At 45.0% G+C, this 70,800-nt stretch overlaps 3 protein-coding genes across 4 annotated transcripts; 2 read left to right on the top strand and 1 right to left on the bottom strand.

Annotated features, from left to right (window-relative positions):
- Positions 1–42,481: 42,481 nt before the first annotated feature.
- PRELID3B (PRELI domain containing 3B) lies at positions 42,482–54,743 on the top strand. The gene is made up of 7 exons (XM_045886039.3): positions 42,482–42,640; positions 46,852–47,020; positions 48,213–48,302; positions 48,696–48,766; positions 48,886–48,988; positions 50,389–50,543; positions 54,617–54,743. The coding sequence occupies exons 1-6, from the start codon at positions 42,609–42,611 to the stop codon at positions 50,506–50,508; spliced, it is 585 nt and encodes a 194-aa protein (XP_045741995.1). The 5' UTR covers positions 42,482–42,608; the 3' UTR covers positions 50,509–50,543; positions 54,617–54,743.
- Positions 52,863–62,053, top strand: ATP5F1E (ATP synthase F1 subunit epsilon). 2 transcript variants are annotated; one of them, XM_064573407.1, is made up of 3 exons: positions 52,863–53,022; positions 54,617–54,743; positions 59,702–62,053. In XM_064573407.1, exons 1-2 carry the CDS (start codon positions 52,991–52,993, stop codon positions 54,738–54,740), a joined length of 156 nt encoding a protein of 51 aa, XP_064429477.1. In that variant the 5' UTR covers positions 52,863–52,990; the 3' UTR covers positions 54,741–54,743; positions 59,702–62,053. The 2 variants fall into 2 exon arrangements, with proteins under 2 accessions (XP_064429477.1, XP_045741994.1); XM_045886038.2 differs by lacking the exon at positions 59,702–62,053 and adding an exon at positions 56,221–56,372.
- TUBB1 (tubulin beta 1 class VI) lies at positions 60,284–65,654 on the bottom strand. Its single transcript, XM_045886037.3, has 4 exons — positions 65,198–65,654; positions 62,317–62,425; positions 61,504–61,614; positions 60,284–61,380 (listed from the first exon to the last, which is right to left on the bottom strand). The coding sequence occupies exons 1-4, from the start codon at positions 65,252–65,254 to the stop codon at positions 60,284–60,286; spliced, it is 1,374 nt and encodes a 457-aa protein (XP_045741993.1). The 5' UTR covers positions 65,255–65,654.
- Positions 65,655–70,800: the final 5,146 nt, after the last annotated feature.

Raw genomic sequence — 70,800 nt, 5'->3', positions numbered from 1 at the left:
CTGCTGGTTCCCAGGGGAGGTGGGAGGTAAGGGACAGGTGATGGGGATTAAGGAGCATACTTGTCGTGATGAGCACCAGGTGATGTATGGAGGTGTTGAATTACTGTATGGTACACCTGAAATTAATATAACACTGTATGTTAATTATACTGGAATTAAAACTTAAAACTTAAAAAAGAAAAGGGACCAGATACCCTAACCCCTTACAATGTCTGTGACACTCACAAGGCAAGGCATGCTCCCTGAGCTTGGAAGGGTCTAGATTCCTCAGCACTGAGCTGACATCCAGATTATGATTTAAACTGCAATGCTTGGGGGCGCCTGATGGCTCCGTTGGTTAAGCATCTGCCTTCAGCTCCGGGCATGATCCCAGGGTCCTAGGATTGAGTCCCGAATCGGGCTCCCTGCTCAATGAGAAGCCTGTTTCTCCCTCTCCCACTCCCTCTCCCGCTCCCCTTGCTCGTGCTCGTGCTCTCTCTCTGTGTCAAATAACTAAATAAAATCTTAAAAATAAATAAGTAAACTGCAATGCTTGTAAAAAATTATTTATTTATCTATTTATTTATAATTATTTTAAAACTGCAGTGGTTGTGGTCCTAGAAAACACTCCTCAACTGCCCTCTGAGCTGAGCCTCAGGAATTTGTTGCAAGGAACATGGTAAAAGGAATGAAAGAACTTTAAAAATAAAAACTGCATCTCCTGTTGGGGGGGGCTGGCGCCCGGGGTCAACAAAGGTCTAGGAGTGCTCCGAAGCTGGATCATCCAAGGTGGGTAAAGAGAAATGCATTTACTGCTCGGGACAGAGCCAATCCCCAACGCTGGACACAGAGCCTCCAGAGAGACAGTGAGACAGAAGGAGACAAGAGGTGAACAACACTGGTCCCCACTCCACACTCTCTGAAGCGGTGAGGACACTGTAAGAATGATCCAGAACCAAGCCACCAAAAGCCTAATAAAGTGGGGGAACACCAGGGGCCACCAAAAGGCACAGTCAAACTGACATCCGGCAGGAAAGCAAGAAGACCTGGAAAGGGTGGACTCCAGGGGCAGGGGGCTAGTGGGAATATCCATCTTTGCCCATGACTTGGCTTACCCAAGGCTCTGGGGGTCCAATGAAGTTAGAATCCCTCAAGACAAATTCCCCCCCAAAAGTATCAATTAATAGATTGCCATCAGCCTGGAAAGAGAGTGGCTTGTTATACCTCTGGGCTCCACTTGCCCCCGTATGTTTGACTGGGATGAGGACTCAGAAGAAATGTCCATCCACGCTGGTTTAGCCCAGAGATGGAAAGAAAAAAATCAAGATTCAAAACGGTTTTCCCAGGCCAAAGATGGACCAAAATTAAGAAGATATGTAACAGGAGTGAATGTAAAGAGCTGAATTTCTTTCTTTCTTTCTTTTTTAAATACAATTAAAGGGTAGCAGCAGCTCGGCAAGTGGTGTGAAGGGCCCACCGTGCACCCAACATCGGATGGGCACCTTGTCAGCTCATCTTTGTGACGGTCCTGCAAAGTAACAACAGGAGAACTAAAGCCGGAGGAGGTCAAGCAACTTGCTCAAGGTCACGGAGTGCCAAGCTAATCTCGGTCCCTGGAACTCCAAACTCTACTCTCCTGTTTTCCACAAACACTTCCTCACGGGGTAAACCTGAACCAAAGCACAATTCGTGTCAGAAAGAGTTGGGACTCCACTTGACTGTAGGCTTTTATAAAGCCTGTGTAGATGGAAGGCTTCATCTATTAAAATAGAGGGTCCCAAGTTGAGGGGACATAACCATCCCACTGTACTTCATTTGAGGGTCCCACTGGAGCATTTGAGGGTCCGGCTTGAGCAGGAACCGAGAGCCTCGGAGTTGATTAATCAGTTTCAGGGTGTCTCTAAAGTTTCTGAGTTGAATCCTAAATCCAGGAATCTTAAGGACTAGAACAGCCCCTGGGGAAATCTTAGAAACGAGGCGCCCCCTGGTGGTCCTCTTGACCTGGGACAATGGCCCATTCCAGAGCATTCTACCCACCTACTGAGGTGCCCCAAGCAATTCATTTCATCTCTTTTTTTTAAATTATGTTTTGGTCATTGAAATTATTTTCATCTTGACCCTGATCACCAATGTCTTATATTTCAGAGGATTTTATTATACACTTATCGAAATTGCATCCCAAGTTCAGAAACTAATAGTATGACCTGTGGAATTAAAATTTCAGCTCTTTTCCATGAGTTTCTCATAAGAAATTTTTTTAAAAAGCAAGAGAATGCAAGCCCATCTCCCACACAGTATAGGACTTTTCCAGCTTCATTTCAATCAACATTGTCAGGATGCCTTTGGCGGGAACATTTACTTCAGAGAAAAGGATACATTCCAAGGGAGGTTAATCACTTCCTATAAGTATCCAGCGTTTTCTTAGCAGCCTTAAGGTAGTCTTCAGCTCCAAGTAGTATCTTATTATTTATATTACCCATTGTACATCCTATTTATTCTCTGCCTCATTTATTTTTATGAAAATAACTTGCAGAGTATTTAGTTCTGATGAATGATTTTGCTTATTTGCTTTTGAGCATTGATCAGCCACAAGTTCTAAAATAAACACATAATTTATTTTGAGTGTAAAAAAGTAAAGAGAAGTAAAATTAAGTAATTTGCAAATTCACTACCATCGGTGAATCTTAAAGTACGTATAAATCATCACGTTTCTGAATGATTCTATAAGCTAGGGGTCAGCAAACCTTCGCGTAAAGGGCCAGAGAGGAAATGTTGGAGATTTTGCAGGCCAGACGATCTCTGCCACACTACCTAAATTCTGCTTGTTGCAGCACAAAAGCGTCCCAAGACAATATGCAAACAAATGCACGTGGCTGTATTCCAATACACTTTATTTACAACACCAAGTGGTGGGCCAGATTTGGCTTACAGTTTTTTTCTGTTGATGCCTTCCATTTCAGGAAACACCCGTAGAATATACATACTAAGAATGTCTAGAAATAATATGGAGTTCACAATTCTATTCTTACCCTATTAGTATTGACTTGGTGTTTTCTTGATTATTTATTAAAAAGATTTATAAAGAAATGCATTAAATCTTAAAATTATGATTGCATCTGAGACAGTCACATCAGTCACATACCTTGTCATATGGTACATAAGTCACCTCTATAATTTATTAGCAAAAATTTACCCATTTTGGGGGGTTATTATCTGGCTGGCTAGCTGGCTGAACAGACATTAAAATGATGAAAATATCATTCTCTTCTACTCATGGGGATTCTTACTCTCCCAGGCAAACTCTGGTCATCATTTCAAAGTTTTAGACAAGTACATGTTTTTTATATTTTCATTCTAATGTCTGTCTTGTTCTATATAAAACCTCCTAAAGAATTGTACAAATTTTATTAGAAGGCTTATAGGCTTTCTGGTTGATACATGCTTACATTATTCGCATTTAATTTAATTAGCATTTTGAAGGAAGTGCTGTAAAATTAGATTTAGTGTTTTTATGCCATTTGAAATGTGTTTCCTATCAATTTCATGACACCAGGAATCAAGGGTCTTATTTTGAAAACAGTGCATGTGGCTGATTTTGATGTTTTAAAAATTGTCTAGAGGATAAGACCCACCCCCCCCAAAAAAAAATCAAGGTTTGCTTCTTTGGATTTCCCTTTTTTACTATTAGGTTAATGGATTTTTAGCTGAATCTTCATTTATATGGAAGATTTTCATTTTGAACGACGCTTTTCCCCCATAATACATTGGAATGTCTGTACTTTGGACTTACGTACTACAGAGTGACCCAATTTCTTTATGAATCCTGCTGGTGGAGTAGGGAAGTAATTTGTGTATCAAGCAGATTCATTTCTGATGCAACTATGCATTCACTCTGCCCCGGGGAACGTTCCATCTCACTACTCTTGGACCAGAGAGCTGTCAACTGCAGTACGATGATCCCACTAGGGATCTAGAAGACACCAGCATAGAATATCTTGTTCCAAGGGTTCTCTTTTCAACATCTGTGACACTTCCCTGGGAGAAATTTGAAAGTGAAGTGAATAGGAGAAAAAGGTAATTTGCCCCATCTGTGAATAAACCTAATGTTACAAGGCAGGCTCGTACTCCCACGGTAAAGTTAGAATTTTATTTTCATACTATGTCCACAACTAAAGGATTCTGGAACTTACCACCTTTGCATCTCTACATGGCAAGTATGCTTTGGTTTTTCTAGAGTTAAATGAGGGTGATGGGTTAGTGAACTCAGTATCCCAAGGGAAGCCCCAGGGGAAGGTTAAGATCTAATGAGAAGCTGGCACTTGTCTTGGGTCCCCTTTGGTCTCAGTATCCAGAATTAATGTCATAACCAGCAAGAGTCATGGGTGCCACCAAGAGCCACGGTCATGTCCACTGTAGAAGACACAGATAAAACTCTGCCATGTGCTTTATTCTGCCTCTCAGCCCTTAGAGCAAAGATGTTCCCACTTCTTTTGCAACGCCTGACAAATGTCTAGGGAGATAAACTGATATATTGCCTGGAAAGGAACATTAAAAATTGTAGCTGTTTCATTTGGGGTTTTAGTTTGGTTGGGTTTTTTTTTTTTTTGCTGGGGGGGTTGTAATCATATGGAAACTGTTGGGCACAGCTGCAAATCCACATGTCCCAGCGGGGCTGGAGGCTTCTTCAGGCCACAGTCTCTGCCAACGTTAGTCTGGAAACCCTGCCAGGACCTCGGCCCTCTTCTCTCAGGGCGGGTATTGGCTTTGGCTGAGATGTGGCCCCACCCTGCCAGGCTCCAGCATTGCAGGTGAAGAAATTCGTGGCACTTAAAAAAAAAAAAAAAATCCAGTTTTAAATGATTTTAATGAAGAAATACGCTCCCTGTACTTCAGGATTGTCCAGACTCCCATCAGCTAGGCCCCACCTTCACGATGGTGGCCATGCCCCGACAATATCAGCTCTCCCCTGATTTACTTTACGTTCTCCCCATAGCGGACTTACTTATTTTACCTAAATAGATTTATTTTAAAAGGAAAGGACTGTGAATGGAAAAGCCAGGACCACTCGCCTGGAACAGAAAGTTGCCATGTAAGATGCCTCAGGAACCGTGGGGCGTACGTGCCCACAGAATCCATTGTGATATTTTCCTACTCATTGCCTCTCCTGTCTTGCCCCCGATCACATTGCCTGAGGTTTCACGAAGATGAAAACGTCCTCCATAATGATTAGAAGCCCCCGTTTGAACGCTTCACTCTCTGGGGTGGGAACGGTCTGATGGTGAGACCAGGACCCTCATGGGGGGTCTGGGTTGCCTGTGACATAAGGGCCCCCAAAGTCCCTGCTTTCCAGCCAGCATTCTGGGAAGCTGGCTTCATTTACCCCCATATCGGGGGGCCACATCCTCCCTCCCCCTCGGCTGAGCTCCATCCTGTCACCCCAGCTCTCCCTTGGCCTGCAGCCTTTCTCTGTGACTCTGCTCACCCCAGGTTCTCTGTCCTGACCTGGCCCTGGTCTGAAATAATTCCCCCCTGAATTCCCCTCCCAGCATGAAACAAGCTCACACATGCCCTGCATCCCAAGCCTCTTACAAAGAGGAGTCAGACACCGTGCCTCCCAAGCCTGGTCGCAGTCTGAGGCCCAGGGGCTCTCCTCAGTCCTCCCCACATGACCGGAGGTGCTCCCAGGAAGGCCCCCACTCTTAAATACCAGGTGCCTCTGGTCCTCCTCTCTCCACTTCATCCCAAACCTCTTTTGTTACTTGACCCTGTGAGCATTCTGTGGGGTCCCGAAGCATTCTGTGTTGACTGAACGTTTAGGAAGCAACTTAGGGAGGAAGTCCCTAAGAACCTACCTTCTTCCTCATCACTATCCTCTCCCCTCGTACCTTTGGCAAGCAGATGTGACCTCCAGGTGTCACACCTATGCTCTCAAGTAAGTTATTGAAACCCCTGGGACTTCAATTTTCTTGTCTGTAAAATGGGGACAATAACGGTCAATAGACTGATGCACCATCCCAAGGAGGTGCACTTGGTGCATGTACAATGCTCAGAACAGTGCCCAGAATTTGGTAGATGTGCAATGTTAGCTCACATCCATCTGCCATTTCGTAACATGCAAGTCTGCACGGCCAGCCCTTGACCCTGGGAGAGGCTGTAATTTCCAGATTCACTCAGGCTCCTCCTCTGAAAGCTGAGACTCAAGTGCCTGCTGTGCCATTGGTGTTCGGGGCGCTGGGCGTCCCACCTGTGACCCGAGGGGGAGACCCACGCCTTGCAGTCCACCAGGCGCTGGGCATCTGGCCTGGACTAGGGTAGATACTCCTCAAATCCTTGTTAAGTGGGCCGATATCAGCCTCTGCTAATAAAAAAGAAAACCAGATGGGATCAAAGGAGAACCTTCATGATAAAGATTAGTAACATCTAGATGAATAATTGCAGATACAGACAGAAGCTTAAAGAGCTGTAGTAACTCTGCACAAGTAGAAAAACTGAAATTTTCAAAATGCATTGAAAGAGCTCATTCTGTCATAGAATACTGTAGTCTTTTTTAGTAATGCAATTGCTAGTCATGTGATTTCCCTGTTTTATGTTTGCATTTTTATCGAGTTTTCTTAAAGCATGAAAATGTAGGTATTTTCATTTGGGTGGCTTCCTTTAAACTGCAATGTGAAACAGAAGTAGAACAATGGTAAATAAAATGTCATATTTTATTCCATCCTGGTTAAATTGATCACATTTTTATATACTTATGAATAAGAGAGCAAGCTCTCTTAATGATGTTAAGTAAATTATATTTTTATTAAAGGAACATTTAAATGCAGTATGTGGGTTTATTTTCTTGATGTGATATTTCTTGTCAGGATATTTCTTTTGAGTGCATTCAAAAGTCATGTAACGCAATTGTGTTACTGTAATTGCCTCAATATTATCTCAACTAAAAGGTTTAAGTCTTTGAGCAGAAGCACAGTGGAGCACTCTGGAGATCCTAACTTGTTTGTTCAGTACAATATATCCAGCTTTTCACTGTGCTATGATGTTTCACCGGACATAATTTGCTCAGGAACACAAATGAGCTCATGGAAAAATTATTCTGGTCATTCCTGGGTTGTATGGCAGCACTCTGTGAGTCCTGGACCTAATCTTAATGTTTGAATCCTGTTTTTATTATATTACCTATACATTTTTTTTTAATGGCTTAGTCTTTTTTTTTAAGTAAGCTCTGCACCCAACGTGGGGCTTGAATTCATGACCCTGAGATCAAGAGTCACATGCTCCGCCGACTGAGCCAGCCAGGCGCCCCTAAACATTTTTCCTTAATACGAAGCATTACATGCTATTTATGAGATATTTGGAAATACAGATAAGAAAAGAGTTAAATCACCCATAATCCCACTGCATAATCCCCTAAATCCACCACCAAGAGCCATTGCTATGAGTGGTTTTGTGTATAATCATATACATAATATATAATACATACATAGAGATATTGCAGCAAGTATAATTAATTGCTATGTCTACTATTTTCTTACCTACTTTTATACTTTTTCCCCCACTAAATATGTGGTGAACATTTTCCCTTAGCATGCGATATTTTTCTCCATCACCATTCTTTTTATCCTGAGGAAAAATTCCCGTAACATCAAGTTAACAGTTAACCACTTTAAAGTGAGCAGTCAGTGACATTTAATACAATCACAACGTGAGGTGCAACCGTCCCCTCTGGTTCCAAACCATTCTCATTCCCCCAGCGGAAACACTGGACCTTTGACCCATCACCCCTGATTCCCTCTTTCTGCCAGCCCCTGATAACCATAGGTCTGATTTCTCTGGATTTACCGATTCCGGATATTGCATGGAAATAGAATCATTCAATGTGGGAACTTTCGTGTCCAGATGCTTGCACTGAGTGTCCTGTTTTTGAGGTTCATCCACGTTGTGGCGTGTGCCATTCCTTTTGACAGCTGAACAGTATCCCCTTGTATGGCTAGACCACACTTTGTGTGTCCATTCTTCTGTTGATGGACATTTGGGTTGTTTCCCCCTTTGGGCGATTGTGAGTAATGCTGCTATGAACCGCCGTGCAACAGCGTAGAATCATTGGGTTGTACAGTAATTCTGTGTTTAACTTTGCAAAGAACCACCGAACTGTCTTCTATGGTGGCTGACCCATTTTACATTCCCACCAGCAACAGCTGAGGATTCCAGTTTCTCCAGTCCTTAAAAAACCTGTTATTTTCTGACTTTTTACTGATGGCCAGCCTCGTGAGTGTGAAATGGTATCTCACTGTAACTCGGATCTCTAGAAGCCTCTCAGCCTCACTGTTCACGCCTGCCTATCATGCCATTGTGTATGATTGATTTTCCTAGCGCTCTAATGGTGGATACCTAATAATTTTCTGCTTTTATAAACAATGCTGGAGTGAACATCCTTCACGTACAATCTTTACACAAATTCATTATTATGTTTTGAATATACATCCCTCAAAGTGGATTTGTTGGAGCAAAACCAAAGCTAAGGATTTGGACATGTATTAACAAACTGCCTTCAAGAAATTTTGACTCAAATTTACACTTCCTGTCATATCTGACCTTTTCTTTCATAAGTCACTCATTCCTGCCAAAATATGTAACAGGCTTTAAAAAAAAAAAAAGCTCACTACCTTCATTAAAACCTGCCAGAACTGAGCCTACATGAATCTTCATCATTTATTTGCACATGTGGATTTTTCTCCACCATTTGGCTAAAAAGAACAACCAACATTGTCTTTTAAAAGTATTTGAGCAATATTACACCTTCTTAAATGTACATGAAAAGCCCTTGATTGAGGCAGCTCGATTTATAAACAGTCAAAGGTAACCATGGGGTTGTTCAGTTTAATGATTTGACTCATTGCTTTGATAAATCCTAAAACTAGACATTTCGTTTGTACTGTCCGATGCCACTCCCTGAAAATGTATTGGTCCTATTCTTTTGAGACATCTGTTCTCCCCTCTGCTGTGTGACCGGCAAATGTCAGACTCCTTTAACCTTTTGTTAAGGTAATGATAGTTTATGTGTATATCACCATCAGGGCCATAAAATGCCTTTTTGGTGACGGTCTAGTTTCTCTTTGTGGTATGTAAAGTACAATTACTCATGGTATTGATGACTTGTGTCACTATTTACTAAAGAAATACCATCTCATGCACCTTGAAAGTCCTACATATAATTAGAATTTGAAGAAAAATATATCCTTTGAGCAAGATGAATAGCAAGTTTAATTTTTTAAGTATTTGCTTTTGTTATTTCTAGGATATTAGGAATAAATCACACCATGGGAATTTGGGTGTACCCACTTCCAAAAAAAAAATTTAACCCTGAATTAATGGTATTTTTTACAGCATGCTATTTTATCAGAACAGTGTCCAATCTTTCTGGAACATGACTTAAAACTGATATGGCATAAATAAGGTAAAGCCCTATTTTTAAAGGAGAGGGTCACTGTAATTCTAGGAGTGTGCAGAGGCACAGAGTCAGGTGAACTATTTAGAAACATTAAAATAATTCACAAAGACTGGGAGAAAGTGAAAGGCATTAAGGGGGAATTTTTAGCCTAGACGCATGGCACAGACAATCATTATGGTCATAATGAGCAAATCATTTCTGCCCTCAGGAGAGAATTTTTGATTTTGTGTGAGAAAACAAAATGATTTATAACTCACGCTCCCAATATATGAACACACTTTGGGACATATCTACTTACGAGTGTCACAGATGGTCTTTATCTCCAGATGTGAACCAGGTAGAGACATCAAATACGAGAATATTACACAGCTCATCAGCTTCAACTACTGGGACCTAATTAATAACTCTCTAGTTAATAACTAATTTTCTGATTTCTATTCTAAAACAGTTCCCTCTTCTCTCTCTGACTCTCATGAATAAATAAATAAAACATTTTAAAAAAGGGGCGGGGGCGCCTGGGTGACTCAGATAGTTAAGCATCTGCCTTCGGCTCAGGTCACGATCCCAGGGTCCTGGGATCAAGTCCCACATCAGGCTCCCTGCTAGGCGGGGAGCCTGCTTCTCCCTCTGCTGCTGCCTCTCTCTATCTCTCTCTCTGACTCTCATGAATAAATAAATAAAACATTTAAAAAATAAATAATAAAATAAAATAAAACAGTTCCCTCTTTATTAGCATAGAAATAAAGAACAACTTTTACTCTCTATATTTAGGTTTTATTAAATGTTCCAAGTTTCTAGTATTTTGTATTGTTGATGTAGAATTTGTCACTTATATTGAATTGTTACTTTTTTTTAAAGATTATTTATTTATTTATTTATTTATTTATTTATTTATTTATTTGAGAGAGAGAGAGAGTACAAGCAAGGGGAGCAGCAGAGGGAGAGGGAGAAGCAGGCTCCCCGCTGAGCAGGGAGCCCACAACCCCTGGATCACAACCTGAGCCGAAGGCAGATGCTCAACCAATTGAGCCACCCAGGCGCCCATATTGAATTGTTACTTAAGCTGTTTCTACTCACACAAACCATTTAGATTTTTTTTAGATAAATGTATTCAGAAAAAGTTCATATGTTTTTGAAGAGTTGGTTCAACTTGTTTTTAAAAAGCATGATTGAAGAAATCAAAATTTCCTCCCTAACCTAGTGGACATTTCTGTCTCCTCCTCCCCCTTCTCCTCTTCCTCCTTCTCCTCCTTCTTCCTCCTTTTTCCCCTTCTTTTCTGCCCTTCCTCTTCTCCTCCCCTTCCTCCTCTTCTTCCTCCTCCTTTTCCTCCTGCTGCTTTTCCTCTCCTTCCTCCTTCCTCCCTCTCTCCCTCCCTCCATTTCTCCACTCTGATAGTACCCTTCTTATCTTGGTGAAATTCTCTGTCATGAGGTCCCTGCCTCCCAGAAGGGAACTGAGGCAAGGATGTAGATGAGCCCCTCCCAGCAGCCGGGATATGGGTGCACGCCCAGTCCCAACCGACTGCTCGTTCCTGTCCATGGTTTTACATTTCTAGCGAATGACCCGAAGTAACAGGTTATTGGGCGTGACGGCAGCAGAATTAGGAGCCGAAGGGTGGCGATGGCAGGTGCGCAGACAGACGGGTCAGTGGGGGAGGCCCAGCCAGACACGCCTTGTAGTGTTAAGTGTTAAGTTAATCAGAACCATTTCTGTAGTTGGTAATCAGAACTCTTGATTGATACAATGTACATTTCCACTTAAACTTGAGATACAAATCTTGGGCTTATCACTGATTGAATCTATTAATAGAGAATACATTTGAAATTCAAATTCAATAAATATTTGTTGAGGAACTGTTTTGTTTAAGGCATTATTCTGAGGAACGAAGAAGCCGCTAAAGATATTGTCAATGTTTTTCTTTGAACCCCAAATCTAGTGAAGACATATATACATCTGTTCACACTACAGGGCAGACCACACAGTCCTACAGGTGAGGCAGAAACCAAAACCTCTGGGCCTGTAGGAAAGAGAACGTCGTTCTCACTTGGCTTACCCAAACTCTGTGCAGGAGATGAAGCCTGAGTTGGACCACACCTCTGTAGGCATCAGAAACTACCACCACGTTTTCTTGTCTAGGATGGTGATGCGCTAAGAGCTCATGGGGCATGTGAAAAAGAAATACTTCCTTGAAATGATAGCATAGTAAATCAGAAAACTCTTGAGCTGACACCTAGTCTCACGTGGAAGTCACTAGAAAGAGGCTAATACCTGCCTCGGGGTAGACACCATGGTCCTGCACTTCCCAGATGTGCCCTGGGCTCCCTGTTTTTGCCCCCCCCCCCCCCGCCCCGAGCTAAGACCGGAGGTGCTGAGACCAGCTGCCCAGTGTCATTGTATGAAGAGTAAAACCTTCTTTTCACTGAAAATAGGTTCTAGGGCTAAAGGTTGAGTGGACCACTCTTGTACCATTAACTCTTTCTTCCCAGTAGCACTGACATTATTTTGAAAGTTCTCAGAATCTCCCAAAATCCAAGTACTCTTTGCCATGCTTTACCAGCTCCAAAAAATAAAATAAAATAAAACAAAGACATAATTGAAAGAATCAGAAAAAGAAAACATGAGAAGTTTGAGTTTAGTTATGACCATCCTGTACCCTTGGGCCATATACATCTCCTTCCAGCTGACCATATTGTATTTCAGCAATGTAAAAATGAAGCCATTTCTTTACTTAATGTCCTATAGCAAAGGATAGAAATATTCTGGAATAATTTGCAAATCGTTACCATATGTTACACAGACAAAGAGGAGATACTTGATATTCTCTATTCAAAATTTTGATATTCTGTATTTTAAAAGTACTTGCTTGGAAAAACAGATTTCCTTTGTATGAATAAAAAAGTCAAATTTAAATGTTTGTTTTAAAGAAGTGCCCCCCACCCCAAACAGCATGGGCATGCAAATCCAGACACAGGGTAGAATGATAGAGATAGAGAGCCGGCACCTGGGAGTCACAAAGACCTGGGTTCTAACCCAGGTGTCGCCACTTACTAGCCATGTGAACTCCCCACTTTACAGATGGCAAAGCTGAGGCTCCAAAGGTTAGGGGACCTACGAGCTGGCGGATGGAGAGGCCCAGCAGAAACCACCGCAGTCTGACCCCAGATCCTATAGTCTCCACCCTGGTGACAGTCACAACAGAGCTGGAGCTTGCTTCAATCTTGTGTCCCCTTATTGGGTTTTAAAAGATAAAGGGACCAATTGAGACTGCCCATTGCCCCTGAGACATTTTACACAGTGTAACTGGAAAAAAAAAATAGCCACATAATGGTTGGGAGGGGGTATTCTTCCTCTTCTCTTCAACTTTGCCCCCAGTTCTCCCAGCTCAGTAATGGCACTGCCAGCAGCACAAGTCAGAACCTGCACCAGCCCAGGGCAGCTGTGCACAGGTGTTCAAGCTGTGCACTGTACCACATCTAAAGGGGTGCCATTCACATTGTGGACTAACAAGAAGGTGGCACAGAGATTCTGGGTCTCCCGGATGAGCTGTGGTACAGCAGAGGAGAGTCCGCTCCTGAGAAAGCGCACACCCGCACACGCTAAGGGGCGTATGTATGCACATGCTCTCATTCCTACAGCACTAGGCACCCCACAACCTCGCCTGACTTGAGCCTGACTTGGCGTCCTCCTGAGGAGCAGGGGGAGAAGGGGGAATGAGAGGGAGAATAAGACAAAACACTGTTCCTGTTTCCTCTGACCCCCTACGTCCTCATCCCAGCCCAGCCCCTTCAGACCTCAGGGCATCCAGCCTCCACTCCCTCTCCTGAACATGCTTCCTCCTGCTGGCAGGGGGCCAAATCTGCTCCATCCTTCAGACCTCAGGTTAAGTGGCACCTCCTTAGGTACGCAAGCCGATCCATCTCAGGGAGCACCCATGTCGCCCTCGGCCCCCTGCTTCCCTCCCATGACCTATCACGCTCTGTGATTAATGTAGTGCTTGCTTGTTCTGAAACTCCTTCTCCTCCTAGAGGGTCAACTCTGTAAACTCTGTCAGGTGCCATTTTGTTTTTGCTCTACTATTTAGTTGGCACATAGTAGGTTCTAGATAATTACTGGCCAAATGCACAGATGATTATATTAGAACACTAGAAAACAAGAAGAATCAGCTCTTAGGAGATGCTTACTACTCCTCAGAACTTTGCAATTCCTCCCTAGAAGTTTCCTTAGGGGAAAAAATTAATGGGTGCTCTCTTCACACGGCCAAGGTGTTTATAATGACAGTGAAGCTGAATGATATGAATACAGGACTTGAATAAAAGCTAACCTGCTAACCTTCCTCACATAAATCCATGAGTCTCTCTCCTCTTTTAGAAATGAAGACAGAATGCAAAGAGTACTCGGTCTGTTTCTGAAGTTCTCCCCTTTGAAGTCCTGCTACTAAAGTAACATCTCCATATTCCATATTGGAAGAGGAAGCTGAAATGGAGGGGGTCTGACTTTTCATAAAGGTGTTATAAATTAGTAAGTAGAACATGGTTGCGAGCTGGTAAGTGTGAATCAGTCTCAATTATTTAGGGCTCTATTTTTCTGTTCTGAGACCCTCTCCTTGAAGACACCAAAGTGAAAAATCCATTGTATGATCTCCTCGGGCTCTGTGGGAGCAGGAAGACATGAAACAAATAATATCGACATTTCTCACACCTTGTTTTTAAGAAATACAGTATTCTTCAATTATCCAAAATGTCTTGAATGTACTTGGAGAATAAATGAGGCCATTTTCAAAATTATAGGCGAATAAGGAGCACTCCTTTTTCATCAGAGCTTGACAATAGAGCCTGCATTTTTAAAAGATTTTTAAATGTATCCCATAGTGTTCTGTTCGAGTTATGAAAGTCATTCCTGTGGAGCTTCTAGATGGGGCTAGGTCAATGAGTGCATTATCTTGGGACAGTATGGCTTGCTCAGATGATTGATAGCTTGATCATTACTGATCTGTTATGGTCAAGATAACTCTCTGGAATGCATAGGTTGGGTCAATTTTTGTTATTATGGAAACTCTATTTGAAACTCTAGTGTCAGCGTTATTATGAGTCAGCCAGGTTGGATACTTTGTTTCAACAAGTGCTATGAGTCATTTGAAATTATGTATCATTCATAAGCAGAAAACTTTTTAAATTCTGTTGTATCCCACCTACCTGTGACATTTTGATTCTCTATAGAGTGGGAAAAAAACAGTATACATTGTAATTTGGTGTCTATTTTTCAGGTAATTGACTTAATAAGTTGAAATGAAATCGTGCGCCTCCCAGTTTACATAAGAGATGTAGAACTAAGCACTAACTTTTTGAGAGTAGCATCAAAGTTCAGTGTGGTGATTCTGCAAGTTGTTTCCCCCCCCACCCCCACCCCGGTGTGTAAAAGCTGGGAAGAGATCTGGTAAGTTTTCCTATCTCAGAAGCGCTACAGAGTTGATCAGAATCGAGTACATTTTATAAACGTACACTGCATTTTAAGCATAAAAGTATGTATGTGGAGGACTCACATTTGATAAGATGCATGCTGTGTGGAGTGCTCCTGCATGTGGACCAAGGTACCAGGCATTTTCTGTGGCCCTTCACTTTAATGCATGTCAAGCTTCCCAACACGGGGCGCTGACCTAGTGCTTCACCGAAACCGGCTTGATTTGTATTCTTATTCTTTAAGAATTCATGGGATCAAATCACGATGCCTTCCAGGCATAAGAAGAAGTCCACGTTTTCAGTAGAGAGTTTCTCAGCTGACATGAGTTGTCCTTTGCTTGTTTCTAGGAGGTAGAAAGATGCATACATCACCTTCATGTAATCGACATTACCAAGTTTGTATTTAGTGTCTGTAGATCTCATCATTGTTATTACGAACTTGTGAGAGCCTTCCCATGCCTCTTGCTCTTCATAACATAGCGCTTCATTCCTGGCCCCTCATCTTTGCTCTTTGCCAACCTGTGCTTGCTCCCTGCCCAGAGAATTGTATTTTCTAAGCTCATCTTTCCCTGCCCTTTCCTCTCCCACCCACCTCCTCTAGAAAGAGATTTATGAACTCCTAATAGCTATTCCACGAATACAACAGATTGCTATGAAATTCCATTTATGCCTTGTTTTTCTTAAAGATAGCAATATCAAGGAATGTAGAAGATCAGGCCCTCTGTGACCAAGTAATAAGAAATTCCTCTGAGCCTGAAATCACCCTGTTTGGAAGAAGCTACTAAGTGAAATCAAAGACAAAAGACATTACTCTACCAGTCTGGGTAACCAGGGGCAAGATGGCTTGAAGGAGAAACAATAGGATTTATTACCTGGCTAAAAACCTAGGGCAGAGTAAAGGGTAACTTTGAAGTTACACATCTCATCAATTAATGTTTCCCCTGTGCCCCCCAAACCACGCCCCCCACCACAATCACCAGATCCCTATCCAGAGGCGCTGTGATCTGTGCCACAGACTGTTAACTGCTTTCCAGTTTATTCTGAGCTCCCCCCCACCAAGTCATTCTTGGTCGTTGGCACCCTTGGTTGCCAGTCCACGAGAGTGGATCTTTTTCTTACACAATAGAAAGGGGGTTGTCTGGAAACTCTGCAGGAGACTTTGCAGAGGCCCCGGAGCCAACATTTAAGCAGCAGACAAAGGGAGAAAAAATTGTGAAGAGGCAGAGAAGCCAGCGAGTGCTTCTTGGGTCTGGGTCTCGGGAGTTAAGCCCGAAAGAAGGGTCGGGGGCATGGGGACTCTTCATTTCCTAGGGCTGCGAGTCACAGAGTACAGCAAAGGGGGTGGCTGAAAACCACAGAAATGTATTGATGGATTCATGATCTCACAGTTCTGGGGACCTCCACAGCTCTTGGCCTGCCTTGGCTTCGAGATGCATCCCTCCAATGTCTGCCTCCATCCTCACTCGGCCTTCTTCTCCCCACACATCTCCTTCACGTGGAGACTTCCTCTTCACCTGAATGACCTCATCCTGACTCGATGGCATCTGAAAAAACCCTATTTCCAAAAAGGGTCCCATTCCTAAGTATCGGGGGGCTAGACTTCAATATAACTTTGGGGAAGACACAATCCAACCCATAACAAGTACTTTGGGGGAAAAGTGTGGAATGTAGGGTCTGGACACGTGAGAGGTGAGAGTAACCTCCCAGGTGGAGCCAGGACTGGAACCAGGTTGAAGCGAGCCAGGCATTCACCTGAGCACAACAAGAGGCACCAAAACCACAGTAAACAGAGTAAAGAATAGTTTAAGGCAATATATTTCAAAATAAAAAATGATGCAAAAAAAAAAAAAAAAAATCCAGGATGAACAAAACACCACCCTTTGAAAAGACAGGATGGGTGTTACTGGTTTCTCTTGGAGCAGAGGTCCAGTGTGGCTCTGCACCGTTACCAACCAGCTGAGGCCCCCGAGCTGGTAGGATGAAGGCCCGGCATTGCCAGGGGCCATTTTTGCCACCACAGGGAGAACACAGATTGAGGAGACTGACAGAGATAAGGGAGAGGCCACAGGTGAGGAGAAACAATGTTGGGTTCCTGAATCCAGCCCTGCCTCCTTCTACTGCCTCCTTTGTAATGATAGATACAGAGCCTCCTTTTACAGGACAAGAGTCAGGAAACTGTGTGGAGGGGGTATTGCAGGAAGGCGACCCCCGTTTATCTTATTTCCTGTAAGAAATTAAAAACCCTTAAAAATCACCTTTGGGGATTTAGCCCATTTCCACTTGGGGGATTTCTCCTACCTTCCAACCACGTCATTTATCTTTCCTTTGTCAGGCTTCTTACTATGGTAAGAATCCTTTCTCCACCGTCTTTGGGGCTACTGCCCCTTCGAGGGGCGGCCGGGTTAACATCCACACCGCCCCCCACGTGCTGTCATAACAGCAGCAAGGACTTGGTGTTTGCTCAGAGCATCGGCTGCACAGATAAATCTCCCCATCCGTTTAGCCCTTAACTGCATAATTTTCTAATCTTTGCAAGTAGACTGAAAATGAATTCCATTAATTCACTGAGGTCAAAGTTTATGTCCCAGTATATTTTTTCCCCCATAGCACCAGAATGAGAACTGGACATCTACAGGCTTCTCAGTAAATCTTCTGTTTGATTAGGAACTGGAGCTTTGATTTTTTTTTTTTTTTTTTTTGCAAGCTATGTGCTCTAAAACAACATACAACCAAATGTTCATAATCATTTATACAAGAATCCCAAAGCCCTGTTGTGAAAGTGAATAATCAGCCCTTACCTTCTCTTTTATGCACATCTCAGTGTTCATGCTGTGTCACGTCAGCAGCTTACACTTGTATTGCAGTGACTGCCACAAATGACCAAGACATTTTTAAAAATGTAAATAACTAGTCGTAGAACACAGGTCAAGAGAATTTATTGTTTATTCTCCATGGGAGTTTGCCTTCATTAAACATTTTAACTGAAAGCTTTTTTGAAAGCAGGCTGGGTTTCCTAAAATGTTTTTAAAAGGAGCCCAAAACATTGGCTTCCTCGTTTTCTTATCTGGGGCATTAAAATGAAAAGCCGAAAGTTTTCAGGAGTCTGCTGGACACTTCCACTGGTGAATGCTCTTGAAAATATCGGTAGGAAAAAAAAATAAAATCACATGCAACCATTCTTGTTTTATCTTTTAGAAGAAAGCCTCTTTGGGAAAATTATAATTTTTGAATAGGAGGCTATGAGAAGTTGGTTCAGGTGGGAGTTTGACAGTTTCTGATTCATTTGTTATTTGGGAAAAATAAGCTGTGTGTCACATGTGGGAGCTAGAGAGTGCACAGAGGATAGAAAGCCGTCACTGAGGGGGCCCATTTCCGAGAGAGAGCCCGGGACACTGACACTGCCCTTTTCACAGGTACCCTGAAGGGAAAGGGCATTTGCTGAAATCAGACGCTCTTAAGAACCCAAGGGTCTGGGGCGCCTGGGTGGCTCAGTTGGTTAAGCGACTGCCTTCGGCTCAGGTCATGATCCCAGGGTCCTGGGATCGAGCCCCGCATCGGGCTCCCTGCTCCGCGGGAAGCCTGCTTCTCCCTCTCCTGCTCCCCCTGCTTGTGTTCCCTCTCTCGCTGTGTCTCTCTCTGTCAAATAAATAAATAAAATCTTTAAAAAAAAAAAAAAAAAAGAACCCAAGGGTCTGAAAAGACCATGAGCACCTTTCAGAGAATAGTGTTTATGTTTACTGCACTTCAGATGGAGAGGGGTGTTTCCATCGCCTAGGACTGCCATCAGAAGGCACACACACTCAGCGAAAATCAAACAACAACAACAAATGTATCGTCCCACCAACCCAGAGGCTGGAAAGCCACAATGGACATGTCGGCAGGGCCACCCTCCCTCTGAAGGCCCTAGGGAAGGATCCGTTCCAGGCCTCTCCTCCACCCTCCCGAGGCTTGCTGGCCCTCTTTGGCACTCCTTGTCTTGTAGAGGCATCACCCCTCCTCTGCCTTCATCCTCACAGGGCCGCCTCCCTCTGTGTGAGCCTGGGTCTAGATCCAAATTTCCCCCTTGTGGAAGGACAGGTTGGTTTAGGGCTTACCCTAATGACCTCATCTCATCTTGACCATCTACAAAAAAATCCCATTTCTTTTTTTAAGATTTTATTTATTTATTTGACAGAGAGAGACACAGCAAGAGAAGGAACACAAGCAGGGGGAGCGGGAGAGGGAGAAGCAGGCTCCCCGCCGAGCAGGGAGCCCGATGCGGGGCTCGATCCCAGGACCCCGGGATCATGACCTGAGCCGAAGGCAGACGCCTAACGACTGAGCCACCCAGGCGCCCCATAAACCCCATTTCAAAATCAGGTCACTTGCGCGCTGCGGGTTGGGCGGGGGGTGGGGGGAGGCATAATTTAATCCATACCAGTGGGCAAACTTTTTGCTGTAAAGGGCCAAAGAGTAAATATGTGAGGTGTTGGCGGCCCTAGGGTCTCTGCTACAAATAGCCCACCCTGCAGTTTCAGAAGGAAAATGGCTATGACCCATAGGCAAGCAAAGGGGAGGAGCTCCGTGCCAGTAATGTTTTATTTAGGGACGACGAGATTTGCATTTCATATAATTTTCACATGTCACAAAGTATCGTTCCTCTGCTGATGCTTCCCAACCATTGAAAAATATAGCCACCCTCCTTAGCCCACAGGGCGCACCGAAAGGCAGCTAGCTGGAGTTGGCCCTGGGACCATCGTTTGTCCATCGGTGCCTCGGAGCATCCGCATTCCTTCTTCCCACAGGATTTGTTACACGGAGGTGTATTGATGCCAAAATAGGCCTGTGGCAAATCAGGAAGCAAGACTCTAATCCCTGTCTGTTGTGTGCCAGCTAAACAATTCTCAGAGACTGTCCTGGGCTGGCAACAGCCTTGACAACCTTTGAAGAAGGGAGAAATCGGTAGAAGCCTCTGAATGCTCAGAAAATTGAAACGCCGGAGACAGCATTGAAAACCAAGGAAATAAACACCCCACTCAGGTTAAAAGAATGGTTCATCATGTTTCCCGTCAGGTAGCTGAAAATGTTTGGGGGAAGACGCATGATATCTTCCATTGAAATGCCGTTCCCAGACAGCAGTGTCTGGAATGAACAGGAAATCGAAACAAGTCATTAAATGGCCATCAGAAATCTTTTATGTGAAAAGAATTTTTGCAAGTTTGATATCCGGTGTTTGAGCCTCTAACGAGAGCAATAAATAAGGAGCTTCGTTGCTTTTTGGGTTCTAGGGGTGAGAGATGAAGACGCCCCCCTGTCTGGGTTTGAAGGCTTTTTTTTTTTTTTTTTTTTTTTTTTTGTCTCCTCTGGGTTCCAGTCTGGGCTGAGAGAGCGTGGAGACTGAGTCAGACTGTCACCGCCTGACACCCCCCCCTCCGGTCCCCCCCTTCCTCACTGCCGCCCCCGGCCGGCCCCTGCCCTCATTTCTATTCACCAAGATTACTAAACTGCTTGCTGACGTATGTAACAGCCCGGACATGCAGGAGAGATTTTAACAAGTCTGTGTTCCTTGATCCACCTGGATAGCTCACTGAATACTTGACTTTTATCATTGTTGGCGTCATGGTGAGACCAGAAATCAACTGCCAAATTTTGAAATGATAACATTTCAATAAAAATATCTTGATCAGAATAATTTTCCGTCAGTCTTGAGGTTTCCAAGCAATTATTTCCCCTTTTATTTACAGCCGATGTCAGTAACCATTTAGGGAGACCATCGGGATCCTAAAGCTTGCCAGTTCTCGGTAACTGTAAAGAGATTAGACTGAGCATTTTCTAGTGTTTTGAGGAAAAGATAAAGGTTAGACTCTTTTGAAACTGTTTAAGACCCAAATAAAAATATCTTCCAAGATAGCTAGCTTTTTTATTGAGATGTAACTTACAGAATGTACAGTGCCCAGACCTTAAGGGTTGGCTACAAAAACCCTTTAGCTCACTCCCATCATTGCTCAGGCGAGGGGCAAGATTGGATAACCACTCGGACCCCTGCTAGTCAACACTATTGGGACCGTAGCCAGTCCTATCAGCTTTTTGGTACTTTCTAATTCATTTTTAAATACCTCATCTTCTCATCCATTTACTCCACATTTGGCTCTTTTCTTTAGCATATTAAGCATAGTTATTTTGAAGTACTTTTTGCTCACTCTGATGCCTGGGTCCCTTCTGTCTGCTTGTATTGTTTCTTTGATCTTCTTGCTTATCATAGGTTACGGTTCCTGTTCTGTCTATCATCGGGTTATTTTTTAGTATATGCCAGATACCATGGGTAAGCCATTGCAGAATCTCTGGATTATGTTATTTTCTTCTAAAACATGGCTCTCAAGGTAATTCTAATTAATATTTTATACTCATGAAAGTAAAAGCATTACTCTGTCATGTAGGTAGAATATCTGACTTGTTATTTATTCTGAGCTGGTATCTTTGTTATTTATCCTTTAGTGATATTAAAGGTTGAAATTTTTCATCTAATAGATGGAATCAATTGTTCAAAATAGCTTGGAAAGGATGTAAGCCTGTTTTGTTTTGTTTTTTAATACTTCCTTTTTAATCATTCTAACTCATTGCAGACTCCAACTTGTTTCAATATAATAGCTGTCTATTTATCATAAATCTGTTTTATGCTTCTGAATCCCTTTGAAAGAAAAGGGCGAAGACTCTCCTCTACCATGGGACACAGAATGTGGCTTCCCTCTGAGAAGTCATGAGGCTTCATGTGAAGAAACAATTATCTTTTTCGTCCCCCTAGACCGTTATAAATCAGGTTGGTGGTAATTAGAGAATTAGAGTCACAATGTCCAGTCATATAGTCAGATTCTTTACCTTCCTTGATATCCAGATAATTGTCTTTTAAAAATGTAATGCAACCTAAAGCTTTTTCATGCTTCATACTCATCATTTTGTAATCCCAGCCGAGATTTGCGATGTATTTATTTGTACCTCCAAACAGATGGAGCTGGATTTTCCCTGCAACCATTTGTTAGCAGCCTTTATTGTTATAAATTATTCCAAATGTGCTCAACAGCATAAATTAATACTGGTAGCTGTCCCTCATTTGCAACTCACTGATAGTACTAAGTGCAGTGGGAGAAAAGAAAAGGTAAAATAAAACGCTCTTATTTTCTGTATCCCTTTGCTGGTATATTACTTAATTCTACATTGATGTTTTGTCATATGGATAAAATGTACCTGAAATGAACCCAGAATGGGCCTCATTAAAACCACGTATCTACCTCCATCTTATCATTTATGGCAACATCTTGATAATATGTAAAGACTAACAACAGAAACTGAAATTAACTTGTTTGTTTTTGTTATCAAGTTGCTTCAGGTTTTTTTTTTTTTTTTTTTTTTTTTTAAATAGGCCCTCTAGTCTTTCCTGTACTATTTGGCATTTTAAAAATTAGAGCTAGCTAATTTTATCAAGAGACTAAAATTTAAAACTATGCTTTAAAGCAATACAGTGTTTAATTATTGGCCTTGCTTGGTTTTTATAAATAGAACATTTTTTATTCAGTAGGTAAATCCTATTTTTGCATTTATTACCACAAGCTTGTGAATCACTAAAAGAAAGCAAAAAACCTAATTCCCACAGGTGATTTTTATTATTCATGTTACAGAATTGATTTTTGAATTTAGAGCTACTGATGTGGTCTGACTAGTTATTTAGGATTTATTAAATGCCAGCAGCGTGTCCAGCTTTGGTACTGTTTAAAGATTATTTTTGTGATTATATGCTTCTATAGGAGCATCCACTCAACTTAGCCACCTCATCATGTAGAATTCACAAAGGCTTTCCTTGGGTGGGAGTGGGGTTATTTGGAATATTAGTTAACTAATGCATTTCTGTTTTCCATCAAAAGAAGAAAACCAATTAAATTAATTAAAGCTGGTACTGCTCAAGGCAGGTTGAATATCTGCCATGCAAGCCCTGTATGAATAAACCACCTGGGCGTTCAAGTCTGGGCACGTTATGTAATCACAAAACATACGTGGATCCTTTTTTCTTTGGGGTTAACTTGGACAGCTTGAGCAATGAAGGCTCTGTCGTCCATACCCACTGATATACCCTGACCCCACATGATTTCTGAGTAAGGATCCACCAGACCTATGTTTTCTGTCCTAAAGCAGGAACCGGTCATCCCGCCTGCTCAGGTTCCTGAGATGGGGCAGGGGGCCAGGCGTCCTCGCTATTCCCCACCCTCTCGAGACATCCTTGGGTTGTTACTAAGCTCACTCTGACTGCTTCTGATGAGTTTCTGGATACCTAAGGCACTTGGGTCTATTTCGATCTGTAACTTCTGCCTGGCTTGAGGTCGAGGATAAATTACTTGTAGGAAGCAATATGACCTTCCATCGCCCGCTTGTTTTCTCCCCATCGGATCATTTTGATTCACAGAGCATTTCACTATTTTTAAAGACTGGCTCCGGGCCTGACGTCAGGGTCCCTGACCCGCGCCCCTCCCGCGGCGGTGACTCAGCCGCAGCGCCCGCCCCCGCCTGCTGAGGGGGGTCTGCGGAAGCGCCCGCAGAGGCCAGAAAGACTGAGGCCCCCGGCCCCCGCTAATCACCCACCGGAAGGCGGGGGGGGGGGGCGCCGCAGTGCTTATGGCGGGCAGTTGCGGGGAGCGGCGGGGGGGGGGGGTTGCTGCGGGGCCTCCGAGCCTGGGGGAAACCGAGGCAAGGACGGGCAGAGCCCCCTCGCACCCCTCCCGCGCCGCTTCCCTGCCATTCCCATCTTTTCTCACCCAAACTGGGGGGGGGGGTGCGGGGAGGAGATGGGGGGAGCCTTCCAGAGTCCTATTTCCAGTCGAATTTTTCTGTGTTGCTTTGTTTATCTTGCTGCACGGAAAAGGGAGGTTATGCCTATTACCTTGGTGGTGTCAGATTTGCAGTTGTGCATATTATATGTAATCATTCTAAAGTGATTTTTCTTCCATTTGGGCCTTTTAGTGTAAAAGGGGGGGGGATTCTGCTCACATTGTTTGCCTTGGGAAATCTGTCAACTTCCCAACTCCATCTAAAAATGGGAGCTAGAGTCTCTGCAGATCTTACACATTGTAACATTGTATCTTCCCCATTCGTAATACAGTGATAGCTTTCTGCAAAATAATACTGTTAGTTTTCCCTCCACCAATCACAGTAAACACCAAAACTCTTTTTCCTGTTTAAAATTACCCAGTTTTGGGCGCCTGAGTGGCTCAGCTGGTTAAGCGACTGCCTTCGGCTCAGGTCATGATCCTGGAGTCCCGGGATCGAGTCCCGCATCGGGCTCCCTGCTCGGTGGGGGGTCTGCTTCTCCCTCTGACCCTCCCCCCTCTCATGTGCTCTCTCTCTCTCATTCTCTCTCTCAAATAAATAAATAAATAATAAATAAATAAATAAAATTACCCAGTTGTAATATTCTATCAGTTGATCTGGGTAGAGGTTAAGCGATGTATAGGTGTGTAAAGATTCATTGAGAGTACACTCAAGTGCACTTTACTCTTTGTAAGTTATACTTTGGCAAAAAAAAAAATTGAATAAAATTACCTATTTTTTTCTCTCTGTACAACCATTTGCTTTCTCACTGTTATTTTCTTGCATACCTAATATTTCAAATCATTAAAGGAATTTTTTAAATTCACCCAGAACCCCTCTACTGTAATAAAAATGTTTGTTTTCAATATCTGCTTTCACTTTGGACACGTAGTTGTAATTGGGAAGCATATGCTGTTTTGTATTCTGCTTTTGTTCCCCATGTAATATTATATCAAATATTTTTCCGTCTTTCGTGATCCTCATAATTTTCCATTTTAATGGCTGCAGACTCTTCCGTTGAGTGATTACAACACTGTTTGCTCAGCCACTTCTCTTGTATTGGGCATTTAGGGGACTTTAGATCATTCATTAAAACAATTGCCCTCCTCCTGTAAACATTTATGCATGCATTTGTCCGTCCATCCAATGGTGGAATATTAATTTGAGCCCCTGTTCTACTCAGAGGGCACAGAAAGGGAATGCAAATGTGAAATCTCCTTGGAGGAGAATGGAGAGCAGTCTGCACCACGATCAGAACTGCTAATTTTGGCGTGTTTGTGTTTGTTGAGACCTGCAGCATGATCACCACAGGACAAGCTCGTCCCTGGACACAGGTCCAGTTGGACATGGAATGACTAACTGGGCTTGCCTTATTCACCCTCTGACTACTCGACTGGACCCTGGTGGTTCAGTGAAAAAATACATGCGTTATCCGGTTTCATTATCCCAAGGAACTTGTGAGATAGGTATTATTGTTTCCATGTTACAGATAAGGAAGCTGAGGCTCATGCACAAAGGTACAAAGTGCCATGGAAATGCAGGACTTTTCAGTTTGCATGCACCCCAATGCTTTTAACCCTCACTGCAACCCTGTGAGGTAGATATGATAATCTCATCTTTGCAAATGAGGAAACTGGGGGACAGAAAGTAAACAACATTCCCCGGATCACTCAGCTTGAAAATATTAGAATCCAGATTCAGACCTAGAATTTCTGACTTAACATTCCATATCCTCTTCATGAATTGTGGTTTTTCTCAGATGTAAGATTATAAAGAGGCAGACACATTTTTATTATTCTATTTTTCATATTGCCGATATATTCCTTTTATTTCTGTTTGAAAGAATATTATTACATGTAGCATACACAGTTACCAGTGTAACTACAGCTGTACCAACAATAGGCATTATCTTTTTTAAAGATTTTATTTTATTTTTATTTTTTAAGATTTTATTTTTTAAAGTAATCTCTACACCCAACCTGGGGCTCAAACTCACAACACTGGGATCAAGAGTAGCAGGCTCTACCTACCGACCCAGCCAGGCGCCCCAAAGATTTTATTTTTAAGTAATCTCTACACCCAACCTGGGGCTGGAACTCACGACTTAAAGATCAAGAGTTGCACACTCTACCGACTGAGCCAGCCAGGCACCCCAATCTTCTTAAACATTTTTGCTCATGTGAACTGTTTTAACAGCACCTAAAGCTATCTTACTTAGCATTTCTTTAATTTATATGGAAGCCCAACACTTTTTCCTGTGTTTGTTTACTCTCCGCATTTTTGTATATGGTCCACTTATAAACTTTGTCTCTTTGTTTATTGGACTCTTCATTTTACTGGCATATTGAAGTGGCTTCTTTAAATATTAACCCTTTGTCATATTTGACTCCCACATTTTTCCAGAGATAATTGTTTCCTTTTGGATTCTGTTGATTTCCATTTTATGAAAGTGGTATACAGTCTCATAGTCAAATGTTCTGTTTCCTATATTGCTTCAGCCCTTAGAAAGTTGTGTCCCTCTTCTAAATATCTTCTAAATATCTAGAACCAAATACCTTTTGTGTAATGTGCTAATCCATCCGGAGTTCAATATAGTACAGAATATGGATCTAGGGGCACCTGGGTGGCTCAGTCATTTAAGCATCTGCCTTCAGCTCAGGTCTTGATCGCAGGGTCCTGGGATCGAGCCCTACATCGGGCTCCCTGCTCAGCGGGGAGTCTGCTTGTCCCTCTCTCTCTCTCTGTCCCTCCCCCCCTGCTTGTGCTCTCTCTCTCAAATAAATAAATAAAATTTAAAAAAAAATAGAGTATGGATCTAAAGTGTATTTCCCAATTTCCTAATTTAATTAAGCCAGAGCTAGATTAAGTTCACACCTACCTATACAGTGGTACCTGGTGGGAATGGCCAGCAACTGTTCTCATGCCCATATCACACTGTTGCTAATATTTTGGACCTCACCTAGAATGTTACCCAAAGCCATATATTAAATTATTCATTCATTCATCATATTTTTGTGACACTTTCTCATATAGCTAAAATTTACATATCAGTGGGTTTATTTCTAGCTCCCCCCCCCCATTCTATTGATTTGTTTTTCTATACCACTCGGATCATTTTTTTAATTATTGTAGATTTATAACATAATTTTATATCTGGCATGGTAGAACAAAATATTATAACATCTTATACAATTTAGGGAGCTTATACAATTTGGGGGACAGAAAAATATAGGGGGAATATATTTACTTTTGTAAAATTTATAAAAACTATGAGAACTTAACATTCATTAGCTTCGTGGTAAATCCACCTCTGCCATCTGAGCTAGTTTCCATTTATTTAAATCATTTATATTTTTATGATCTTTTTTATCCTAATGAATTTTATAATTATTTTCTTTGATTGTTTTCATTTGTTTGTTCTATTTAACATTACCTAGGGATTTTAATTCAGCTTGTGAAGAACTATCATCCTTGGAAATTTATTCTCTTCTAGAACACAGCATTGCTCTGCATTCCATTGTCTTCTTTGGTGCTTCCCAGTAAATTTTTCATTACTTTTCATAGTTATTTCTTGTTAATTTTATTCCTAAGTGACAAATGTATAATTAATTTTCTTACTGTAATTTCTTTTTCTATAATTAATGAAACGCTAATGCTGGTACATTAGAATGCTACTGATTATAGACATTTCTTATATCTGACAACATTTTGCAGGTTTATTTACCCTTTTTGTCACTTGAAATTGGGTATTTTGTCTCTATGGGCCCAACATGCATTCTTTTTATGCCTTAATTTTGGTTCTTAATTTATTGAACAGACATTCCAAAATAATATTAAATTAAGGCATCATCTAATTTTATTCTGCTTTTAAAGAATTTTCTCTAGAGTTGTCCATTGACTAAAACATTGTCTCTTGATTTTAAAAAAAAATTTCATAATATTTTAAGAAAATACACTTTTAATCCTTTCTTTAAAAAATGTGTACTTGGAATGTGTGCCGATTTTTTTTAACTACTTTTTAGCATGTATGGGAATGACTATATGTATGGATTTTTGTTTAATTCACTGAATCTTATAACACTTTGTAATTGAACCATCCTTGCATTTCAAGGATACATTTAACTTTATAATGCAATGCCTATTTGATAAGATTTTATTTAAGATTTTCCCATCTATATTCATGACATTTACTGCTTGTATGGAGTGCTTATCCTTATCAGAAGTGTAGTAGGTGTTTCTCTGTCAGGAATACTCTTTATAACATAGTATTATCTATTTCTTAAATTATTTTTAAAAATTCACTGAAATTCAGAGACTTGTCTTGACATTGTAATAGTTTCTTATGACTTTCTGATTTTCCCCTACTGTTATCAATCTATAAAGATTTTCTTTGTCTTGCATCAACTTTAGGAATTTTTATTTTGAATGAAATTACCCATTTCTTTGAGAATTACAAGTACAGTAACATACTTATAGTTCTTTCTTATAGTTATTTCAATACATTTCTATTTCTGTTCTAATTTCTATTTTTTATTTTTTTTTTAGTGTTTCTCTATTAGACTTAGCAGAATTTGTCTATATTAATAAAGTTTAAAGAATCAACTCTTGCTTTTGTTGACTTTATTTTTTACTTTCCAATTTATAACTTTATATTTTTATTTCTTTGTGTTTTTTATTCTCTGCAATAAGTTGAATTATTTATTGACTTTCTCTTTTTAATTTTAACAATAAAACATTTAAAGTCTTATTAACATTTCTCTAACCATTGATTTTGATATGTAGTATATTATTATTATTTTCTAAATTGTCTGTTATTTAGTTCTTGATTTTCCCATTGTCCCAGTTGCTCTTTAGGAGATTATTTCAAAATATCAGAATAATATTTTTTTTGATGGTTCTTAAGACCTTTATTTTCAATTTTTACTTGTATTTTGGTTACAATAGCCTACAAAACCTCTGGTGAAGTTTATTCATTCAATTTTATGTAAACTAGGAAGTGATAAGCTTGGTAAGTGTTCTTCAAGTAATTCTAAAGACATTATACCTCATGTATAAACTACAGAACTTTGTTTACTTTACTTGTCATGGTTTTGATTATGAGGAACGTAATGCTCCCCTATAACTGAATTTTTGCTAGTTTCTACAGGAAGTTCTTACATTCTTTGCTTTGTGTGTTTTGTTGCTATGTTACTAGGTGCATATAAATTGACAGTTATTATATCTTAAGTAGGTACAGTGTTTATCTCTGTATAACCACCCATTTATTTCACTTCCTATGTTTTATCTTGAATTACTTGATAGCGTTATTGCAGCCTTTGCTTTCCTATTTTTATTATCATTGCCATATCTTTATGGAAACTTTTAGTTCTAGGTTGTCTGCGTGACTTTTTTTTTTTTTTTTTAAAGATTTTATTTATTTGACAGAGAGAGATACAGCGAGAGAGGGAACACAAGCAGGCTTCCCGCGGAGCAGGGAGCCCGACGCGGGGCTCGATCCCAGGACCCTGGGATCACGACCTGAGCCGAAGGCAGATGCCTAATGACTGAGCCACCCAGGTGCCCCGTCTGTGTGACTTTTTATAAGTATGTTATTCATGAGCAGCACCATGTTGAAATATCTTTTAGAATCCCTTTTGAGCATCTTTGCCTTTTAGAGGAATTTCCACATGGTATTTTTCTTCTTGTTTTAGTTTCATTCTTTTTCCTTCTATAAAAGTTTTTAAACTTTTGGTTGAATTTGATTCACCTGAGTGATCGTTTTCATAGCTGATATTTCTTTTAAGACACTTTAAAAGCATTTTAAAAGAATTAAAGGGGAGAAGATCCCTGGTCCTCCCTATATCATCATTCCAAAAGAGCACAGCATTTTCTAATGATATTTAAGTACTTCAAGTTTCCAAACTCCCCCACCATCACCACCACAATTAGCTCCCTTTTTCTATTTGGGTTGTGTTTTCTTGAGTTCTATAGCTGTTCATTTGTCTTCCACCAGATGATGATTCCTATTTCTTATGTTTTGGTCTCAAGACTTATTATTCTGGTACAATATTTTTAGCTATAATCATCATATTTTAAATTTACCATTCAAGTTCTTTTTTGTCCCCCAAAAAAGCCATATATAAAATCATCTTACTTTCCCCTCAATTCTTCTACACAACTCCATAGTTTTCTGTCCTTTTTTTGAAGTTTCAATAAACCATAGCATTTTATTAATTCTGTTTCATTAAGAACTTTGAGAAAAAAATGTTCCCAAAGCCAAATCCTTCTTGTTAATGAATGCTTTATAAAATATCCTTTCTCTAAAGGTCACTATTTTTCTTGCTCCAATTATAGTATTAGTGTTCACATAAATCATTGAATTATTACCTCCATTTTTTTCTAGTACTTTCTCACCTATTCTGATGGAAAGTTTGTCCTGAGTAAATGATAAGCATAATTTAAACCTTTCTCCGTTTAACACCAATTTCTTAAAAATGTCACACTTACTTTTAACAACTATAATAAATAGCAATATTAGATTAACTCTCTTTTTAAAACAAGTTTTGTAACTGGTAGTTTTGAGGCATTACTTATCCACTAGTAGTGTGTGTAGTAGTGAGAAATAAAAAAATTGTGGGAAATGGATAGCAAGGAGTGGGGCACAGAGGAGAAATAGTAACCAGGATAGTAACCTATAAATAGTAACCAGTAAACTGTAAGATTAATAAACAAGCATTATTCTTTATTAATACTGGAATTTCCAGCATCGGTGCACCCCCTACTGACTGAAGTCCAAATGAGTCTGTTTTAAAATATCATTTGATGCATGTCATAAATCAATCAAGTTACTCAGGAAGTTTTTATTTTTTTCCTAAGAAACTTTGCTGGATCTTCATTGGCTATAGAGTAACACCACAACTCAATAACGTAACTCAAAGCTACTCAACACCCGAAAGAAATCAGTTTATTTATTAACTAACAGACATTTATTAAGCACCTAATAGAAACTCTGGAAGAGAGGTGCCTGGGTGGCTCAGTCAGCGAAGCGCCTACCTTCGGCTCAGGTCACGATCTCAGGGTCCTGGGATCCAGCCCTGCCTCACACTCCCTCACTCCCTGCTCAGTGGGGGGGTCTGCTCCTCCCTCTCCCTCTACTCCTCCCTCTCGCTCTGCTCCTCCTCCCCTCTCATGCTCTCTCTCTCTCTCAAATAAATAAATAAAATCGTCAAAAATAAAAAGAAACTTGGGAAGATATATAAATGACCAACACAGAATCCCACATCTTAAATTCTCACAGGGGAGATAGACAACTATATAGGAGCTTCTGAGCCTCACCTTCTCCTACTCCCCCTACATGCCCCGCATCAGCCGTGACAAAGCACACTGCAGTCTCCAAACTGGCCATGAAGTGAACTTTCACACACCCCTAATAACACCCACAATCTTCTTTCTCCCTAGATTCCTCCTACCTCTTCCCTCCCCTTGAAAGACTACTTTTTTCCCTTCATGATCCAACCAATAAATCATTCTTTGAACATTTGAGTTTTTCCAATTTTACATTATTACAAATAATTTTGAGATCTAGGTCTTTGTCCAAATTCCTGGATATTTTGTTGCAGTAGATTCCTTCATTGGGAATCACAAGGACAAAGAAGAATGTTTAAGGTTCTGGATAATATTGCTAAATTGCTCTCCAGAAAGATTGTACCAATTTATACTTTCAACAGAAGTGTATGAGTGCCTATTTCACTTCACACTCACCAACTCTGAATAAGAGCTATATTTTAATTGTTGTTAATTTAATAGGCCAAACATGGTATACTGTTTTAATTTACGTTTGTTGGATCACCAGCACAGTTGAGCATTTTTCACATCTGTTAACTATTTGCACTTTTTCTACCAATTGTCTGTTCATGATATTTTTATTTTCCAAAGGGTTTTTAGTGACTTTTTAGTAGTTTGTATGAGTTTTTTAATATATTAAGAAAACTAACTCTTCGTCATATTTGTGGTAAATATTTTCCTACACTTTCCTTTTAATTTTATTTCTGATGTTTCCATGTTTGTGAATCAGTCTTATTTATTCAGTTGAATCTGTATGAATAATTAGATTTTTAATATTTATCTCTTTAGTCAGTCTCAAATTGGTTTAGGTAGATAGCCTGAGATAATACAACTTTCTGGGTCTCTTTTCCAAGTATTTAAAGGACTGTCCCAACGCTATTTATTTGCTAATCTATCCTTTCCCCTTGGATGTGAAATGCCAATTTAAATCAAATGATAAAGTATCATATATCCTAAGATTAATTTTAAAACTATCCATTTCTTTCTACCCATTTTTGTCCAGTACCTATTTTTTTAAACATCTTATTTTATTTTTTTATATTCTATTTGCCCAGTACACTATTTTAGCTACTGTAACTGGATAATATGTTGTAATATTTGGTAGATCAAATTTTCCTCTTTGTCTTTTTTTTTTTTTTTCAGTAGGCTCCACACCCAGTGTGGAGCCCAATGTGGCGCCTGATCCCACGACCCTGAGATCATGACCTGAGCCAAAATCAAGAGTCGGATGCTGAACTGACTGAGCCACCCAGGCACCCCCCTCTTTGCTTTTTCAAAACTTTCTTGGCTATTCTCACTCATTTATTTTTCCAAATGAACATTGGAATCACTCCATCAGGTGTGATTGTGACAAAAAAGCATCCTATTGGGATTTTGATTGGAATTTCATTAAACTAATTTGGGGGAAATGGACAACATCAAAACATTCAATCTTCCTGCCCAGGAGCATGGTATGTCTTCCTTTATTCAAGTTTCCTATTACATTTCCTATTACATTTCTCTGAAATTTTTATGATTCTCCTCCTATAGTTCCTATATATCTCTTGTTAAGATTTCTTCTAGGTATCTCATATTTTAGGTTATTTTGAATGAAAATTTTCCATCATTGCTTATAAATTATCTTTGCTGATATGAAAGAAAGCTATTAACTTCTGTATTTTTCAATTAATTTTGAATAAAACTTTAAAAGGTCTATATCAGCTTTTCAAATAAATCACAATCACCCAAAGTAAAATTTTAGTAGATATACAACCAATGCTATGTGCTGATAAATCCTGTTAAAAATGTAAATATCTGGGGCGCCTGGGTGGTTCAGTTGGTTAAGCGACTGCCTTCGGCTCAGGTCATGATCCTGGAGTCCCTGGATCGAGTCCCGCATCGGGCTCCCTGCTCGTCGGGGAGCCTGCTTCTGCCTCTGACCCTCCCCCCTCTCATGTGCTCTCTCTCTCTCATTCTCTCTGTCTCAAATAAATAAAATCTTTAAGAAAAAAAAAAAAGTAAATATCTGAATGTATCCATGCTGAGACACCAGTTGGCCGATGTAAATAACTGAAATTATTTGAGGATTTCATCTTATTCAGAGTTATAGTCAATGCCATTTGAAGAAATGAGAAACCTCTGAAATTACTTCTTACAGAAGGCATTTTCAACACTATTACTCTTAGTGACGAGACAACTCAGAAAAGCAAAAAGCCTGGATATGCAGATACAGTTTTACTTCACTGCATTCCACAAATTGTCAACACATGGGTTCTGGTACCTCTGTTTCCCCATCTGCTAGGTGTCTGAAGTGTTTGGAAGAAAGGCTTATATGATTGTAAGATTTCATTATGATATATCAGCCTGCAAGTACTCATAAACATTTTCATTGTTGTTCAAAGTAACATACAGACCATAAAAAGGGATGTTTTCTGTTGGAGCTAATGCTTCACTTTGCAGTCTTAGCCTCCAAGAAAATGTCTTACTTTCCTCTCTTCCACAATGGTTAGAGTACATGCATCTGTCGACTATTTCTCTGATGAAACATGGGAGTGGCAGGAGCAGGGTGGATGGCGGTACATCTCGGCATTAAACAAACTTGCAGTACATGGGTAGAGCGGTACGCAGGGCTGCCTGGTTATTTTCCCATCAATCACTCAGGCACGTCTTCTAATAGGGCCGTGCACGGATTTACTAAGGACATATGGCTCAGCATTTTCTTCCCGGCCTTAGGCCCAGGCAAACAGCTGTTCTTTCAAATGAAGGCAGTTTGGGCTGTGGGCACATCCCTCCCTCCAGGCCTGCTCTGAGCCACCAGCTGGGCTCCTGCCCCTGCTTCTCTTTGCTCTGGCCTCGAAGACCAGCCTCTGAGACTGACCCATAGAGCTGCTGGGGGCGGTGGGGGGGGGGGGGGGTTGGCGAAGACGCGGGCACTTGCTGCTTCTCCCCCAGGACCCTTGTGCTCTTTCCAGCTTAAGGACCTTCACGGTGTGCCTTGCAAGTTCCCAGTTCTGGGAATCGTCCAGTTTCATAAGCCTGTCTACACTCTTGTTGACCCCCTTGATAAATAAGACATGGCATCACCTGCTGCTGGGGTTTGACTTTCTATCATTCCTTTACTCACTCAACAATTGCGCTACTTGATGTCTGGCATGGTGCTCGGTCATGGCTAAGCAATTGACATATAGCTGGGAAGGAGACAGACCTTCTCTCCAGACTGTTCCCTCTGTCCAGTGCTCTCCCCAGAACGAAGATCAAACCCCTTCTTGCAGGTCTCTGTACCCCTCCAAACCTAAATGCTGGGGTTTGGTTTGCTTTGTAGTCTAGAATGGTATGCATTCAGTTTATACTTCATGCAAAACTCACTTGGCAAATTTCCAACATGATGTTGGATATGAACAGAACTTCTGTTCTCTCGGTCGGTCAAGAAGCACCCATAAAGATAGAAAGGTCACACTCTTTTTTTTTTTTTTTTAAGATTTTATTTATTTATTTGAGAGAGAGAATGAGAGAGAGAGAGAGAGCACATGAGAGGGGGGAGGGCCAGAGGCAGAAGCAGGCTCCCTGCCGAGCAGGGAGCCCGATGCGGGACTCGATCCAGGGACTCCAGGATCATGACCTGAGCCGAAGGCAGTCGCTTAACCAACTGAGCCACCCAGGTGCCCGAAAGGTCACACTCTTTTGTTTTGTTTGGGAGGAGGTAGGAGAACAACATATGCTGCGAATGGGAGTGGATATCTCTATAGCATCTCTTCCTAAAGATTTCCCAACATGGGGCTCAGGTGCATCAAGGCCGCGCTTCCACAGTGTTCTGGTTCCCATCTTGGTGCCAATAAGCCAGTCTAGTCTTCCGTTCATTAAGTGCCTGAATCAACCAGTCTGGGTATATCATGGCAACACAAAAGGCAACAGACTCCCAGCTGAGTAGAGGAGAGCTACCTGCTGGCCCCCAAGCACTTGCTGTTTGGTGTTGCTGACCCCCAGGGCTTTGGAAAAATACCATCCGAATATTCCTGTTGGACCCATATTCAAGAACCTTCTAATCACATGCTCATAAGCTCCTCAGTGTACCCCACACCGTGATGCTGTCTTTCTGTACTGGGAACTGAGTCTTGACAATGAACGAATGTATTTTTTTTGAAAGGGCCAGATCAGCTCTTACAAGATGGTTCATGGCAAACAACTGACTTTTCTTCCACCTTTCCATCCTTTTGTGCTCAATTTTAATACAATTCTTACAATATACACAGAACATCACACTTGTGCACAATGGACCTCTTAAGAAGACGGTAATAAAGGAAAAGTTGACTCTACCTCAATTCTCTGAATAGAATCCAGCAGGCATTCATCGCACTTCCGGTCAGGTGGAGAACATTCTGGCGCTCCCCCTTCCCCCCTTCTCGCAGAGGGAATCAGGGTAGCCTGGCAGGTCAGACTCTGGGACTGCAAACCTTTGTGCGCTCCCGCGGCTGGCCTGGCCACCTACCACCCGGCACCCAGGAAGTGCATCACGCAAGCAATCTAGTGACCAGAGAGTCGGGCTGAGGAGCGGAAGCACCTGTGGCAGGATAGACGCTGCTGTGTCTCCACCTTCATTTACTAGCGGGAGTAACTGCCCCGACCTCCTTCCTGAGCAGGGCGTCACACTGGCCGACGAGCGGATACGTGTGATGTGCTCCAGGCTGCCTTGGAGAAAGACCAGATATTTATTAATCTCACAGTACTGCCCGGCACTCATTATTGACTGGGATGGACCCCGGGGGTTTGATCTTTTGAAACCGTGGACAGCTGAACAGCTTTCAGGAAGTGGATTGTGGCCGTAATTGTTCTCCCCCTCGGTGTTCACGCTGTTGGCCACTGAAATGTTGTATCTGAAAGGTCATCAAGATAAAGTCAAGCAAGAACCGGCCACACAAAAGGGAGCTGTCTGAATCCAACCCAGGCCAATATGCAGCTGCATTTGTAATTCTCTGTTTCCAAGGTCCCCTGTGGATGGGGGTACTTGGGAGGGGGGCCCCCTACAAGGCCTCATCTGTTTCTGAATTGGTCCATTTGCCTCCAGCAAAGATAGAGGACTAATTTGCCACCAGCAAAATGCAGGAGATTGCCAAGCTCCCCAGACAAAGAGCCAGCCTCTGTCTCCTTTCACAAACCTAATTACGCCTCCCAGAAAGGGGGTGAATGTCCGCGTAGATTGTACCCCCTCTCGCTTTTTGAGACAAGAGGCAAGGAGTTAATTTGCTATTTTGGCCCTGGTCACCAAACAACAGGCCGCTGTCTGGGTGACTTCAAATAAGAAATGTACTTTACGAGGGTTTAAAAAAAAGGAAAAAGGAGAAAGCTCCTAAGTGTGTCCTCGCAAATGTGGCTCTGAGGCTTCTTGGTCCTCAGACGCCGGGCGGGCATGAGGCCAGCACACCTTCTCCACCTTCCCATCTCCTGATGGGGTAACAGGGACCAAACTGTGTACACGAGGCGAACGTGAACGGACTGCAGAAGCTGCTCATCGCAGGGCACATGTGCTAAAGTGACATTTCTATTCTCCTGGGCGGGACCTCTGGCCAGGCTTACGATCTGCGTGCAGAGAGTCCGTGCAAGGCAGTCTCTCCACGGCAGAAGTGCCTGGCAGGGGGCAGTGCCCATTTCAAGACAGACTGCCTGGTTATGGGGCGACCACTAACAAGACAAATCGATCCAACTTGAAGAAATGACCTTTAATTTCTCAGGGTGAGGAGTTACTGGAATAATCAAAGTCCTCCCAGGAGAAGAGATTCATTTCTTATGATAGGAATTTAGGCATAACTTGGTTAGATACTTAGGTAAACAAGAGGCGGGGGGAAATCGTATGGATAGGAAGTTCTGCGCAATTACCAGAAATCTTCAGTCGCTAATGGGAACGAAATCGAATTTGCCTCGAGACACTTGCCTAATTAGGAGTAACGTGAGATCCCTGAATTGGGGGGGTGGGTGCGGGCCTGGGGTCCTGGAGGCCATGGGCTCCTCCTGCTTTCTCCCCTCTCCCCTTCCAGAGCAAGTGGGAACCCCCCCCCGCCCCCCCCCCTCCCCGCATGGGAGAGAAGCCACAAGACATGGGAGACTCAGGCTTGAGGTTCGTAGGCCAGTCCTCTCTGACTCATTCTGTGGCCGAGCAGACTCTGGCTCTCCATTTGGTGAGGGACGCTCGGGTCACCAAGTGGAGAACTGGAAGTGTGTGCAGACCTCTGTCAGCAGGCCGTCCCGAAATGCCTCACATGCCCCTCCCCTCCCTCCACCTCTACCCTTTCTGCTTCTCACTCCGAGGTCTTCCTGCATCTTCCTCCTAACTGTGCCTCCACGTCAGTCCCAGCCCCGAAGAGTTCAGAAAGCCCCCATTTTTAGTGTATAATTGGTGCCCAATAAGCCCACTGAATCCACCTAAAACCAACACCGAAATTTCATAGTAAATAATGAGAAACGAAAAGTGTGGCTGAGGCTTCATCCTGAAAAATGAAATATAAAATGACAAGTAAGTTTTTACACACACCCATGCACATATATACATATATGTAGTGATGCAGACACATATGATTATGTATTTATGTATATGATGAGATACACACACAACTTAGGCTAGAATTGTTAACTCTGTGCAAATTCCTATTACACAGAATGAATCAAGGGCTAGTTTTTGTTTTGTTTTGTTTTTTGGGGTTTTTTTATTATGTTCAGTTAGCCACCATACAGTACATCATTAGTTTTTGATGTAGTGTTCAACGATTCATTAGTTGCGTATAACACCCAGTGCTCATCACCACACGTACCTTCCTTAATGCCCATCACCCGGCTACCCCATTCCCCTGGGCTAGTTTTTACCACGATCTTTCCCACCAGCCCAGGAATAGCACCACACAATCCATTTGGACTTCATGGCTCAATCCAGGAATGGAGACCCTTGCAGAAATATTCAATGAGTTGATTTGTTTTCCCATGTGAGTCCCCCAGTCCCTAGCTATTCAAATGACTGCCTTAGGACGTGCTTTGTCTTTGAGATCTATCCCTTGTCCGTTTTCTCTTCTCAGTTGTTAACTGCCTTAATTCACACGAAGTCATCCCCTGACGGTTTCACGTGTGACGGAGCTCTTGTGCATCACCCTCCGCAACCTGAGGAAATCGTGCATCTTCTCCAAGAGTTTCTATTTCACTCTTGTGGTGCATTTTCAGCCATGGACAACCAGTGAGAGACTAACCAGCAAACACTGGGGCCCAACAGGTGAGGGTCTAGGCTAGTGTTTTCAGATGACATCAGGTTTGTAAGTAACCGGGTTTGGTCATGAACATTTTCATATTTCGATGATTCCTGCTTCCCTGTACAGCCACATTACAGCAAGGACTCAAAAAATGAGAAGTTAGACAAGAGGCTCTTAGTCCCTCTAACACAGAAGCTGCTATAGTTTGAATGACTGTATCTGCCCGCCCCTCAAATTGATAGGAGGAGGGCCTTGGGAAGGTGCTTAGGTCACTAAAGTGGAGTCCTCGAGAATGGGATTAGTGTTCTTATAAAAGAGAGCCACAGTGGCCCCCTCGGCCCTTCCACCTCAGGAGGACTCAGCGAGAAGTCAGCGACCTGAACATGCTGACGTCCTGGGCCTGGGCCTCCGGCCTCCAGAACTCTGAGAATAAGGAGCCACCCAGCCTGTGGTATTTTGTTACAGCAGCCTTAACAGACAAGTTGTACACACACACACACACACACACACACACACCAATGTAAGATGCATATTGAACGCCAACCAGAGCACCGAGGCAGAAACCAAGCACTGTGCTGGGCTCTGGAAGAGGCATATCAGTGAGGCACTCGCGGGACTGGAGTATTTGCACAGTCTCAAGATGTGAGTAAGACTCTTCAGGGCAAGCAAGGGGAAAGTGCATGCTGGCCAGAGAACACCATGTACGAAGTTCAAGGGTGTGGAAATGGGTGGCTAGAGGACAGCAAGTAACTGATGCAGCCAAAGGGTTCAGTTGAGTTGGGGGATGGAAGGACAAAAGATTGAGTCCAGACAGACAGACTGGGCCCAGATTCTAGGAGTCTGGTAGCTACGGCCCAGGGTTTCCACACTGCCACACTATGGACATTTGGGGCCAGCTACTTCTTTGTTGCAAGAGACTGTCTCTGTCCTGGGCCCTGGGGGGTGTTAGCAGCATCCCTGGCCTCTATCTGCTAGATGCCAGGAGCAGCCCCTCCCTATATATGACCACCAAAAAGGTCTCCAGACATTGTCACACGTCTCCCGGGGGAAATCGCCCCCGTTGAGAACCACTGGTGTAGTATAAGCTCTATGTGGATAGGGCTGGCTTCGAACAGGTGATCTGGGGCTATTTGTTGAATGAATAAGGGAGCAAAGGCAAGAAGATTAGAGAGAGAAAGAATACATTTTCTGAGTGCAGAAGAAATACGGAGGATTAATGAGGATACAAAACATTTTAAAGAGAAGTGGAGGCAAGTGGAGTAAGTTCACAGTGAATGCAGAGATCAAGGTCTTTGCCAAGAGGCTCAGAGGATTTGCGATTTGCAGAGGACAGATAAGAGTCAAAAAAGTATAGAGAGGGGTGCCTGGGTGGCTCAGTCGGTTAAGTATCTGCCTTCGGCTCAGATCATGATCCTGGGGTGCTGAGATCGAGCCCCGCATCGGGCTCCCTGCCCAGCAGCAAGCCTGCTTCTCCTTCTCCCACTCCCCCTGCTTGTGTTCCCCCTCTAGCTCTCTCTCTCTCTCTGTCAAATAAATAAATAAAATCTTTAAAAAAAAATACCAATTTTCTGTTGACAGTAGCTCTATAAGTGTCTTTGCAAAGAAGCCAATAGAAAAAAATAAGTAATAATGGGACAGGTCAGACTGGGTGAATTGTGAAGATGGCATGTGAATGACTCAATTTTGGAAGGACATGAAAAGAGCTGGGACCCAGTTGAAGTTGAGGTACATGACCTCATCCACCTGTTCTGCCGGGCCTGTCTCTGGGCCCCACCACCAGCAGTTCCCCGTAGCTTCATGCTCTGCCTGCCATCTTCTGCGAAGCCTGCCCCAGGGGCTGCAGTTCCCAGCCGTGGTCTCTTTGCTCCGAACACCCAAACTTCACTTTAAATATCTTCTAGCTGTTTCTTGACTTGTGTTTGGCATCCTCAGCCGGAAGTGCCTTGATGGTTGGAATCACACCTACATTCTTCCCTCCCTCACCCCATCGTCCACTCCTAGGCACAGGGAAGGGTGTGGAGACCCAGGGATCGGGTGTCATCCCTGCGGTGAGCCCTACCAGAGGAATCACCTACTTAATATCAAGTCAAAGTAATGACCTGCTAATAACTTCCCTGTTTTTGTGACAGGCACAGTCAATGATACAATTTCTAGGTATTTAAAACCCAACCATTTGTTTCCTCTGCATGTTTCTAAGTGATTATCAGGGAGATAATCTACGTCAGGGTCTTGCTCTCCAAATCCAAGTACAAGGTGGTTTTATTTCGACCTTTGGGAAACACATAGAAAAGATACTTGGGTCCTCAATCTCCATCCTTCCATGCCCCTGTCCCCATCACTCACTCCAGATGCAGCAAGCAAAATCAATAGACAGATACAGTATGAGTGGAAGACAGGTGTCATTTCATTTTCATGGCTTTGAAAAACAGAAATCTTGAACTAGAGGGAAGAATAGCATTCTCTAAAATAAACAGAATAGGAATCCTGGATGGTGAACAGCTTCTTGGAGCTCCAGGAATAGCAGGGACAAGCTGTACTGTGCTGTCGGGTCCTGAACCAGTGTTTTAAACACCCAGCAACATTAACTTCGAGTCTTAATCAAGGCTGAGCCACTCTCAGCTGCCTTTAAAGCATTACCTCCCCAAGAATTCACTCCCAGTACCACAGGGCTTTTTTTAAGTCCTAGGTACCACAAATTGCACTTAGCAACTACCCAACCATATTATTTCCTTCCTGCCTAATGTAATTTTTCTGTTTTTTATATAAAGGACTTCAGCTATTTAAAAAAAAAAAAATTATCCTCTCTCCTAAATTAACCTGGCTTTTGTTTTTAGCAATCAAAGGAGCTAGGAACAAGAATGAGGCAGTGCCTTGAACTGGCTTCTAAGTAACCAAATGTAAAGATTTTGCTCCACAGCCAATATTTAAAAAGGCAAATTGTTCTGTTAGGGACAGGGGCAGGAGGGACAAGAGGGGAGGGAGGGCCTAACCTGAAAGCTAGACTCTGCACTTTGTCCGCTGGACAAGGCTCACCTGCATATGATGTCACATTCCATTCCTGCCTGCCCCTCACTTCTTAGTCATTTGCTCACTTATGCAACCAATAATTATTATGTAGGTATGGGGGAATCATTGAACAAGTCTGGCAAGAGCCTCACCCTTGAGAGCTTGCAGTCTAGTGGAATTTAAACAGATAAACTGGATGATTTCAGTAATTCATTCATTCCACAAATAATTATTATTTTTTCAATAAATAGTCATTGAGCCTTTACTATATACCAGGTACTGAAAATAATTTATTGAGCAAAATGGGTAAGATCCTTGCCTTCAAGCACTTATATTCAAGTGGAAGTTAAACAAATAAACAAGATAACCTCAGCGAGTGATGCATGCTAAGAAAAATGCGATGGAATGTTGTGATGGAAGAACTAGGGTTCGGAGGATCTCTAAGGAAAGGTGATGAGGGGAGCTCTCTCTCACGGGTGACGAACTCAGGGCCATGTTTTCCCATCTGTTTCAGCTAGCACCCATGCTTCCTAAGACACCCTTCATTTGGGCATCGGTTTCAGGGTCTGGTGTTCGTTTCTCTGTGTCTACGTCTTCTACCCACCCAGGGTCATAATTGCTGGGAGGGCAAGAGGAGTGAACACAGAGCTGATCAGCTGGTTGGTTGGATGACTCTGGGGCCCCCACAGTCCAGGTAGAGACGGGCGGTGGCTGGTTGGTTGGATGACTCTGGGATGCCCACAATCTCAATAGAGACAGGAGGTGGCCGGTTGGTTGGGTAACTTTGGGGACCCACAGTCCACGTTAAGACAAGAGTTGGTAGGAATGTTCTAATGAGGTGCCACGAGCATCTGCTCAACTACACAGCACAGTACTGTCCGCGTCGGCGGGCTTACTGGACCCGCCCACTGAACCCGTCTACAAGCCTGGCAACGCAACGGAACCGGCACGCGAGGAAGGCATGGCCAGCGCGCCCGGGAACCCTCTGGGCCGGCCCAACTCTGTGCAGAGGTCAGCGCTGCCGGCGCCGCCCGCGAGGGGGCGGGCAGCCGGCCGCGTACCGCGCCTGCGCAGCACAGCGCCCACGCCGGCGGCCCCGGGCGCTGCCCCGGAACTGCGCCGGCGCATTGCGCCCGGCGCTAAGGGGCGGGGTTTCGTTGCGCCGCGCGCTAGGCTGGGGCAAAACCCGGGCCGGGATAGGGCGTGGGGCAGCGCGTCGGGACGTCCCTCGCGTCGGGCCCGACGGCGCGTGCGCGCTGCGCGGCCGGCCGGGTGTCTGGGGGGCGGGGCGGGGGCAAGTGTGGCTTTTTTGCCTCGTTGTCCCCTAGCGCCTGCCGGACAGCGCGCAGGCTGGCGGCGTCATGAAGATCTGGGCTTCAGAGCACGTCTTTGAGTAAGTTTGGGGCGTGGGGCAGGTCGGCGGGGCGTATGGGGCAAGTGCAGAGTGGGCGGGCAGTTCGGGCCCCAGTCGTGGCGAGGCCGGGGCGCCCCTCGGGAAGCTTCCAGGCGTCGGGCCTAGTGACGGGGGAGCGAGGCCGCAGCCCCACGGGGTCCGGGGGAGGGGAGGGGCGGGGACGCGAGGTCTGCGGCCCCGGCGGTGGCGAGAGCGCGGGACTTGAGGCCTCGCCGCCGCCCCGGCTGGCAGGGGGTCCAGAGACGGGCACTGGCAGCCTGGCCCCCGGGGAGGTCCCCCGGGCTGGTCCCCCGGGCTGGTCCCCCGGGCTGGTGGGGCCTCGCCTGGCACGAGGTCCTCGACTGCACTCGGGGTGGCAGAGGCCCCTGCGTGCCACTTCCGGCTGTGCCAGACCGGGTGGGACGGGACCCGCGGATGCCAGCAGGAAGCGTGGGCGTCGTCGGGAGTCTGGTCGCCCCGCCACCTTTGGGGGGAGCGTCTTCCCGGGTGAGCTCAGGCGACCAGGAGGAGAAACTTCTCTGGCAGCGCAGGACCTGAGGAGCGGAGCCTCGCTACAGTTGGAGCCCAAGGTCCCGCTCTGGTTCCAGCACGCTGTGTGACCTTGGGCTGCCCATGTTTATGGGAGACACGGAAGACGGTGGCGCCGTGCGGGCCTGCCACCGGAGCATGACTTGGAGGCCACGCTCAGGGACATCTCTTGGTTAGAAGAATTTCTTGGTAACACGGAAGGCCTCAAACCAATTAATTGGATGTTGGGAATGGACTCTCCTTCTGGGCCCATGACTCCGTATACAAACGAACCACGCGTATAAGCAGCCGTATCATTTTTTTTTGCGCAAAGAAACCGTTAATCCTAATAGTTAATCGAGGGAAGCACTCTTCATTGGCCAGTGCGCCCTCCTGTCACTGATTTGAAATGTCACCTTCGGCCTAAACTCTGTTGTGATCGACACTTGAATCCATTTCTTTTCTTTTTTTTTTTTAAAGATTTTATTTATTTATTTGAGAGAGAGAGCACAAGAGGGGGGAGGGTCAGAGGGAGAAGCAGACCCCCCGCTGAGCAGGGAGCCCGATGCGGGACTCGATCCCGGGACTCCAGGATCATGACCTGAGCCGAAGGCAGTCGCTTAACCGACTGAGCCACCCAGGCGTCCCTAAACAATTACATTTTTTTTTTTAAGATTTATTTATTTTTTTTTTTTTTTTAAAGATTTTATTTATTTATTTGAGAGAGAGAGAATGAGAGACAGAGAGCATGAGAGGGAGGAGGGTCAGAGGGAGAAGCAGACTCCCTGCCGAGCAGGGAGCCCGATGCGGGACTCGATCCCGGGACTCCAGGATCATGACCGGAGCCGAAGGCAGTCGCTCAACCAACTGAGCCACCCAGGCGCCCTTGAATCCATTTCTGAGCCCTCTGCTCTGTTCTGCTGATCTTGCTGTTGTTGCCACACTGTTTTAATTTTTATAGCTCTGCCGTATGTTTTAGCTTAACCATTTGATTTTTTTAAACCATGTTCCCGAGGGCAGTTTTAAAAGAAGTCAACTCTTTGCATACTCAGTGAATCAGACACATCCAAGAGTCCATGGGGTCCTGGGAAGTACAGAACATTAAAATCAGAGGGAAGGTTCCTTTCTCCATAATGCTTGCAGTCTTTCTGTAAATTTGATGTTCTTTACCTGGTAACAGTCTTTACTACTCTGTTTCAACCCTTGGGATCATAGGTGGCTTCTTGCTGGCAATCCTCTTCCGGATTTCAGTGCTCCATTTCTTTGAACTTTGATCTCCTTAGAACGTTCTTCTGTCTTCCCTAACACTCTTCTCCCTGCTACCCCTCCACTTCTGCTCTTCTCTTCAGTGTTTCCCTCTCTTCCCCTTCAGTGTGAATGTTCAAGGAGATTCTGTTAGTGGCCTTCTTGTCTTGGATTTCATCAATGATTCTTAATCTTTTTGCCACAGACGTCTCTGAGATTTGATGAAAGCTCTGGGATCCTCCTCCCAGAAGATAGACATATTCAAACAAATGCTGGATGTGTCCTGGAAGAAGCAGCCGTGATCCTGATTCTCCCCAAATAATCTGGGCTTTTCAGTCAGGGTCCCAGCTGATACATACGTACTTAGGACACCCAAATCTGTACCTTGGGCTCCAGCCTCTCTCGAACTTCAAATCCTTATTTCCAGCTCACATGTCCTGTGGACTCCCCAAACTCAGTCCTGAAATGGAAGTTACCATCTCCCCTCACAAATCCTACCATTGCCAAGTGTTTCATGTCTTAAGGACGTTACTGTCTACAACATCAAAGTCATCATTCTGTCTTACCCATATATGTTCAGCACTTCCTTCTGAGGCTTCACATATAGTTGGCATCCAGGTGAAGCCATTCATTGATTCCTTCAACAAATAGGAATGCTCACTATGTGCCAGCACTCTTCTTTGAATTGGTTACATATCAGTAGATTAATCAAGACGTTGCTGCCTGGCTGGAGTTAAGTATACCTAAATGTCCACCCACCTCATTTTCTAGGTGAAGATGTCAGGCAGGTGGGTGAGGTTCTGCCTGCCCTTTGGTGCCATTCTGAGAGTCTTCCAGTGTGAGGTCTTTTCGCATGATTACATTATTAGGGTTCAGGTTAATTGCTGGAAGACTGTTAACATTGCATTGTTTGTAATGTTTGAGTTAATTATGTTTCGTAAAGCAGTCTTAGTTCAAGTTAAGTCAACACCAGTGTTTTCGAGTTGGCTCAGAGTAAAGAAGGACTATATTACAAATAATACATAACCACCCCGAAGCTGTATGCAATTATTAATTTTTTAGAGGGGATGGGGGGAAGAGATAAGTGCAAGGAAGCCAGATAACCGTGGTATATGACTAGATGGAGACAGGGACAGGGTTCATCTGATTTTCATTTTAGATAGTTGCCTTGGTAACAGTCTGAGTGTTCGGCCTGTATCACTTCTATTTGTAGGGACTGTTTAGATTTATGAAGTAGCTCCCCTTATGTACCTGCATTGATTGCTGAATAAGGCTTGAGATTAAAAACAGAATGAGGTTCATTTATATAATAGCAAAAATGATGAAAACATTAAAAATGTCACTGGTTGTCCAGGGTACTGGGAAATGAATGGTGTTGAGATTTTCCTTCTATTGGCAAGAAGTAGTTGTCAGGGTTAGTTCTCTGAAAAGTTGAACTGGATTAATGGCCTACCTATTTTGCTTTTGGAAAAATAAAAAGTAATGCTGTGTGGTTTATCAGTAAGTATGGTTTGAAACATTATCTCCAGATCTCTTTTTTCCTTTCAACGAAGACAAGAGCGCAGATAGGGTAGCATCAGACTGCAGGTGGGCTCAATCACCTCTAATACTCATTGTCGTTAATAAGGGGCTCTTTTGAAAAGTATGGCTTTTGTACCAGCATCTTATTCACACAGGTTGAGAAGTGAACAAATGTACATCACATTTTGAATCATCCAAGCACACGGGCTTTTTCAAGAAGATAATATTAAGAGAGAACATTAGAAAAGAGTATATTAGAAGCGCCTTAAAAACACTTGATGGTATTGAGTGACTTTTCAAAACAAATCAGAATCACTCCTTTGGGGAAAGCAATGGATAAAGATTGACTGGAGGGGCCACTGTTACTTATTACCTTAATATAGAGAAAAATATTTTTTTAATTTATAGTATTTAAATCAGTAATACTTTGGATCTTTTTGTAATCCCTAAAAGAATTTTACTCTTGTTACATCTTTATAGCTTTATGGAACTGGGGCCAGATAAAAGAACAAACAGTATAGTAATAACAATTCTTCCTGCTTGTTTTCATAGAACATATTTTTTAAAATACATTTTTGTGAATCAGTGATTCTTAGAAACAAAATTTACATGTGAAAGTGAACATGGGTAAATAGGAAAGATTGTTTAAGAAACAGTTCTCTAATGTGTTATAGGCTATTTATATCTTTATAGACCTCAGTTGTACCATATAGCCTGTGTGCTGGGAAAATACTGAATTCTATACATATTCAAAATGTAGATTGAGCTCCCCAAGTCATCTTTTAGTCAGTGTTTCAGGAAATAATTTTCCCTAGTTAAATTAATTAAACTTCAACTGTAAAGAGTGATTTGATGGGTTATAAAAACAATTTATATGCATATTTTTCAAATGTTTGGTTTTTGGTTCATGTCGGCAGCCACCCATGGGAAACTGTTACGACAGCTGCAATGCAGAAATACCCAAACCCTATGAACCCAAGCGTGGTTGGAGTTGATGTGTTGGACAGACATATAGATCCCTCTGGAAAGTTGCACAGCCATAGACTTCTCAGCACAGAGTGGGGACTGCCTTCCATTGTGAAATCTGTAAGTGTGTCTTTATTCCTGTGGAAATGTGACTGCTGTAGAGAAGTTTTCTAAACCACATTATAATTTCAAATAGGTTGTGGGAGCCGATTCTGAATGTCATTTTTGCATCAGTTCAAATTGTATTATAATAAACTTGAGTTATGAGTGTATAATGAATTGGAAATATTATTACAGTCTTCATGAAGGCGCCTGATAAAACCTTCTGAAGGAAGCCAGCTAATGCTCTGTAATCTAAAAGGAGTTCTGTTCTGCTTTTCCTGCTTTGCCAGCCACTTCAGACCAGTAGTAAGAGCTAGAAGCCATGGGCTGGTGGCAATGGTTAGCTGACAGTGGCTGTGGTCAGTGGTGGGTCATGACACTAGTTGAGGAGCGTGTTCTCAGGCTCTGCTGTGCCACAGTTGTTCCGAGGTTTGAGACTCCTCCCCATGCATTGAAAAACAGAATTCTGTTCAGTTACATGTGATCAGGCTTTAATGAGCCAATTTAACCAGCAAGAAACTGGAGTGCCAGATGATTACAATGTGAGAGAACTGGTATAATAAGCACTCAGTTGGGGAAGGTAGGTCCACTCAGAAAACTAAAGGACACATTTTTCAGCAGGAATGTCCTGATTGCTTCCTTTGCACAAACCACTGCGTTAGATAGTGGGGACACAGAAATGAGCAAGGTCAGGGGGTTGGCTTGGGTTCGTGCACAGGAGTGATGCTGGATAGGATGTATTATCCTCCATCATGCGATGGCCGTTTTTCTGTCTGGAGAACGAGGCCGCAGCACCCTCTCCCTCAGACTGCTCTAAGAAAATACTGACAGATATTCTCAAGCTCTCCTTTCTCCAGATGCCATGTTTACCCAAATATTCTGATTTCCATATTTCAGGCTCAGTGCTCCGTTGTCACACCTTGGCGGTTTCCGTGTCTGCTTTATACTGCAGGCGTTCTCCCTGGGCTGGTCGCTAATTGCCTCTGGGAAGGGTTTTTGTATCTGGCAGTCTCATCTCATTCATGGTGTGTGAATTCCCGTTACCCTCCAACGGGCCTCCTTTCTGACCCTTGTCTGATTCCTCCTGTTTTTTACGAAACAGATTTTTTGGTTCAAGATATTAACACATTTTTACCTTCAAATAAAATATTGATACACTTGTTAAGAAATCCCTCTTCCTCTGATTACTAATTGTAAATGTTTTATTTAGCTTATTGGTGCTGCAAGAACTAAAACATACGTGCAGGAACATTCTGTAGTTGATCCTGTAGAGAAGACAATGGAACTTAAATCTACTAATGTAAGTGTGGGCTCCCTTTTGTTTTGATTTTAAACTAATAATTTTTGTCTCTTCTGTAGTTGATGTACAGGTGATTATATGCTGTATTGTCCTTTCCTGCTCCTCACTAGAGCAGTGAGGCTACTTCTTGTTTCCAGGGGACAGCACCCATTAGCATGAATTTGGGATCATGTGCATATTACTACTGTAATGCTTTTGTCGTATTTATTATTTTTATAATAAAAAGGAAGCAGTGAATAGTGAAATTTAAGTTCTGTTTTTGCAGTAATACCGAAGTGCTTTATTTGTTATTTGTATATTTACCTAGCAAGATTTTGGTTTGTGAATTAATTTTGTAAATGTTTTTCATCTTGGTTTCCAAAATGATTTGATTTTTTTTTTTTCATTCTGTAGATTTCATTTACAAATATGGTTTCAGTAGATGAGAGACTTATATACAAACCACATCCTCAGGACCCAGAAAAGTGAGTAAAAAATGTTTTGACAAACTTCTTGTACCGAGTGTGTTAATTTTTTTTTATCAGATATTTCTTTTAAAAAATGAAAGGTCATTCTGAAGCTGTGTGAATGTGTTCTGTTCCAGAACTGTTCTGACTCAAGAAGCCATAATCACTGTGAAAGGAGTCAGTCTCAGCAGTTACCTTGAAGGACTAATGGCCAGTACGATATCTTCAAATGCTAATAAAGTAAGTCAGGCTGCTCCCTAATCGTTATTCCTGGGTTTCCTGTCTTGAAAGAGCTTAGTACTGAACGTGTGTTTGTCCTGGCAAACTGACTCTCAACCGCAGTGCAGTGAGAATCCATATAGGCAGTTTCTTGCACAGGCTCTGGGGTCTAGCACCCCCGGGATTTAAGTGCAAGCCATAACTCTTACCAGCCTTTCAACCTTGGACAATTAAGTTAACCTTTCTGTGCCTCAGTTTCCCATCTGTGAAGTAGAGATCAGTTAGCCATCTTACCAGTTGGGCATGAAGAGTAAATGAGATAATATATGGAAAGCGTGTGCCCAGGGCCCAGCATGTGGGAAGTGTTTGGTGATAATGTCACTGTGTGCCATTGTTTAAAACACCAATTCTCAACCTTCATTATCCCCTCTGCCCCGTAACCCCCAGGTTTGTTTTAGACATCCTTTTTCTCTAACAGCCACCACCACATGAAAGTATTTAACACCATGGATAGATGGATGAAAGAATAAATGTGCTATGTACATAAAAAGAGTGAGATATTTCCACCTCTCCCCACCCCCAACTAATTTTTGCCCCTTGGAGAATGCATGATTTAAAACAATTTAAGTTTAGAGAAAGAGATACTTAATGCACTTTATTATAACACATTTAATATAATTATTCAGCAGTCCAAAGATCTTATAGATGACTTCTCTGTACCAGAGGAAGTGCTAGGCTAGACTAGGAATACAGTAGGGAACAAAACAAGCGTGGTCCCTGCCCTCGTGGAACTAAGAGAAAGGCAACATTAATCACGTCATTGGGAAAGGAAAAGCACACAGAGATAAAAGTATTTCATGAGTGTTCTGTTGCGTGCTGAATGAGGGGCGCGTTGGTTGTTAGGGGTATGCCAGGAAGCCTCTCCAGCAGAGGGGCTGTATGTGCAAAGGCCCTGAGAGAGGAAGCAGGAAATGCTTCTCATTTCCTCAAGGATCTGCATTAGGCACCAGGAGAGAACGGTTGAAGAGGAAGTTGGGGACCAGATCTTCCAGGGCCTCATACAGGATTTTGGTTTAAAATAACGGACCAAAAAAAAAAAAAAACTGGGTTTGACCTTTTGATCCCCCAAGAAGGGACCACTCTAATCAGAAATAAGGAAATGATCACAATCACTGAATTGAGATTTTTTGATAACATCTTTTGCATGCAAAAGAAAAATGAGTTTATAGATCAACTTCCAGTTGGCCAAGGCATTTGATATTTGGTAAATAGTATTAAAGAAAAATAAGGACAAAAACAATCCATTCTAGTGAGGTTTAGTTATACTTGTAGAAGCCCCTTGTTACTTCCTGATGTGCCATTTATTTGATACGTGCCTTTGCTCTCACTTGGTAACAGTAGATGTGTTGGATTTTTTTAAGGGCCGAGAAGCAATGGAATGGGTAATACATAAATTAAATGCTGAGATTGAAGAATTGGCGGCTTCGGCAAGAGGGAGCATAAGGACACCGATGGCGGCGGCCGCATTTGTAGAGAAATGAGGATGAAAGTCAGTACCCAACATCCACACCCCCAGGTCTCTGCAAACTGGCAATATATTTATTTGTTATTTAAAAAAATAAAACTATATTTTAGGTAGAGTTTTTTTTTTTTTTAATAAGCTGAAGAAAAGCTATAGGACTTATGATCAAAACAAAGAGGGTGCAGGGTTTCTAAATAAAAGGGATCATCTGAGAGTAGTATTGTTTGAAATGACCATCTGATTTTGAGGATTCCAGTATTTATGTGAAAATTTAACAATTTTTGAAAAGTACTTGAAAAATCATATTGGCATATTAAAATCTCCTTTAAGGTGGAATTGTAAAGCTTTTCATGCATTGGAACTCTACCTGGCTTTGGACCAACCCCAGAACAAAGCAGAGCCACCTAAATACATAGAATTACCCTGCTATGGTAAACTGCAAGAACTTGCACGAGGGAATGCTCTTTAAAAGGAGAAATTATAGTTTGAAAAGACAATTTGTATAAAATAACTTGTTCTGCTATAAACCACTGTTAAAAACCAGTGTTTTGTTGTGGTACTTAAATGACATTTTTGGAATGAAAATTATCACTAAAATAATAACTCCAACAAACAAAAAAAGGATTTTAACGTATTAAAGAGTACTGTATTAATTTGCCAAAGTTTTGTAACTTAGGAAAGGTATTACCTTCCTTGGATTTGTACTTTATGACTTAGTATGCTATACCGTGGGCTGGTGATGTTCACTGAAAAAATAGTGTCATTACTGGAATTTTGCAGCACTCTAAACTTAAACAGAAGAACAGCTGTTCACATCTTTTAGCATTTCACATTTGCCTAACTTATAAATTGCCATGTGTCAAAATCATGGCTCTGTAATTGCTAAAGCATGATATGTCAGGTTATTTGAATATAATTACTTTTTGAAGTAATTGTGACCACAAAACATCTTTTTTACATGAAGAGCTGTACGTCATTTGAAATTACTCAAACGATGTCTTTCTGAAGCACAAATCCCAGGTACTTAGTGTTTTTAATAATACGGTGCAACTGCGGGGGGTGGGGGCGGTGGGGAAGAAAAAAAAGAATAATAATGAGAAAAGCAGCATTGACCTAAACCAACCACTATGTGAATTGCTTTGCAGCTTTTATTTGTGGGAAATCAATTGTTTTGGATGCTGAGGGGCAGCTGCAATCTGAAAAACAATCCAGTAAATGTATTCCATATTTTGTAGCAGGCAGGTAATGACCAGTAAATACCATCTTTGATACTTGCAGTTGTTGCATACAGAGTATTTTTGTTAAAAGGTGATTAGCTCTTGCCTTTATCTTAACAGTGCTAATGTAATAGACTCATCAGGTTTCCTGTAAAAGAAACCAGTTAGTATATGTACATAAACCACAGAAATAGTATAGCAGACTATTTAAAAATTAGTGTTTTTCTACTTAAAATGTTGTTTAGCTTAAGACTTCTTAGGACATTTGTAAAAGCAACTTAAATCCAGTAAGGTTTTTGACTATTTTTTTGTAACCGGAGATGGTTCTTACAAATGAAATAACATTTCAGTTAAAACGTAGGAAATACTGATCTTTGATAAAAAGTTGCCTTGTATAATTTCTGTAAATTATACCTGTTCTGAAAAAGGTGTAATGCTCTAATGATAAAAAGATTTCTAAACAAATTTTTATCCTGTTTTTTTTTTATTCTAACCTAATGATAAAATTCTAGAAATTTTCATTTTCCAGTGTAGTGAAGTAGCTGGTAGTTTGTGGCTTTTACCTACTGAAATCTCCGTGGGCGGCAAGTAGATGCATTTGGGGGGACTGAACTGGGACAGTGTTCACAGGGCCCCCTCGGACTGGGGGGCGGCTTACCCCATCTAGCATTAAAGATGGAAGTTAGGTTTCTAGTTTCTGAAAACTTCTTGTAGCGACGTGCTTGCTGCTCAGTTTCTGTTCAGTCACGGCTCCGTGTGCACAGGCGCCCCTGCGCCCCGGGCCCGCGCCCCCCGCCCCCCGCCCCCCGCCCCTGCCCGCGCGCTGTCTGGGCCGGGTCCGCTTTTGCCCACTGCCCCCCGGGGGAGGGGGCGAAGTGCTCCGCGCCGACGCCGGGGCTCCGCTGTGCCCCGGGCCGCGGGTGGGCTCCCCCGCCCCGCGCGGCCCCCAGCTGCCCTCTCGCCCCCGCCGCCCCGCCGGGGTACTACGGAAGCCCGCGGGGCACGCGCTCGGGGCGCCCGAGGAGCCAATCGGTGGGCGCGGCCAGCCGGCCCGCCCGGGGATTGGCACCCGAGGCCCCGGCCGCCCGCCCCCATTGGCTCCCGGCGTGGCGGCAGCAGGGGCTGCTCGGGAGGGTGGGCGGGGCAAGAGGCGGCGAGATTGGCAGGCCCGGAGTCCCGCCTCTTCCGGTTCCCAGGCCTGACCTTCCTGCCGCTGGGCCGTGCGCCGAGCCGACATTGAGGCGTCCTCGCGATTCGACTCGACGCGTCCGCTCTCGCGACATCATGGTGGCATACTGGCGACAGGCTGGACTCAGGTAGACCCGCGCCTCGGGGGTGCGGGGAGCCAGCGGCGCGGCCCGGCGTCGGGGCTGGGGGAGCGCGGCCCCAAGATGGCGGCGCACGCCCGGGGGGCGGGGGCGCCTCGAGAGCGCGCCGCGTGGGCGGCGGGCCCAGCGCCTGCGGCGGGCCCCCCCTGCGGAGTGTGGCCGGGCCCCCGCCGCGCGCTGCGCCAGGTCCTCGTCCCCCTCCGTCCCCAGCGGGGCGCCGGAGCCCCGGGCCTGGGCCCTGCGTGTGTGACCCCGGCCCGCACCCCGGGCCTTCGTGTCCAGCACAGACGGGTTTTTATTGCACCCCGACTCCCGTCGCTGTCGGGCTGCCTTCCCGGTAGAAGGGGAGGAGGCCCTCGGTTCACGCACAGAGGGCGGGTGGGGGCGGCTCGGGAAGCTCACGAGTGGAACCCGTCGGAAGACACGACCGCCAGGGACGGGGGCGCCGGGGGCGCCGCCCCGCACCCCTCGCACCTGGCGGCTTCGCGCGGGGGGCATCCCTGTGACTTGACTGGTCTCGCTCCTCCTCGGGCGGGGGGCGGGGGGGTGCACCTGCCTGGGACAGCTGAGCAGCCCGAGCGTCCTGCCTTGTGAGGTCAGGCAGTTTTGTCCAGTGGGGAGGTCGGCGGTCCCCGGACCAGGAACCATTTCCTGAGCACCTGTTCTGCGGTAGGTGTGGCGGCCTCTGCTTTGTCACTCCTCCCCACCGTCAGCGGGGCAGGCACCGTTATCCTCCTGTTTTACTCTCTTGTCTCCACAGGTGGATAAAGTGGCGGAAAAGCTTGAGCAGCCTTGAAGGTCAACCCAGTTAGTCAGCACCCGAGGGGGCATTGGAACGCCTGCCTCTGGCCCAAAAACACAAATCTGAAACATGAGAAAATAGACAGCAGCACTCCCCCCCCTTCCTGTTTTCAAAAAGTGTAGAAAGTGAGCTGACATTTTTTGGAAAATAAGATGTTGATGGGAGTCCATCTACCAAACAGGAAGCAGGCTGTTAGATATTTTGTTAGAATTAAGGATGTTCTGTAAGGACTTTTTGGTTTCATTTAGAAACCTTGATTGGGAAGCATCTTCAGTGGCAGACTTGGGAAACAAAATCCAATATTCTCAAGGAAACCTTTAAATAATCAGGAAGAATTGTTGAATTCAAAATAGTTTTTTCTCTTTTAATTGTATGTATTTTACCTTGTAAGAATAGTATAAGAAAAAATTTTAAGTAGAGAAATGGGAAACATCACTTACAGCCTCTCATAACATTTTGGTCTATTTCTTGTGCTGTGGGATTTTTAAAAATCACTGAATCTTTTATTTTAAATTAGCATGTATTAAAGAGAGAAGATGGTATAAAGAAGAAAAACCAAAGATTACCCATCCTAATACCAGCTAAGACTTTGGTACATTTCCTTCTGGTCTTTTTCTCTGTGTAGATTGCTTCTGTCACTAGTCATTTTTAAATCCCGTTCCACTATAATGTACAAATCAAACCAAAATTTAAAATATGGGAAGGGGAAAAAAAAAAACAACGACCAGTCTGGCTGGATCATTGATAATTAACTTTATATCATCTTTCATTTCCTCCCAGCTATATCCGATACTCCCAGATCTGTGCAAAAGCAGTGAGAGATGCACTGAAGGCAGAGTTCAAAGCAAATGCTGAGAAGACTTCCAGCAGCACCGTAAAAATTGTGAAAGTGAAAAAGGAGTAATCTGTAAGTTACTGATTTGTTAGAAGGCTTGCATCTGAAGTTCTTAGAACGCTTTCAAAACAAAGTAATTTTAGTTTTGAATTCTGTCCATTTTTTTGGTCAGTCAGTACATTCAGATGTTAGTGGGTAATAATTGAAAGCATACAGGTGATAGGAGTCCTGTGGCAGTGTAAAAGAATCTCGTTTCAGGCCCTGACAAGCAGAAGTAATTGGCCCATTGATTTTCAGCTCATTTAGCAGAGCTTAGGTAGAGAGCCATCTTATTTTAATTAAACCTGTTTCATTTGTCTGCACAACATCAAATAATTTGGAGGATAAACTCCCCACTTTTTGTAATTGCTGTCGGAGTTACGTAACAGTGCAGGGGCATGACAAATTGCAGTTCTTTGCGTCTTCATTTCCCCCACATCTGCTAATGTTCTCACAAACGACTGCTTCCTGACCATGAGGGCTACCAGCACAGGCAAGGGTCCTGCGATTTTATCAAGCAGGAACATCTGCGAGGACCCTGCAGTGACAGCTGTTCCTTTGCTAAATTTATGATTCTTTCAGAGGGCTTGGTTCATTTTACTTCTACGGAGATGTGAGCCATGTAGAGTTACATCCTGTGCAATAAAAGACAGTTTTGTACAGTTGATAAGTTCTGACTCTTCGCTCCCAACTACTAAAGTGATTTGATCTCTAAGCCTCTTTCTTGACATTGTTATTTCAAAGATAAGCAAGGCAAATACCAGAGAGACGTTTTTCAGATTTAATATTCTTGTTTTGCTTTAAAAAAAAAAAGGCGTCAGACCTGCAGTGGCAAGGAAATGTGATCAATATGAATCCTTTGGCAGCTTGTGGTTATGAGCAATTTTACTTATTGGAGCTGTCTCCCCTAAGCACTTTTCATTTCCATTTTGAATTAGTAAATATCTTACTGAGTCTGGAGATGCAGTGTTTTGAATGTGGCCCTTTTTCTAGGGGCTCTCCATCTCATCTCCTAATTCTAAGTAACGAGACCTGCTTTTGTGTTGGGTGGTTTTAACAATGAGCTTGCTGAGAAAATCACTGAGCCTCTGCAGCAGAGCCAAGCCAAACTCCACATCGAACTCCCTTGACCTTGTGATGTCCTTGGGGTCAGGAAGTAGTGCCCAGCTCCGGTAAACAAAACAGACCTGCTCTCTGTATGTCCTGCAGGGGATGCTCCCAGCCCTTGAGCACAGGGGGCTTTTAGTGTCTTTTTAAAGGCAGAGTAGTTTCTTTATAGCCCAGAGAGTACGTGGTTCTACTTAGGAGGGAAGTTCCTGTTCGGCTAAGGCCATGCACGTGAACCAGCAGTTTTTACAGCCAAGAGCCAAGGGTCAGCATCAGCACTGTGAAGTGACACCAAAGTTACATTACACAGTTTGTGACAAGGAAGTCATTGCCCATGTTCATGTTGGATTTTTAAGAAAACACAGAGGACTAGCAACTGTTGCATTTTCTTCTTTCCTCCTAGACCCTGACTAAAGCTTGAAATGCTACATTTTCCGAGGTGAAGATGTGTGGGTACATGTTATGGCAGATTGAAAACGATCTCCCTGCATGGAAAAAAATCCCTGTCTTGTTCTAGATTGACAATGCCAATAAATTGAAGTATGGTTCACTCTTGCTGTTGGTTCTTGTTTTCCTTTGGACTTTTTCTTCATAGGAGCTATCCCCACCTTGAGGATTAGGACCTTAGGAACTGCAGTTTCTTAAGGTAGGGGGAAACAGGTTTAATATCTAGTGAGCAGAGGGAAACAGAAAAGAGGTTTTAAATGTCTCAGGATAGAAAGTTCTCTTTTTCATATCAATTGACAAAATTAGCCTCTTGTTGAGGCTCTCACTGTCCCTTATCTTTGAATTGCAGAAGTCACGGCCACGTGGCGGATGGCTTATTACCCGCTGGCCTGGTTCTCCGGCACAGCCGGGTTTTTGCCTAAATGACAAAAATTACTAAAAGCATAGATAAGAAGAAAAAAAAATACTAGATTGCGGTCTTCATTTTTTATTGTACACTTAAAACCTGTGGAGAAGAGCTAATATCGGGATTTCAGCAAGAAATGTGCTTGACATTGTTTTGTAAATGAATCTGTCCTGGGAGCACTCCCCATGGGAGATGGGTCCAAGCCGTTCAGTACCTTGCTCATGGAGTTGATGGCTGAGCTGCAGCCCAGTCTTTAAAAAGACCTCTTGCCTTCAGGTCTGGGCTGGGGGGCGGGGCGGGTGTGGGCGTGAGGTTGGCAACTGCTCCACGGTGTTTGCATGGTGTCTCGCTTCTTCATTAAATGCTCAGGCGTGAAGACTTGTTGCAAGTGTTTTGTTTTTATCTTCCTTTCAAACTTAGAAGCACTCAGCTGAGTAAAACACCCACTGCAAAGTTAACTGCTTGATTTGAACTGTTTTGGAGAATGGAGAAATAAATTTGAACAGGAAATTTTGAAACAGTTCGGTTTCTGTGCCAGGACCAGTTCTCCCCATGGTACTTAAGCTAACAATAAGTTCTGGGAGCCACTGAGCAGTGCTCAGGAGGCGCCCAAGAGAATGCCTTTGTTCTCGGCCTTCTGCAGGCGATTTCCTGCCCCCGGGCACTTGACCTGTAGGTTTTATTTAATTCTTGGCCCAGGACAGGCAAGGAGGAGCTCCTGGATGGAGTGAGAGCCCGGCCACTGGGCAGTAACCACTTGAGGGCCCCGGGAGCTCTTTGCCTGGGCCGGTCTGCTGTTCTAAAGTCAGGGCACCTCAGCTGTCAGCACCTCAGTCCCCAAGGTCAAGGTACTGGGAAGCATCTTTCATTACAGGGATAGGAATCAATGAATCTCGAGGCTGTCAGGCCTTTTTCACAGACGAACAAAGCTGATGGGCAAAGGGCTGAATTCTTTGCAGCCGGGTAACTAGAGAGAAGTCATCAGCGTGGGAGATAGGTTAATTAAGGTGAGACTTCGGGGGGCGCCTGGGTGGCTCAGTCGTTAAGCGTCTGCCTTTGGCTCAGGTCACGATCCCAGGGTCCTGGGGTCGAGCCCCATATCGGGCTCCCTGCTCCGCAGGAAGCCTCCCTCTCCCACTCCCCCTGCTGTGTTCCCTCTCTCGTTGTGTCCCTCTCTGTCAGATAAATAAATAAAATCTTAAAAAGAAAAAAAAGGTGAGACTTCGGGCCAGGGCTGGTGATAGGGAAAGGGATAAAGCAACTGAATAAAAGACAAGTTTACTGTCCAGCAAAGATTCTTTGAGCCTCTTTCTCTGTGATTAAAAATCCTGAATGGATACTGGGATAAGTAAACTTCCAGTACCAGGCCTGCTGGGCCCCTGGCAGGACTACTGTGTCTGGATGACTAGAGGACCCTGATCAGACCTGGCTGTGGGCATTTCACTAACTAGTTGAGTGGTTTTTGAGGGAGTCGTTAATCTCTGCTCCTGCGGGCTTCTTGTGTGAAGGGAAGGAACGGACAAGCTCTGAGACTCTGATCCCATGTCTCTATCTCTGAGACCAATGTTGCCATGGCAACCATACCGCTAAAGGAATAGGCTCAAAATCTGAGGGGATTTCTTTTGGTTTCTAGTGGGTTTTTTGTTCGTGTGTGTGTGTGTTTGTGTTTATTTCTACCATACAAAAGAGTAGGATGGTGAGATACATTTTGAAATATTTTTAACTACTCAAATTAATCAGTCTGGGCGGGTAGGCTCCAAGAAAAGGAATTTATTTAGTCTGAAATAAAGCAATTTAGCCATTTAAAATTGAATTTCCTTGTACTTTAATGATTGCTATTGAGCAAACAAAAATCTTGACAGTAATATAAATCAGCAGGTTTTTTTTTTAATTTAGAACTGTAGCCTTCCTTGTATCTATTGGATTGCCTTTTTAGATTTGAGAAGGAAAGTGCTAGAAGCAGCGCGTATAAATTCTTATAACATCAAAGGTCATAAGTCTTTTTAGCTTCTGAGAAGTTATGAACTTCAAATGAGAGTATATAGGTACATTTTCTTAATAAATCTGCTTTTGTTTTTAATGGCTTGAGCCACAAGTAGGAAGTGTTTAAAACTTTTCTTAAGTGTTGTAAATAGAAGGCTTGTCGCGATGCCAACAGCAGGACCTCGTTTTCTCTGCGCACGTATTTTCGTTACTTCTCACGACGTGCACGTGAAGGAGTGACGTTTCCCAGAATGAGCAGGCAGTGTCGTCCATCCACCTGCTACCTTACTGCAGATGACAAACGCAGATCTGAGAACCTAGTTGCCTGCAAGTAAATATTTCCTGCAGGGAGGGTCGGAGCCTCTTCCCATTGCCGGCTACCCATGGATCAAATAGAAGAGCTCAGTGGTAATTCTAGAAGGCCATTAAGACCCTTACGGCCCTGGAAGGGATGGCCATGCAATGTGTCAGAAATAGGTAAACTGTAATTAAAAAGTTATGGATGATTTGATTACACTCCTGTGTATTTGGTCCTCTTGTAATGTGAGCAGATTAAACTCAGGTAATGGTCAAAGCTGTGTCATCATGCAAACATTTATGGCAACTTCTGCAAATTAATTTGAACTGTAAAAGTTCCCTAATGAGACGACGTCCTCCACGAGGAAGAAGGACACTGCGGTGGTGCCGCTGCCGAATTCCTGCATTTGAATGGTTGCCCAGCGCCCCTGCGCACCGGGTGCCCTTTCTGAAAGAGCAGAGGCTACCGAGTGCTTTCAGAAGGTGTTTACTGAATGAAAGTGAAAAGGGCATTTTGAAATAGCCTTTACCAGGAAAACCGAAGATCGTGATTAATGAATTCCCAGAACCAACACCCCTAAAAAATTTAGAGTATCTAAACATCTATGTTAGAAGGTAGCTATTCAGAAATAAGGATCAGAGGATTGGGGTTGGTGACTTTTGCCTGTCGTTTGAGGGGTTTTTTTTGCCAGGTATTTTGGTGAAAAGCACTGCCACTTTGTTTTCTGTCCTCCCTTTTTTCCCTTTCCAGTTAGTACGCGGACGTGCACACAAGGTCTACGCGATTCACTAGTGGATGCTGACTCACACTTGCCTCGGCTGCAAGCTCCCCAAGTACCAGTTAGTCACCTGGCTTTTCGGGAAGCCAGCGAGCACCAGGAGGTAGGATGCTGGGCAGCGCACATGACAGAAGCTGGGGTATGACTCTTAGCGAGGGTGCCAAGCAAGGGTTCCAGCGTGCTCATCGGTGCCACGAAAGGGTGGAGAGTGGACGCGCCGCGGTAGCCATGCACGCGGGTGGCCTCGAGGGTAGTCTGGAGGCCTGGCCCAGCGCTGGGCCTGCAGCAACTGCCCGATCGACATTTCTCAACAAAGGCGGTGGGCCTCACGATAACTTCACTTTGCCACTGAAGACCGGGTCATAGAGTGCGCAGTGAGTAGCAGAGTCTTGAAGGCTAGTGAATGCCCGCGGAAGGCCCCAGCGCCCCCACTCCCGCCCGGGCCCCCGTCCCCGCGGCTGTGCGTGCGTGCGGACACCGGGCGGCTGCGGCGCGGCCCGTGGGCAGCGGGCGGGCGGGACGGCAGGGCGGCGGGAGGGGGGCTGCGGCCGAGCTCACGCGGCCCCGCGAGGTTCGTGCGGCCCATCTTCCGGTTCCACTTCTGCCTCGCCCACGACCTCTCCGTCCTCCTCCCGAACCGCTCTGGCGTCTTGCAGTTGCTGGTACTCGGCCACCAGATCGTGGATGCTGCTCTCGGCCTCGGCAAACTCGCCGACGTCCATGCCTTCGCTGGTGTACCAGTGCACGAACGCCCTCCTCCGGAACATGGCCGAGAAGTGCTCCGCCACGCGGCCGAAGAGCCCCTGCACGGCCGTGCTGTTGCCGATGAAGGTGGCGGCCATGCTCAGCCCCGGGGGCGGGATGTCGCAGACGGCCACCTTGACGTTGTTGGGGATCCACTCCACGAAGCAGCTGCTGTGCCGCGTCTGCACGCCGAGCATCTGCTCGTCCACCTCCTTGGTGGACATGCGGCCCCGGAAGATGCAGGCCACGGTCAGGTAGCGGCCGCGGCGCGGGTCGCAGGCGGCCATGGCGTTGCGCGCGTCGAACACCTGCTGCGTGAGCTCGGCCACGGTGAGCGCGCGGTACTGCTGGCCGCCGCGGCTGGTGAGCGGCGCGAAGCCGGGCGTGAAGAAGTGCAGGCGCGGGAAGGGCACCATGTTCACGGCCAGCTTGCGCAGGTCGGCGTTCAGCTGGCCCGGGAAGCGCAGGGACGTGGTGACGCCGCTCACGGTCAGGGACACCAGGTGGTTGAGGTCGCCGTAGCTGGGCGCGGCCAGCTTGAGCGTGCGCAGGCAGATGTCGTAGAGCGCCTCGTTGTCGATGCAGAAGCAGGCGTCGGCGTGCTGCGCCAGCTGCTGCAGGGACAGCACGGCGTTGTAGGGCTCCACCACCGTGTCGGACACCTTGGGCGAGGGCAGGACGCTGAAGGCGTTCAGGATGCGGTCGGGGAAGTCGTCGCGGATGCGGCTCAGCAGCAGCGTGCCCATGCCCGCGCCCGTGCCGCCGCCCAGCGAGTGCACCAGCTGGAAGCCCTGCAGGCAGTCGCAGGCCTCGCTGGCGCTGCGCACGGCCTCCAGCACGCTCTCGGCCAGCTCGGCGCCCTCCGTGTAGTGGCCCTTGGCCCAGTTGTTGCCGGCCCCCGAGTTACCTGCGCGGACGGACGCCGGTTAGCGGGCTGTCCCGGTGGGGGCGGGAGGCAGGGCACCACTAGGACGCACCCTCACCTCGGCCCCCCGGGGCGTGGGGTGGACACCGCTGCAGGAACACCTACCGTAGATGAAGCTGTCCGGGTGAAAGAGAGCTCCCAATTTGCTGGATCGGATGCTGTCCATCGTCCCGGGCTCCAGGTCCACCAGCAGCGCCCGGGGCACATATTTCTTACCTGCGTAGAAAAATAGGAAGAAGTCAGCAAACTGTTGTTTTTCTAAAAGTTAATGTTTCATCAAAATAGAACCTTGTGATACCCGTCAGGAAAAAGGTATTTCTAGAAGAAAGACATTTGAAGTAATATTCTTGACCCCAACAAGTGCATACATCTATAAAATACCTTCGAAATCCTTTTTCCATCATTTTCTGTGTTGTTTTGTTGTCTCGTCAATGACAGAGATCCTGCCCCTACTGGAAGCGATTCTGGTTTTCATTTAAGAACTAAACAGGAGGGCGCCTGGGTGGCTCAGTCGTTAAGCGTCTGCCTTCGGCTCAGGTCATGATCCCAGGGTCCTGGGATCGAGTCCCACATCGGGCTCCCTGCTCAGCAGGAAGCCTGCTTCTCCCTCTCCCACTCCCCCTGCTTGTGTTCCTGCTCTCTCTCTCTCTCTCTCTCAAATAAATAAAGTCTTAAAAAAAAAGAAAAAGAGTTACACTTAAAAAAAAAAAAAACTAAACAGGAAAGGTGGTGCTTGAGCGGGGGGGGGGGGGGGGCGGTAAACACACGTGCCCCCACTCAGTGCCTTTTTCCCCAGGCCCTTGCCCTAGACGGGACTTGGGGACCCGCCAGTCTCGGGATCCCACTGCGCTGCCTGGACATCACCCTGCCCGTGTTCCCGGGGCAGGTGAGCATCGCGACCAGAGTACAGCGTCCTACCGTGGGCCTCGTTGTAGTACACGCTGATCCTCTCCAGCTGCAAGGCACAGTCCCCGCAGTAGCCCCCGGCCGAGTCGATCCCATGCTCCTCGCCAATCACCTCCCAGAACTGAAAGCAGCAGGAGGGGAGGTCAGTGTACAGAGGGACCCCAGAAAAGGGCAGGTGGGTACCCATGAGCCAGCAGATTGGCCAGAGGGACAGGAGGAAGGGAGTGCTGCTGGGCCTGCCCGGAGGGGTCCGTCTGGCCGCCCCTTTCCCAGACGTGCCTTTAGGCCCATCTCGTCAGTGCCAGCTCCACGGTGTAATTTGCTCTTGCCTCCACTAAACATGAATATGAAGACGGTGTTTTGTACCCACCTGAACGACTTAAATAAAATGCCAACGCATAAAATATTAAATTGGATTTTGCTCCTATTAAATGGAGGCCACGGTATACATTAAGGCTGTCGTTTTACAATTCACATCAGACCGGGTATTTCTAATTTCACCTTCTAGGTGCTTCAAGCTAGTAAAGTACAGATACCATTAAATGAAAATAGACTGAATTCTTATCTGATTTCACAATAATATCTCCTTCGCTTGGGTATTTATTTTCATGCAGTTTTCCAAAAAGCCCATAACTAGGACATCCAGGCCCAGCTTTTAGCCATGTGCATTTTTCATGATCAGGTATGCACACAATTCAAGATTATGCACAGCTCTTGTAACTATTTGAAACATATGACACTTCCAATCACACATACAGTATTTATTAATACAGCTGTGTGTCTTAATATGGAAACAGTTACTGAGATGGCCCCTTTCACCGCCCTAGAGAAGGACATATTCAAGTGCAATGAAAATATATTTATTTATGTTAAAATCCCCAAGGGTGTTTTCCCAGCCATATCTTATAAGTGATGGCTCTGCTCTGGCCATGGTCTCATTAACCAGACTCTATTTTATAGTAAATTACCAGCACTGTTCAGGGTCTGAAAGAGTTAATAAATTTAAGTTCTATAACACCACAAACTAAACGTCTCTTACAGTTCTTTTGGCCCCAAATAATAAGTAGTCGCCGGGGCTCTAAGCACCAGACAACACGATGCTGGCGGAAGAGCTAAGAACCTATCTGGACCCTGCACTTCCTGTGCCGCACTTCCCTCCAGATTATCTTCCCACTTCGGAGTGCTGGGGCTGGTGCCTCCCACTTCTGTGTGTGTTCGACTTAGGAACATCTCATCACCTTGGACGGAAAAGCGGCAACTTCTTTTCAAGGAGTGATATTCTTTGCCCCAGGTTTTAAACACCTGCATTAAAAGACTAGTTTTTCATAGCTTTGCTCTTCACAATAGCTAACAGTTGGAAACCACCTATGTGTCCACTGACAGATGAGTGGATAAACAAAGTGTGGGGTGTCCATGCAATGGACTGTTTTTCAGCTGTAAAAAGGAAGGAGATTTGGACATAGGCTGCAACGTGGGTGAGCCTTGAGGACATAATGCTCACTGACATAAGCCAGACACAGAAGGGCAGATACTGTGTGATGTCACTTCTATGAGGTCCCTAGAAGAGTTCAAATTTGGGTGTCCCTGGGTGGCTGAGTTGGTTGAGCATTTGACTCTTGATTTCAGCTCAGGTCCTGATCTTGGGGTCGTGGGATCAAGCCCCGCATTGGGCTCTGTGCTGGGCACGGAGCCTGCTGGAGATTCTCTCTCCCTCTCCCTCTCCACCCCCCCACCTCCCACTCACACTCTCTAAATAAATAAATAAATACAATTTTTTTTTTTTTAAAGAGTTCAAATTCTTAGATAGTAGAAGGGTGGGTGCCAGGGTCTGGGGGAGGGGAAATGTGGAGTTAGTATTTAATGGGGACAGAGTTTTTAGCTTTGCAAAAGGAAAAGCATCTTGGGAGATTGGATGTACAACACTATGAATATACTTAACAGTATTGAACTGCACACTTAAAACTGATGGCTGGAGATGGTAAATTTTACACTGTTTTACCACAATTTTTTAAAATTTAACTTTTAATGCAATTAAAAATTTTTAAAGCTTTATTTATTTATTTGTATTTACTTATTTTAGAGAGAGATTCCCTGCTGAGTGCGGAGCCCACATGAGGCTCCATCCCATGACCCGTGAGATCATGACCTGAGCCAAAACCAAGAGTCGGATGCTAACCGACCGAGCCACCCAGGCGCCCCAATGCAATTAAATTTTTAATGCCATTCATACTAGTGAAAGTAATTTCAAAATGGCAAAGGGAACAATCACATGGCTGTTAGTACAAGTGTGTAAAACTAGGGTTGAAATTCGGGTTGGGGACCTGTTGGACTGTGTCATCTCTTAGAGTTGGCCACTGAACCAGGCATTGTGTACAAAAAATTTAGGTGGGGAGGGGACACACTCATGTATACTCCAGAGAGTGTATTTTAATTATTTCTGCTACTACACCCAAAAACGTCTAGGTTTACCTCCTTCATCTCCTATTGCTTACTAAATGGAACAGATGTGGATCTTTTTAAACTTTGCAGCATAAACAAGGGAGGGGATGGAAAGGCATCTTAGTGATATCGTGTAAAAAGTTGCCAACAAACTTTAGGAAACTGTTTTGAGACAAATGACTGTCTTTAGATATGAAAGTTCATTGCTAAAGTCATGAAAGTAAACAAGCTTCCCTGTAAGAGGTGGTGAAATTAACATGAATTCAGTTAACCCTTTCATCCTGTCCTACCTCCTGTGTCTCTTTCACTATGGGCATCGGTTAATGAAGCCAAGTATTCAGCAAGCACATGCGATCTGCTGGACTTGCCTTCCCTGCCAACTGAGGATATTTTCTTAGTTGGCTACACCCAGCGACCGTAGGAAAGCTAGTCCTAGTAATTGAACTTTCCTTACCTTGGCTCCGATCTGGTTCCCACACTGGCCGATCTGAAGATGCACGATTTCACGCATCCTTGCTTTGCGTCCAAGTGTAAGGTCTTCAAGGAATCCTCAGTCTCTGGGAAAGCCGCCCTTCTTCACTGGTGGGGGCCCAACACGACTGGTCACTGCAGTGATGGGACCAGATGACCAAGCTGGTCCCAGGGTGTGTCCACCGCCCAGAGGCCCAGCCTCTACTCTCTTCTGCTCTTTGCCTGTCATCCTGGCGAAGGGGGTGTTTCTTCCTCTCCCAAAACAGAATATTGCCCAGTCACTTCCTAGAGTTCGAGACCAAAGCCTGCCTTTGTGCACAGTGCCTGGAGGTCTCGCACCAGGTGTGGGCCTGACCGTGGCGGACTCTGGACACCCGGGTGATGGGGCTCATGATATGACATCCAAACCACAGCTCCCAGCTCATGGGGTGAGGGCACCACCTCCAGAGAGCTCTCCCTGACCAAGCCAGTTGTGTTATTAGGAATCCTTTGTCTAAACCCATCGCTTGGCAGATGAGGCCACGATATCCCAGCGCGTGAAGTGACTTCACCATAGTCACACAGCCAGTGAGACGTCCCTACCTTGCTTTAGACCTGGCCATGCGTCCCGTGTCTTCAGCTACGTTTCCTAAGGAGCGCTCCGACAGCCACTGACAGTGCTGACGTGTCCTTTGGGGGAACAAGGGTGGACAGTTTTTATTTTTACAGTGTCTACTTTAATGTAAATAGGAAAAAAAAATAATTAGCATTTACAGTAGTAAAATGATAATGAAAGTTTCCTTTGAACTTGGCGAAGTTGTAAAGGCAATTTGTGATTCTTCGGCATTTGGGAAAGCGCTATCGAGAGACACGATCTCAACTCCGTGGCTCGCCATCAAGGCCCTTCCCAGCGTGGCCCCACACTTCCCCTCCAGCCCCTTCCCCGGACTTTGGTCCTCAGAAAGCCTGTGCTTCGGTCAGCGTGGCTCTCCTCCTGCTCTGCGTGTCAATTCCTGTTCTTCCAGAAACTGCAGAGCGGCTGCCCAGGCCAGGACCTCCCCCCGGAGCCCCGAGGAGTGGGCAGCCACCCCCGGTGGGCACCTGCTTCTCCAGGCCTCTCTCCAGTATTTGCCAAGCTCCCGGGGCCCCCGTTGTCGGAACAGCTACAGACAGAGACCTGCCGTGGGCTGGGCACACGTTGGCAGCCAGGGATGTGGAAATGAAGGAGACCCACGCAGACACGGGCCCGCAGGACGTGGACTCAAAGGCAGGACTGAAGGCACACAGACCCAGAGTCCCCGGGCACTCCCTCCCCTGCCTCTGACCGGACAGGTGACCGCGGCTGAGAGGTCTGCCCTGCCTATCGTCACCCTGACGGGCAGGCCGCTTCTAAACCCTCTGCACTTTCCACAGGCCTGGCGAGGCCCGAGACGGGAGGTCAGGGATCCAGACCGGCAAGTCACTAACTTCTGTAGTGGCCTTTTTGCTGGAAAATAGCCTCTACTTCTCCCAAAGGAGTTCAGCCCCGAAGTAAAAGGAGCTGGAGTGTTCCCTGCAGAACACTGACGTGGGGAAGCAGGACTTTGTCCCGTGGGTGCCAGCCCAGGGCTGCCCCTGTCTTCCACTGTCCAGTGACCTCACGGGCCACATGCCGAGCGAGAGCTCCGCGCGACCCCGGGTCAGGGACCCGACCAGGGCAGAAGGTACTGAAAGGGGCACTACTGGGACACCTACAAAATTTGAATACAGACCGTGTGGATTGAACAATCACATTGTATCCACGTTGTATTTCCTGAATTTGATCATGGCCGGGTTAGGCAAATGGAAATTCTTGTTTTCAGGAGATAGTATGAAATATTCAGGGTCAAGAGTCACCTTGCCCGCAGCTTGCCCCCAAACAGTTGGGCAAGAACAGTAACAATGTGATAAATGTCGAGAGAGACGGGTTAAGCACATGTGGCAAGATGTTAACAATTGGTGAATCTTTGTAAACGAGTACAAGATTAATACTCTTGCAACATCTCTGAGTTTGGAATGTTTTCCTACTCCAATCTGAATGACCACATGATTGCAGCTGCTTCTGGTCCAAAGCCTGCCACCCGCCACGGTAAAGAGAAGAAAGTGTAAATTCCAGAGGAAGAAATGTGCATGTACTTAGCAGTATTTTCTGCACAAGTTAAAAAAATATATACACAGAATAAACCTTTCAGCTTCCATGACATTCACCCCCACACACACACCCTGCGCCTACCTTCACCCCTTTGCTCTTCTCTCTGGTCCCTCACCTGCCCTCCCCAGCCTCCCCCTGCTCATCAGACCGCAGAATTCCAGGGCAGCCCCTCTGCTGCGCCCCCTGAGCCCAGGGTCTCCGCCGCAGCGTCCTGGCTGGGAGCTCCCGGCCGGCGCCAGAACACGGGCTTACGGCCCGCACCTGCGGCTGTGTTTGCTCCTCACTTATCCTCATGCCGTATCTCCCCACCAGCCTGGGAGCTGCCCATGTCATTTCACCTTTGTATCCCCAAAGTGCCTGATACGGAAGAGGGCCTCAGCAAATGTTTGTGGAGTACGCACCAACAGCTGGGCTGCTCGCTCAGAATGGCAAGTTTTCCTCAAGCCAAGAATGTATTTATTCACAAGTATGTCCTGATGGGCGAGGTAGGGGCATGGGGCCTGAGGACTTTCTTCTCTGGCCCCTAAGAGGTGGTCTAGGCTGAAAGTAGAGACTGTTCCAGGAAAGCTGGATGTCAGGGATGGGTTGTAGATGCAGCGACCGCACGAGCTATTACGGGAAGCTGTTGGCTGGCAGGGCTGCTGAAAGGGGCCCGTGTTGGCCGCCGCGGGGACCACTGGGCCGGGCCCGAGGGGCATTTTTGATCTTCCTGTGTTCATTCTTTGCTGTATGAGCAGGATCCAGTGTGCTGGGGTCCCCCCCGCCAAACCTCCACCCTGGAGCACATTCCTCTTGGTCATCTCAGTTTGCTCAGGGAGGGAAAAGCCCAGATTTCCGGATGGGTGCTTAAAAGGTTTTTCTGTTAATGGGGCAGTTGGCAAAAAAAAAAAAAAAAAAAAAGGAATGGGGGGATCAGGGGGGAGGAGAGGAGAGGAACCCTGTTTGCTTTGATTCCCTGCTCTGCCGGCAGTGTTGACTCAGTCTGGCCCGCTGTGCTGAGCTTTGGCCACTGTGAGGGGCGGGGCAGATCAGGGCAGGGAGGCTTGGCGGCCCCAGCCGCTCTGGGAGGCCCACCTCCTCCTGAAACTTGAATTTTCCCAGCTGTAGAAGGGGATGATGGTCCTGGGTCCCAGGTTTGTGGGGAAGACAAGGCACACTGGGGGTTAACCCCCAACACCTCCTCGCAGGTGGTGTTTTTCACGTGGGCTTCGCGGGATGGAAGCAGATGTGTGGACAGCGCCATTCATTTGATACCTAGGAACCGAATGCCCACTGCGTGTCAGGGCCCAGAGGGCTGTGCTCCAGGATCAGAACTGTGTGGACAGAGCAGAGGGGCAAGTAGTGGGTCCACACCGTCTCTGCTCTGTTGTCCGCATTTACCAAGGGACCTGCTCCCCTGAGGAAGGAGCTTTCCTCTGACCACCAACTTAGCACAAGCCAGGGGAGTGGTGAAGGTACATGCCTTTCCCAGACCACAAGACATGGTCCCTTCCTGGGACGCAGGTAAACTGTCCCTTGAGAGACCGTTCCCCAGGGTCTGTTCTCCAGCCAGGCTGAAGGTGACCCCCAGCCCTGAACTGCAGCAAGGGATTAGAGGTGGCCGTCCGTGATGAGTGATAAACTCCTTTTCTCCCCACAAGGAAGGGCCGTGGTGAAGGCAGGTTGGAAGTGAGGGCTCAGGGCAGAGCTTTAGTGAGCATTGCCCAAAAAGGCAGAGGGCAGGAGTGAGAGCTTCCCTGAGCGGGCGTGATGCCGCACGACAAGGACACCAGGATGAGGAAGAAGGACGACCAGGCCTGCCCTTCGCTGAAACACCCTCTCTCCCCTGGAGGGCCATGGCCGTCCATCCACGAGAAAACTCGGTGGTAGCGAGCCTTTTCCTGCATGACACTTGGCTCTATTATGGGAACAGAACGAAGACGATAAGAAAAACCAAGTGTCACCCAGAAACCCCAAATCGGCTGCTTCCAGACTTCCCCCAGGAGATGCCCCTCAGTGGTCAGATGGAGCTCCCCCCACCTCTGTGGGGCAAATGAAATATAATTAGGAGAAAAACAGAGTACTCAGAGATTTCATTGATTTCATCAGCCCCTGATCCTTCCACTTCTGAGTGCATTGAAGTTCCTTGAATAACTCAGAGAAGATTGTTGAATTATAGTGTTTGCTTGTGATTCAGAAGCAGAAATTTTTCCAAATGTCTTAGCAAGAAACTGACATCTGAGGGGCCATTATGAGTGAGTCAGCGGGTGTGGGCAGATCATCAGATGAACTGAGCTCTACTTTCTTGTACTCTGCCTCGCTGTTCTCTTACTGTACAAGAAAGTTCTGGGAGAATGAATAAGTAAGTACAGGAGAAAAGAACTAGGAAGTTGTTGCTGGCTTTCACGAAGCAGGGCTGCTCGGCCCCACGGAGGAGGTCCGACCTCCGCCCCCACCGCTGCAACTCTCTGTCCCGCCCACACTACGTGGACCCGCTGGGCTGCCCTCCTCTCCTTTCCAGCCGCTGGCCCCAGATAGTGTGAATGCTGGGCCCCTCTGCGGGGACACTGAGAGTCCGCATCCCGGGCTGCGGCATCTCGGATCGGCAGGAGGGAGCGCACGGGCCGCAGCCCCTGAACGGCTGTGATTCTCGAGGTGGACGGACGCGTTAACCTTCTCAGCCGCGTCTCTCCCATCTCCCAAGGTGTGCAGCTCCTGATAAGCAATGTGCCGTGGCAGGAACAGAGATAAGCGGGGTATGGTTCGGTACCTGGAGCTGAAATCAAACAAAAATATATACTTTTTGAAGCCTGGTGTTTGTCCAAGAAACCTCTGTTGTAAAGTCTCAGAAATCCATTCGTTTACCCAACAAATATTGGCTGAGTACTATCTGGGGGCTCGAGAGACCTTGGAGAAGTGGGAGGCTTGGGCCCTGCACCCCAGGGATGCAGAGACAGGACAGCACCACCCCTTCCCGTTGGCCTTTGCCAAGTGCTCCACCACCTCTCGCACACCGCCCCCTCGGGCCTGCTCTTGAGCAAGGTGATGGTTCTCTCCTTTGTGCAGCAGAATCTGAGGCTTGGGGAGGGAAACGACAAGCTCAAATCCCGGGATAACATGGCAGAACCAGAGAGAGTCACAGGTCTTTAGACCCTGACATTGAGGGGTACGCTCGGAGGAGTCAAGAAGCAGGCTGGCCAGACGGCCTCCAGCTGGGCATCCGAGGCGTCCGGACCACTCAGCTCACCTTCCTCCTCACCTCTGGTCTGTAAGTGGGCCGGTCCACCAGCCCCACCTCCCAGGTATGTGGCCCCACATGTCCACTCTCACGGCCTCTCCGGGAGCATCCCTGCCCCGTCACCACCAGCTCTCTCGTCTGTGAGCCCGGACCCCCTACTGCACCCCACCCCCGGCCTCCTCCCATTTCACCCTCCCCACGGTAACCAGAAGGATCTTGT

Source organism: Mirounga angustirostris, unplaced genomic scaffold (assembly GCF_029215605.1).
Source record: "Mirounga angustirostris isolate CCGP_5_RB_7025 unplaced genomic scaffold, mMirAng1.0.hap1 SCAF_10, whole genome shotgun sequence".
Lineage (NCBI taxonomy): Eukaryota > Metazoa > Chordata > Mammalia > Carnivora > Phocidae > Mirounga > Mirounga angustirostris.
This window is presented reverse-complemented; position numbering and strand designations above follow the sequence as displayed.

Bases quoted from the DNA above. Each gene is read 5' to 3' on its own strand.
- PRELID3B (XM_045886039.3), top strand. From the start codon at position 42,609: ATGAAGATCTGGGCTTCAGAGCACGTCTTTGA. The intron at 47,021-48,212 runs GTAAGTGTGTCT...TGTTTTATTTAG, and splicing joins TGCCTTCCATTGTGAAATCT to CTTATTGGTGCTGCAAGAAC. The intron at 48,767-48,885 runs GTGAGTAAAAAA...GTTCTGTTCCAG, and splicing joins CATCCTCAGGACCCAGAAAA to AACTGTTCTGACTCAAGAAG.
- ATP5F1E (XM_064573407.1), top strand. From the start codon at position 52,991: ATGGTGGCATACTGGCGACAGGCTGGACTCAG. The intron at 53,023-54,616 runs GTAGACCCGCGC...ATTTCCTCCCAG, and splicing joins TGGCGACAGGCTGGACTCAG to CTATATCCGATACTCCCAGA.
- TUBB1 (XM_045886037.3), bottom strand. From the start codon at position 65,254: ATGCGTGAAATCGTGCATCTTCAGATCGGCCAGTGTGGGAACCAGATC. The intron at 62,426-65,197 runs GTAAGGAAAGTT...TGCTGCTTTCAG, and splicing joins GGAACCAGATCGGAGCCAAG to TTCTGGGAGGTGATTGGCGA. The intron at 61,381-61,503 runs GTAGGTGTTCCT...CCGTCCGCGCAG, and splicing joins CCCGGACAGCTTCATCTACG to GTAACTCGGGGGCCGGCAAC.